General features: G+C 51.0%; 3 protein-coding genes across 3 annotated transcripts; all 3 read right to left on the bottom strand.

Annotated features, from left to right (window-relative positions):
• Window positions 1-486: 486 nt before the first annotated feature.
• HOXB7 (homeobox B7) lies at window positions 487-4,332 on the bottom strand. The gene is made up of 2 exons (XM_022557923.2): window positions 3,759-4,332; window positions 487-1,636 (listed from the first exon to the last, which is right to left on the bottom strand). The coding sequence occupies exons 1-2, from the start codon at window positions 4,156-4,158 to the stop codon at window positions 1,383-1,385; spliced, it is 654 nt and encodes a 217-aa protein (XP_022413631.1). The 5' UTR covers window positions 4,159-4,332; the 3' UTR covers window positions 487-1,382.
• A 1,752-nt stretch (window positions 4,333-6,084) lies between these two features.
• On the bottom strand, window positions 6,085-7,976 carry HOXB8 (homeobox B8). The gene is made up of 2 exons (XM_022557951.3): window positions 7,553-7,976; window positions 6,085-6,719 (listed from the first exon to the last, which is right to left on the bottom strand). The coding sequence occupies exons 1-2, from the start codon at window positions 7,974-7,976 to the stop codon at window positions 6,412-6,414; spliced, it is 732 nt and encodes a 243-aa protein (XP_022413659.1). The 3' UTR covers window positions 6,085-6,411.
• Window positions 7,977-14,715: 6,739 nt separating this feature from the next.
• Window positions 14,716-19,795, bottom strand: HOXB9 (homeobox B9). Its single transcript, XM_022557968.3, has 2 exons — window positions 19,111-19,795; window positions 14,716-16,457 (listed from the first exon to the last, which is right to left on the bottom strand). Exons 1-2 carry the CDS (start codon window positions 19,625-19,627, stop codon window positions 16,222-16,224), a joined length of 753 nt encoding a protein of 250 aa, XP_022413676.1. The 5' UTR covers window positions 19,628-19,795; the 3' UTR covers window positions 14,716-16,221.
• Between the last annotated feature and the right edge of the window lie 41,153 nt (window positions 19,796-60,948).

The raw sequence follows: 60,948 nt of genomic DNA, 5'->3' as shown, positions 1-60,948 counted from the left end.
TTGGAGGCCTGATTGGGCGGCCGGGAGGTTTTTGCTCGCCGGTCTGGCCTCTGCCCAACGCCGCCCGCCCGCCGGCGCGAGAAGGGGGAGTGGATTTGGGTGGTCACCTTCCCTTTCCTTCCGCTCCTTCTTCGCTTGAGGCCTAGCACTTCAGATTTCAGCTCTATATTTGTGCCTCGGCGGCGCCGAGCCACAGCCTGGTGTGAAGGCCTGAATGAGGAAGAGTTTGTGGAACTGTGGGGGGTTTGTTTTTTGTTTTGTTTCGTGAATGTGTGCGACTGGGCATGTGGACTCAAGGACGTGTTTACTTGGGGGCAAATGTGAATCTGTGTGTCTTATGGGCCCATGTGTGAGTGTACCCTGGTATGTATAAATATGTCTGTGAGTAAGAACGTGGGTTTACTTGTGTGAGTGAATGCGAATACTATGTGTTCTGGGCAGGGTTTGGGATGTGTGAATACCTGTATGTTTATTTGTGAACATATGAATATGGATGTTTGTGACTGTGTGTGACAATGTATGTATTTATTTATGTGCAGTGTCAGCCTGTAAATAGGTGTGGTTGGGTGCATCTGCGTGTCAATACGTGTAAAAAAATGTAAAGGGAATGTGTGTGTGTGGTATCCGAGGTTCACTAGTTGGCAGCCCCCAGAGCAAGGGGCACAAGAAAAAAGAGGAGGCCCCAGCACAGAAAGAAATGGGCCAGCAGCAGAAGTTGGAGCAAAGGGGTGCTGGGATGCATGACTATCCTTCACCCCCTCCCAGCCTTAGGGAGACACAGAAAACAGGGGATCTGTTTATTTTTAATTGCTTTTATTTCTCCATCCTTCAGATACACATAGAATGCAAAGAGGATCACAGGGGCTGGTGGGAGCAAGGAGCAGCGGGCAGGCCAGGTGCACAGAGGGGACACTTGAGCTAGTTGGTGGGTCCTTAGGGCTCCCTAAGGCCCCTTCAGTGCCACTACTGGGAAGGGGGGGTTGCTCAGGAAGCCGGGGAACCACACATGTTATTCCAGACCCACAGACCACACAGACAGCGTCAAAGATGGGGCTTACAAAACAGCAAGATTTTACCAAAGACCTTAACAATTAGCAACATAGAAAAGGGGAGGCAAATTCCAGAAAGCTACAGAACAGGTAGATGATGTCCTTCCCATACTGTACAAAACCTGATGGACTTTCCTATAGGTAGTATTTTTTTCCAGTGTTAAGAAACCAAAATTTCACCTTCTCTCCTTGAAAAAAATTAACTGCTTTCCATTTAAATAGTTTTTTTTTCCTCCCTATTTGACTTGAGTTTCCTGGTTCAGTTCCCAGAGCTGGGTTTCTCTCTCTCTCTTTCCCTTTTTCATCTCTCTTCCTCTGCCCTTTCTCTGTCCCTCACTCTTCCTCGTCCTCCTCCGCCTCGGCCTTGTCCTGCCTGGTGGCCCCGGGGCCCGCTGTCTTGTTCTCTTTTTTCCACTTCATGCGGCGGTTCTGGAACCAGATCTTGATCTGTCTTTCGGTGAGGCAGAGCGCGTGCGCGATCTCGATGCGCCGCCGCCGCGTCAGGTAGCGATTGTAGTGAAACTCCTTCTCCAGCTCCAGGGTCTGATAGCGGGTATAGGTCTGGCGACCTCGCTTGCGGTCGGTCCCTGCGCAGGTTATTTGCAGGAGAAAAATCAGTGAGTGAGGAACGAGCCATGAGAGTGCTCCCCTCCCTCTTGGACCCTGTATGCGGTTTGGCATCGGTGGTTGGAAGAGCTTATTTCCCATTACATCAAATTGTCACTATCCATACCCCAGCCTATGCCTGCCATCTTTCCTCAACGTGCAGACCTTTCTACAGGCCTCCCAAGGCAAACACTCCCATCTTCCACCCAGGAAGTCTTCTAGCCTAGGGCTTCTGAACACAAGGTCTAACCTGCTGGCTCTTGAAGGCCCTGTGCCTAAAGGGGTGTGTATGTGGGATGAAAGGCAGTTAATCCTCTGGGACCAGGGACCCCAAGTCTCCCCTTTTGCATGCTGACTCTGATGGTCTGTGGGGGTACGGGACAACACAAACCATGCAAGTGACCCTGGAGTGGGACTCTAGGCCTGGCCTGAGGGCTTTTCCCAAAAAGAAAAGGAGACAAAGAGCCTCACAGGTCCAGTCTTCCCCCGCCCCCAGCCTGTTGTGGAATGAGGAGGAGGTGAGAATTTGCAGACTTCCTTGGAGCGTGGAGTCAGTTGGAGAGCAACTGCCTTCTGATGACTATTTTCCAGTGAGTGGCTGAGGTTCAGACAGGGCCAGGCTGTCCTGCCTGCCCACCTGCCCAGACAACCCAGCCCTCCAAAGCAATCTCTGGGCCTCCAGGAAGGCACAGAGGGAGAGGAGAGACAGCAGCCTGGGTTGGGGTAGAACATTCAGTATCTGGCTGGTGGGGGCTGAAGGGCAGGGAAGAGATTCCCAGGTTAGGCCCCAAACCCTGAGGAGGCTTGGGGGAGGTGCTGGTGCCAGCCCTCCTAGGAAGGAGACAGTGGGAGGAGGGGCTAGGGGCCCTAATTTCAAGTCAGATAAAAGCCAAGCTGAAATGTTTATGAGCAGAAAAATTGGGGCTTTAATAAATCAGCTGGAAAGCCAGTTGAATTATGAAGCAGGTAATGGGGACCATGACCACGAATACTGAAAGTGTAAGAGCTGGGCTCTCCTGGCCCTCAACCCTGGCTGGATTGGGAGCTTCCGACCACAGGTCTTGGGTCTTCTGGACCTTGAGATTGGCCTCTGAGTCCAGGACAACATTATGAAGGTTGTCTGGGACAGGCTTGTCAGGAGACCCCACGGAGCCCCTGGTCTCTTGGGGTTCCTGCAGCAGCTTCCTCGGTGGCCTGCACTCTCTCTTGATTTGGCTTTTTGGAGTCCTAGTGTCTCCCCCAAGAGGACATCCACCCTTCTGGAACACACTTGCAAACTAGTTGGCCAGTTCTCCAGGGGTGCTAGGAAGGGCACCTGAGGAAGCCAGCTGTACTCCCCTGAGGCCTCTGCTCCTTTCTCTAGTTTCTCTAGTTCTCCTGCCTCCCGTTTCCCAAGTTTACTGGGGGTCAGGAGCCTGCTCTCTCTTGGCCTCAGCCCCCCTCTCTCCACCTGCCTCTCTGGCTCTGTGTCCCTGGCTGAATCCTCATCACCTCTCACACCCCCTCCTCCCACCAGGCCTCTAGAGCCCACCTATAATTGTCCAGAAGGGAATAATGGGGGAGCGGGGTTGGCTGGGAAGAAAGAGGGAGGGGAGAACTGCTCAGCGCTGCAGCCCCCTCCCCTAGACCTTATCCAAGCTGGGGCTGGGGGACACACCCAGAGTTGAGATCCCCGGCTGGGGAAGGGAGAAGGGAGGGGGGAGATCCTAATGGCTATTCTCTGCAAACCCCAGTCTTCCTCCGCAAGACAAACGGCCTCCTCTCCAGCCCGTGCCGGCGCGGCTGATAAATATTTAAAGCTAAAAGGCCGGGAGGAAGGGTGGGGGGAGTGGGCTGGGGGCTCAGAGCGCCGCGGCGTCGGCGGAGAGGGATCCGCTAGGGAAGCAGCGAGCGAGCCTGAGAGCACCAAGCAAAAACGGGAATGGGGGCGGCGCGCCGGGTCGCAGCTCGGGGTGGGGGGCCGCGTCCCCAGGGCCGACCTCCTACCAGGAGCACTCTGGACAAGGAGAGGGGCACTTGGCCGGGAAGGGGGCGCCTTCCGGGGAATGTGCCCGGGCCACTGCGGCTCGGGACCGCTCGGGACTGCTCGGTGCGCGGCGTTACCTGAGCTTCGCATCCAAGGGTAGATCCGGAAGTTACTCTCGGCCGCCAAGTCCGAGTCCCTCTGCTCCTTGGCGCCCGCCGCCTTGGCAGAGTCGCCGGGACACACCCCGGAGAGGTTCTGCTCAAAGGGTGCGCAGTGCATGTTGAAGGAACTCGGCTCGAGCCCGTAGCCGGCCGCGTAGACGCCGGCTGCACTCTGGCCCGCCATGCCCCCCCCGCCGGGGTACAAGCCCTGCATCGAGGCGGCGAAGGAAGCGCCCGAACCCGCTCCATAGCCCGGGCGCTGGGGGTTGGAAGCAAACGCACAAGAAGTTTGTTCGGGGAAGGCTCCGGTAGCGAAAACCGAACTTGCGGCTGGATATTTAGAAAATAAAGCATTCGCATAATACAATGAACTCATAATTTGGCCGGATGATTTGTAGGCAGGGACGTTTTAGTGTCGGTTTTACGAGATTCCTTGATATATTACAGAATTAGAGTCCAGATTTACACCAAAAAGGACCCCCTTTTTCCTCTCTGCACCACGTGACGCCGCCCACGTGACGTCCCCTCTGCCAATAGCCGGGCAGCCTCCCCACGGCTCCCGGTAATGTGGAAAAAATTGTGTGGCGTTGGATTTATAAAATACGATCAATAATGAATGAGAAAACCAGGCCCTGTGGATTAGGGCTGGGGGCTCAAGGGCCGCTGTCGACCCCCGTGGGCTGGAGGAAGCTTGCAGGCGAGATTTGGGGAAGAAGGGATTGAGTGGAAGGGAAAATAAATAACCTCCGAGAGCGATCCTTGTTGTCACCCCCTCCTCCCCAGCCCGTTACCCAGCCAGAAACAAACGCAGGGATTGCATACAACCGGGTGAGTGGGTGGGTGGGGGCAGGCCAGGTCTTTATTAATCCGTACCACTTCAGCCTGGCTGGGCCTTTGGGGGAACTTAGTCCGGAATTGGTCCGTTTCTCCCGAGGTGAGCCTGGCCTCAAGGCTCGCTCGCTCTCTCTGCCCCAGACGGGCAGGGACGGAGTGAGGTTTCCTGGGTGCTCCCAGAGGCGCGGAATCCAGCCTACGGGCGTTGGATGCTGCGGTTTCTGGTGGCTAAAAAATTTTTTTAAAAGGTTTGAAAATTTAAAAAGGAAGGGGGTGGGGTGGGTGGGAAGAGAAAGGAAGGGAGGAGGGTGGCCTGGTATGCTGCTCTCCTGGTTCCCGGAGGCGGATGCCTCAGTCGAGCGTGGCTGCTGGAGAAGCAGAGGGAGCGAAGGAAGGAAGGCGGCGAGCCACCACCTCGGAGCTGGGCGAAGGTGGCCAAGTCCCAGAAAGGGAGAGGCAGGGAAGAGCATCTCCCTTCTTCTGCTCCCCCCCACGAGAGTACGAAAAAATTTAAAAATTTTTTTTTATTTTTCAGCTTGTTCATCAGCTCCGCACTCCACCTCTACCCCCCCCACACACACAGGAGAGGGCACACAAAAACAAAGGGGGAGGTTGGGGGGTTGGGGGGATAAAGCCACCAGCCCAGGCGCATCTCTCCAGCATGGCCTGGGCGCGGGGGTCTCCGGGGCCGGCAGCCTCGGAACGCGAAGGGAGGGGGAGGGGGTTTCTCTCGGCTCCCCTCCCTCGTTTGTCTCTCCTCCAATCACGCGCAGCCGCCTCCCTCATCCCCTGCGCCCCTGGGCCAAGGGACTCGCACCACCTGCCTCCAGCCCCCGCCCCCTCCGCAGCGCGGCCAGGCGGACGCAGGAGCCCGGTGACTGGCTCCCCGCCTCCGCAGCTCTGCAAGGCGCCGGGAGCAAATGAGGAGCGCGGGCCGGGCAAGTCTCAGGTTCTCGCTTGTAAACTTTATTGTAACTCTTCCGCCCTTTTCAGGCGCAGACAACAGAACAAAGTATAGAGGAACAACAAAATATATAATTAGCCCTCCCGCCCCCCAATAAAGCAATTCACGGATACAGGATACATTCTCTTCACAGCAAACCTAAGAACACTTTAAACAATTGCCCACAGCGCGCATGCTAACTAAAGTAACCTCTTTTGAGAAACACTTAAGACGAAATTGTCAAACCAAAGCGGGGGGCGCGGGGGGGAGGAAAAGAGAGAAGCCAGAGAGAAAGCCAGCGAGCTAGAGAGGGCAGCGGGGAGGGGGGTGGGAGGGGAAATAAGGACGAGGCGAGAGAGAGAGAGAGAGAGAGAGAGAGAGGAGAAGAAGGGAGACAGAAAGAATTACGGCGTGAATAGGCAGTTTCATGTTGTTGGGAGAACTTAGCAGAAATCGGTACCTCGGTCATTACAAAGAAGCACGTTCAAAGGAAAAAAGACCATTGCACAAGGAGGCTTTTTACACGGGGCAGGGGCGTGGGGGTGGGGCTCAGCCAGGCCGCAGCCGCTCACCCTAGCAGGGAGAGGGAGTCCTTGCTTAAAACCCTTTTCTTTCCCACCCCTCCGGCCCCCAAGAGATGGGAAGGAGATCCACGGTAGCTCACACACAGAAGCTATTACGAGAAACTACCACTAGCGGGGACTGGCGCGGCAGGGAAGCTGCAGTGGGAGGCCAGGCTCCGGGCCCCGCTCACGGGGCTAGAGCTGTCTCGGGCGGGGGCGGGCGACGGCAGCGCGGTCGGGTGACCCGCGGAGGCAGGGCGGCCGCGGCCCTGGCAGTCCCAGCTGGAGCCTACTTCTTGTCGCCCTTCTGCGCGTCGCCCTCGTCCGCCGCCTCCGGGGCCCGCTCCAGCTTCTGTTTCTCCAGCTCCTCCTGCTCGCATTTGCTGCTAGGAAACTTGTCTTTGTTGTTCTCTTTTTTCCACTTCATCCTCCGGTTCTGGAACCAGATTTTGACCTGTCTCTCTGTCAGTCCCAGCGCATGCGATACCTCGATCCTCCGCTTGCGAGTCAGATAGGGATTAAATAGGAACTCCTTCTCCAGCTCCAGGGTCTGGTAGCGGCTGTAGGTCTGTCGGCCTCGCCTGCGTCCGGCGGCTGCTGGGAATGGGGGAAAGGGCGAGACAGAGGGGAGGGGAGGGTGGGGGAGGGGGCAGAGACAGAGAAGGTTGGAAGATTCGTGAACCAGCCTAGGAGACCAGTATAATAAGGGCAGGGGACCTTCTACCCCGTGCAGGGGCGGGAGCGCTGGGAGGCCGCGGTCAGCCGGAGGGGGGCGGGTGAGGGGGATCAGACACCACTGAATCTAAGGGAGCCAGAAAGGGGAGCCCCTCCCCTGGTAACCAGCACCAGAGAGCTGGGCGGGGGTGGTTGAATCTATTAAAAGTGCCATAAACTTTAGAAGGAAGGATGTGAAGGAGGGGGAAAAGTAAGAATAAAAAAGCCAGGATGGGGACGAATGGACCCACCTTGAAAAGCCCCCAGAGCCTCTGCCCCAGAAGAAAAGTTTCTTCAGGGTAATTAAACTATAAAGCAATTGAGAAGTGCAAAAGTTGAGCGCCCCATTCCCACCACCCTTTCTCCACTACCCCCCATAAAACAGTAAAAGGGGAAAAAAGGAGGGGAAGAAGAAAAAAAGTCAGGCAGGGTGAGGGGTTTATGGATTCAGGAAATGTCGCTTAGCGACCTCCTTCAAGGGAAACAAAAAAAGAAGGGAAAGGAAGGAAGGAAGGAAGGAAGGAAGGGAGGGAGGGAGGGAGGGAGGGAGGGAGGAAGGAAGGAAGGAAGGAAGGAAGGAAAGAAGGGGGAGCCTATCTGAACAGAACAAGCAAGTCTTCCAGGGGCTGGCGGAACCGCGCCTGGCCTGCCCGACCCCCCGTGCCGGCCTGGGCCCCGGTTCTCCCTTCCCCCCGCCGGCCCCGACGCGAGCTCACCTTGCGGGCGCATCCAGGGGAAAAGCTGTGTGGGCGACGGGCTCTGCTCGGACCCCTCGGCCTCCTCCCCCAGGCCGCTGGCGGCGGCGAGCTTGCAGTCTGCGTACTGCACCAGGTCTGGATCCTGCGCACCGAACAGGCTCTGCCGCTGCAGCGGGTCGTAGCCGTAGAAGTTGCCCGGGTCCCCGTGGCACGCCACGGCGCACGGGTTCTGCTGATAGGGAGCCGTGGACAGCGACGACGGCCCGTGGTAGAACTCCTGGATTTGCGACGGGTGCTGGAAGCTGCCGCCGCTGCTGGGACCGTACACCACGGTGGGTCGGCCGCCCAGGTCCTGGGCGAAGCCGCAGTCATAATAATTGGGGCGCAGGGACTCCCCGGTTTTGTATTTGGAGAACAGTGAGTTGACGAAATAAGAGCTCATTTTATTGAATTTTGAGGCGGCGGCGGCGGCGGCGGCTGTAGTTGGGGGCTGTTGGGGAGGGGGTGGGGAGGGGGAAAGGGAGGGAGAGAGAGAGAAAAAAACGCGGATTCGCCGGCTCCTAGTTACCCTCGCCAGGAAAGGAGAGGAAAAGGAGGAGGGGGGAAAAAGAAAAGAAAGAAAAGGCGAAGAATATCTCGAAGCCACCACACTTTTTGTGATTTCCAGGAATAGAAAAGGACAGCGAAGCCTCCAAAAGTCTAAGCTTGCATGGCAGCCGCGGCTCGCTCGCCCTCCCCCACCCCCCACCCCCCCCAAAATATACCGCCACTTAAAGAGGTCCTCGCTTTACATTTCGAAGAAGGGATGCCAGTTCATAAACAGTTTTCGGTGATTTACTTCCCTGCAAATGAGTTGTTTCATATTTTGCACTGTCTTTTCATGATCATTTGCATCCATTAGAGACCCCGCATCCTATTGGCTTCTCCGTACTCCTCCCGGACAGAACGCAGAGCTAGGGTGAGAGCGAGAGAGAGCGAGCAAGAGAGAGAGCTAGAGCGAGAGAGCGCCAGGGAGTGAGGAGAGAGCGGAAAAAAAAAAAAAAAAAAGGAGGGGAAGAAAAAAAAAAACCCAGGGAGAGAGAGGGGGAGAGAGCGGGGAGGAGAGGGGGGAGAGAGCATGAATACGGATTAAATCTGTTTAACTACCTACATTAATGAGATATCTCTCGCCTCACAACAAATCAAATACCCTCGCAGACCACCCCCAAAGACTGATGTGGGGCGCACGGAAAAAACCACGCACACACATACACAACGCGCCAGGCGTAGGCACGCTGTTAATTTCGCGATTTTAACGAGGCAGTTGGAGTCTTTTTAAATGTCAGGGTCGCTTCGGAAAAATGTAAAAGAACACGGTTTAATTGCACCGAGTTTTAAAAGGTCCTATAAATGTAATTGGTATTTTAATACAAGTTATCAAATCATACAGCTTCCTCTCCTAAACATATTTTCAAACAAACGAGGTAGTCATATTTAAAGCTTTAATGATCAATTTCCTTATTATTGATAAAGGTTTAACTATCGTGTGGAGGGAATTGGCTGGGTAACCGGCCCCCAAAAACGGCTGTAAACTCTTTAACAAACTATAAAACGCAATAAAGCCGAGTCTGTTGTTGTTTATGCCGCAGCGCATAAAAGCTGTTAGCATTTTACGAGTTCTTTCCTCTACAGCTATAAAACTGCAGCTTCGATCGCCCCCGCCGCCCGACTGCAGCACGGTGGGGGTGACAAAGCCGAAATGAGAATGATTATGGGTTTTTTTTCGGTGCAAACGGTGACTTTTCAGAGATTTTCTGCCTCCTTCAGCTTTGAAGCACCTGCCCCCACTCCCTCTCCGGAGCCCCCAAACCACACTCTCTGCCCCACCCAGGCCACTCACCAACTTTCCAACAAACAAACAAGGCTTTTCTTTGGAGAAGGGATCCAGGAGAGCTTGAGGAGGCACCAGGAGGAAGAGCCGAAACTTTCTGGTTAATGGGCAGTGGTGGAGTCCTGACCAAAGCTCACCCTGTGACTGCGATTCTGCAGTTTTACACAACCCTCGGGTGGCCTGGGAGGGGGTTGCTGGAATGGGGAGGGGGTCTCTAGAAGGTCCTGGAGCCCAGTCAGCAAGCCTTTGGCAGACCAAGTCTGTGTGATGGGAGAGAGGCCTGATGCCACCAGCAGGATAACATTCAGTTGGGCTGCCCCAGTCCTGCATCCAGGCCTCGGGACCCAGTAACCAAGCCCAACTGGCTCCCAACCTTCCCAGGCCAGTCCTCCACACCTTCCGCACCACCCTCGGTTGAGAGGGCAGTTCCAGGCTCATCAGTACATCAGAGGGAGGGGACAGCAATGGAGGCTGCTGCCCTGATGCCTGGCCTTGGTGCCCGCTGTCCTGTGCCCACCTCTGCCCTGGACAGTGACTGCAGAGTGTATGAATGGGAGGGGCACCATTTAGCCTTCACTGTCCTTTGAGCCACTGTCACTACCTAGACTGACTCTGGGGTAGAAGGGATTTGGATGCAGCAAGGTCACTGAGTCCCCCATTTTCTCTCCTCTCCCCTTGGGAGCCTCTAGTTAAACCCTGCTCTCCCTCCAGACCTGAGGACCTAGGTCCTGAAACAGACTGCTGGACCCAGCTGACTGAATGCCACACTTTCTTGCCAGTTGCCTTTCCCAGCCTACTGGGCCTAGTGACAATGGTGGCCAGGCTTTAGAAGGCCCCAGTCTGAGGGTCCAAACCAATGGCTTCCTGAAGTGGCTCACTCAGCAAGGAAAGAAAAGGAAAGGAAAGGAAAAGAAAGGAGAGGAAAGGATAGGAAAGAAGGAAGGAAGGGAGAGAGAGAGAAAGAAACCTAGTAACAAAGGTGGAGCCTTTACAAATACATTCGATCCACTGTTGATCCATTGTTTATTCACGAGAGAGTGGCTTCGTTTTGGAGGGGTGCTTTTTGGGGATCCCACTCACCCCAACCTTTGTAAAAATTAAACTATCACCTTTTCCAAAGGGAAGGTACCAGTGGGGCCACTTGGTCCTTCAAAAGTGAATCTGGAGAATGGGAGAGGGGCTGAAAGGGAGAGAGAGAAAGGAGAAAAGGAGGGGAGAGGACCAGGGTCTTGAATTTTCAGCGCCAGGCTGAGGGGGCGGTGAGGCAGCGGAAGGCAGAGTTAAGTTGTTGCCAAAGCGAACATTTTAATCAAGTGCCGGGGATTTTATGGTCATGATTTGAGGACTCACCGGTGAGGTAGAAATTCAATGGCTTGTTCTAAATCATCCCTACACCGTGCCAGAAATTCCTGATGGAAGGAAAATGTTTCTATTATAAGAAAAAACAAGAAAGAGCGAGGAGGTAATTTATAAACACCCAACGGAGAGCAGATTTATTAGAGAAACTCAAGTTGAGAAACTCAGCTAGCCTCCCGGTCCTGGGGGAGGAGAGGAGAGGCTGCGGCGGGGCTAATCTTAAGAGGAGGGCATCTATTTCTCGCACGCGTTTGTCTGGATGGAGGGCAAGGATCGACCGGGCCGGGTCGAAATGGGAGATGTGGAATCTAAGGGGCTATGGGCAGGCTGACAGCGCTCAGGTCTCAGAGGGAGAAATGCCTGAAGTCCAGGCCTCCAGCTGCTAAGCTGAGAAGGGACCGGTGTTCCCTAGGTCGGTCTGGGGCCGGGGCCGCGGGGCACGGAGCCCGAGCTCTCACCTGGAAGCCACGGGACGTGGGGAGAACCAAGCCCCTACTTCCTGCACTGCGCCTGTTCCCACGTCCATCCGGAAAACGCACTCTTTATTGGCGGCCCAAATTGGAGCGCCCAGATCAACCGAGGAAATAGCCGAGCCTTTCGCACCTCGCCGTTCTGGGAGCCCCTGCCCCGAGCCTGGGTCGCCCGGCGCCGCCCTGCCCAGCCCTGGCCACATACAAAGGCTCTAGAGCCTCGGTCCGTGCGGAGCCGCCCCGCCGGCTCTGGGCACCTCCGAATCCCCGCCAAAGCCACGGATCCGTTTTCCCCAAAGTGCTCCCACCCCTACCCCGGGCTGGCTCACCCGGTTCCCTCTCCCGCCGATTCCGCAGCAGGTTGGGGCGGCTTCCTCTATATCCGACCTTCTGCCGGCTCGCCCTTCTCACCTGACCTGCTCACCCGTATCCGCAGACATTCGTCTCGCACCCTCCCCGGATAATCTCATTTTCCCGAACCAATCCTCCTCTTTTATTTGGATCCACTAGTCCTATTATTACTATTATTCCCCGTTTTCATGCATTTGTTGTCCCACCGAACGTAGAAACTGGGTGAGAAGCCCTGAGCCCTGCTCCTGGGGGAAATTCAGAAAATTGACCATTTGAGGAGAGGGGGTCAACACCACTATATCTGAAATCTACAAAATGGGGGAAATAGCCACAATGAACCCAATATTTTTATTCTGGGCAAATTATTCATGACTTTTGATAGCGCTCAATTCGTAGATTCAGGGCCGACCGAAGTGCGAGGTGCAGCCGCGGGCGCCGGCAGCCGCAGCACGGAGAATTTTCACGTGGAGCAAGGGTGCCATCTAGCGGTCACGCTGAGAAAAGGCGCCGCCGCCACCGTCTCCTCCAGCTTCTCAGAGAGCCAGCCAGTGCGGCGACAATGCGGAGAAACTTTCAGTATTAGCAGAAAAGGGCGAGGGAAACGAGAGCGGGCGAGAGAAAAGGCGTCGGAAATCAGGCAGTGGTTCATAAAATTGTGCAGATAAGCTAAAAAAAATTTTTTTAAACAAAACAAACAAAAACAAACAAACACGGAGAGGGGATAAGGAACGAAAAAGAAACCAGAATCTTTTCTCTCTCGCCCCACCCCCCACCTCAAGCCCCTAATTTCGGGCGGAGACCGCCGAGCAGTGCGCCGTTCATGGCCCGTAAAAGGGGGAGCCGGGCACATTTCAAACCCAACACGATTGTTTCAAATTCTGAGGGGAAACAATTGGGCTTTTTGTGGGGGGAGAGGAGGCCTGAGAGAGTGGGACGAGACTGTAAAAGGATCAAGAGGCTGCCAGCGCCCAGACGTCTGGCCCCGCCGGACCTGCGTGTGTGTGTGTGTGTGTGTGTGCGCGCGCGCGCGCGCGTGTGCAGGGGCTTTTCTTTATGACACCCGATTCTGGAAGGGGGTGCGGTTGCGAAGAACAAAGACGAGTCCCAGTTGCGTTCCGTGAAGCATTTGTGACAACAGAAGTGTTCTTCCCTCCCCCTCCCTCCTCGCCCCTCTTTTCCCCCTGGGGCCCCCGGAAACCCCGCGCCCTGCACTTCGGGAGGGTGAGGGTGGGGGCGGCCCAGTCAGGCCCACCCATTCGCCCGCCAGACCCGGAGCCCAGGCCCAGCTGTGGCTCTCTCAGCTCCGGAAAGTTTCCCCTCTCTGTTTGCTTTGCTGCTGTTTAGTTTCTTAACCTTCAGAAATTTATACGCTATAAACTTTTATAGCGGTCATATTCTTTTATTGCTGCGCGCACGGCATTGAATTCCTCTCCCGGCTTCCTTCTGTCTCGCACTCTCCCGGTCCCCCTCTCTGAATCTCTCTCTTTTATGACAGCAGATTTCCCCATCTCCAGCTTCCGAGCCTCCGCATCTTCGCCTTTGTTTGTTTTTAAAGAAGCCACCCCGGGCTGGGGATCCAGACGCGGCCGGAGGCTTCCCGGGGCGCCCTCGCCCCCTACCCCGCAGCACTCCGTTCAGCTCCTGCCTCACTTTCTTGCGTTTCCTCTGGGCCGAATCCGGCCTTTTCGGCTCACTCTTCAGCACGGGCTGGCTGCTGGGAGCCCAGGATGGGAGGGAGCCCATTCTACACAAGCTCTAAAGGCAGATTCACTTTATATAACGACTGGAACCCTCCTCGGAGGATGCAGGTTGGGGCCCAGCTGTATCAGGAGCTTCGCGTTCTCCTGCCTCCTGCTGTCTCTCCGATTAGCTCATCCTTCCGTTCGCCGGAGAGGGGTAGGCAGGGCCTTTTCGCTTCCAGACTGCTTTCTCGAGGGCCAGGCTTTGTCCCTACCTCTACCCCAACCTCAGGGTCTCCGCGGACTGCAGCGCTGCTGGGTGGGCCCGGTGGGAGGCTCTGGCAGGAGGCCGGCTCCCAAGCGCCAGCCCGGCAGAAGCAGAATCCCAGCGGTTGGATGGGAACGGCCGGGCTGCCGAGAACAGCGCTCCCCATTTGAGGCTTTGGTGGGACGCCACAGTCTGAGGGGGACAGAAAGGTGCCTTGAAACCGAATTTAACTCTGGGGTCCGACTGGGAAGGGTTTTTTGTTGTTTTTTTCCCCTCCTGAACCATTTCTGTTTCACACTCAACCATCCTCTCGCAGCCTGTAGGAGCTGCCTCCACTCCTACCAAACTCCACCCGCCTTACACCAAGGCTGCTACCCTGTGGCTCAAATTGGAGCCTCAAACTCCAGGTGGGGATTGAAAACCCTAAGGGGCTTACTCTTTTTGAGTGGAAGAAAGGACAGCCTGGCCTTCCGGAGGCCTCTATCTGCATCCCATCCCTCCGCTGCAGGGAATAGCAGAACGGAGTTACTGCCTTCTTCACTTGCATGATACTTTAAAGTGGCCAAAGCAAGGTGGCTTTCTCAGCCAGCTGAGAGAGGACCTGCTTCCAGGGATGGCAGGGCAGGCCTCGCCATCCTCTGGCTCTGGAGGTGGTGGGGAAGTCTCTAGTGCAACTTAAGAGGAAGATTCCCATTGTTCCCTGCAGACCCAGACCCCTCTCCAAACCACTAATCTTTCCTTTTCTCCCCCTCCAGTCTCCCAGCTCTCCTGTTGGAAGGCTCTTGCTCAGTTTAAGCAGTGGTCTTGGGAACCTTGGTCTGGACCAGCTCTCAGCTCCACTAGGAAGCCCACCCTGCAACCTCTTGGGCACAGGACTCTCTCTTTATTCCAAGCCACCCTCTTGGAACTAGCATCTCTACCTCTGGTCAGGTGAGGTGAGCCAACACAGAATGACACACAGGAAAGATTTATTTTCTAGAGTGATATATATTTTTTTCTTTGTTTTTTTCCTTCCAAAACAATCAGCTCTAAGCCCCTCGCCCTCCCCACTCCCACCCACAACCCTCCCATGTAAGCAACAACTGAAAACAGGCGAGACAATCACCCCCAAAGAAATCACAAAACACAGCACAATTTCACGACTGCCACCGACAGAGTAAAAGAAGTTCTACTGGAATGTCCCCTTGCAGGGTCGGGAGAAGCAGGAGAGAGAGTCCATGAATTGAAGGGGATTGGAGAGGTGGGGTAGCAGGGGGAGGAAAGGAAGCCGAGAGTAAGCTCCGGCCTAATGCTTAGGTGCGATTTCGCCTCTTTCCTTAGCAAGCGGGACTGCTCCCCAGAAGCGTGCGCGCGCAGATCGCCATCCAGGCCCGAGTCTCAGGAGGCAAAGCCAGGCACTGGGGCTGGTCTCTGCGCTTCTGCGCTGGGGGAGCAGCTGACAAGCCCGGGGCTCCTCCGCAGGGCTCAGACTGGGCAGGACAGGAGAAAGAAGTCAAGCTCCGCGCGCCCGGGGAGCCTTCGCTCCCCCCTTTCCTCCATAGCTTGCTCTGGAGAGGAGCCCGGGAATCGATTCACAATAAATTCTCCATCGGGTTCTCCTGACTTGGCTTTTCCGCCTAAGCAGGGGTAGAGCTAGCAGAGGATGGAGGGTGGAGGGGGGTTTCTACAGGGGCGACTTGGCTCGCTGGTGCAAGGTGGATTGGCCGAACAGAGTTGATTTCAGAGCTGGGGAAGATGCGAATTCAGGGCCGGTGTTGAGCAAGAGAAGCTACAGTCTCTGTCAAGCGGGGCACAGATGAACGTGAGGACGACACTGCCAAGGCTTACGACCCACGATCTGACCTCCTTTTGTTGGAAGGAGAGGAAAACATGCAGAATTAAACATTTCCTGTAGCACAATGTGTTTATGTGGACGACCTTCATAAAACCCAAGAGACTCTCCTAAGACCACCGCTGCCTTTCCTTGTCCTTTCTAACCCACTAGCTTGGGAGCTGAATTTACCCCACTTGCCCTGGAGTCCATGCCCGGGTATAGTTAAGGATTCTGTGGGGATGGTGTTGTGATGCTGGGCCCTTTGAGCTGCAGCGCCTCATTCAGGAGTGTGTCTCTAGACTTCTTCTTGGTGTGTAATTGCATCGGGGGCAGACCCTGGACTTGCCTGATGGTCTGTGGGCTATTCTGCCAGATTTGGGGTGTGATGGTCTGCATTTAGGGTGTCGCTTCATTTGAGTGTTGACTGTGAGCGCTTCCCATTGTTACTGTGGGCTCCAGGCTTTATGCAGGTGGGCATCTGTTGGGCTGTGTGCAGTTGGAGTGTCCCTGGGTGACTTTGGGATAGGTGCAGGGGGGAAACAAGCAGGCTGGAAGTGAGGGGCTGGGGCTTCCCAGGAAAATTAAGAGGGTTGCTAGGGGCTCTACTAGGGGCACTCTTTCCTTGGGGCCCATCACCTTCTTAGGAACCAACTATATCTACCTTCTAAATCAATAAAACTCCCTCCTGAGGCCCAGGGAGAAGAGAAGGGCAAGTGAGGGCAAAGGAAAGGAGCGAGGCTCTAGATGCAGAAAAGGACTTTGAAGAAAAAGACCCCCTTCCCCATTCACTTGAATACATCCCAGACAGCACAGGCTCCACAGCCATCCCTTATAAATAAGCATGAGATGGGGAAGGGGTGGGGAGGGCTGGGGGGAATCTTTACTCTTTGCCCTGTTCCTTATTCATTTTCTTCATTTTCATCCGCCGGTTCTGAAACCAGATTTTGACTTGTCTCTCACTCAGATTGAGGAGTCTGGCCACTTCGTGCCTACGGTCTCTGGTGAGGTACATATTGAACAGAAACTCCTTCTCTAGCTCCAGCGTCTGGTATTTGGTGTAGGGACAGCGCTTTTTCCGGGAAGAGCGAGCGTGCAGCCAGTTGGCGGAGAGGTTGGCTGAAAGAGAAGCAGCGATAGAATCAAAGAAAGGAAAGGGGGTGAAGGGCCCCCGTGTTCTCCTTCCACGAGGGTGCACCCCTGGTCTCCACTCCCCATCTTACATTGGAGAAAGGGGCACCTGGGCCTTCAGGTTCCCAGAAAGGATTCCAGAGATGGGCCAAGAGTTGCTATAGGCACCTCCAGGTGAGTTATTTGGTCAGGATAGAGCCAAACGTGTGCCAGGCTTCTCACCACTTCCAAAGCTTTGCCTGCCCCAGGTCCTTACTCAGTCTCTTTCTCCACTTGGGTCGGAACTGGTTAGGACTCAGGTCAGAGCCCAGCCTGGCTAAAGCCCTCTCCCCCACCAGCTCTACCAGACTAACTAGTGGTGGCTGACTGAAGGGTCCTGGCTCTAGGTCTGAGAGGTGAGAGAAGGATTGGGCTGGGGGAGAGGAGAGTGGCTTCTGCTCAGCCACAGCCAAGAGACCTCCCGGCCCTCCAGTCCAGTTTGAGTGCACCCTCCTGCCTTGATCCCAAGCTTGCATCTCTTGGCCACATGGCAGCAGCCATGTGTGTCTGTGCAGATATCTCACTGCCCCCCCACACACCACAAATAGGGATTCACATTTAGAGATGCTGCAAACATCCAGCACACTCCAATTCACACGCAACCCAATTGCAACCATTTATCAACTCCAGCCTGTGGACAAGGGAGTGCTGGGGGCTCACAGGTAACTTATGGTTGCAATAGTCTCCTTTTCCACTCCTGCTCAGCTCGCAGTTTGGTTAAAGTAAGTTCAGGGAAATTGGGATGCAAGATTGGTCCAGTCCTAAGGGGGGGGGAGCCATGGATCATGTGGGGGTAACAGAAGTCCTTCAGAGCATAGCTAGCTCCAACTGGCTCCATGTGGTGAGAGGGAACAGAGAAAGGGAAGGGGTGACGGAGTGGAAGTGGGGGAAAACAGAGGAAACATACATACAGGCTTCTCTTCTCCTTACCCCTGAACTCAGAAAAGTTGCCAAATAAAGGAGAGCCAATTAAAAATAACAGCCACCCTCTACTAGATTCCTTCACCCCAAATGAAAAGCACTGAATATTAAAAAAAAAAATCTGGTTCATCCTACACTAAGTGCCGCGTCTTACCAATTTGCAGCTACTTCCTTAATGTGAGTGCCCGGGATGGGACCCACAGCCGCATTAAATAGGAAAGAGGAAAATAACTGTTAATTATTGATTCTAGCCAAACTGCTGCTCTGCAGTAATGGACTTTCCAGGTAGGGTTTGTGGGCCTGGGGCCGGGGGGGGGGTCTGTTTGGGTGTGAGCAGGGAGGGTTTGGGAAGAGCCAGTGTGTTACCCAAATGCCAACTCTTGTGATTCAACCTGGCAGGTCGGAGGTGGTGGGAGCTCACAGAGACCTCAGGGAAGTTGGGCAGTTCTCTTCCCTCCAGCAGGCAAGGGCACCCCCAAAGGGCCTCTGGGCCGCTCTGCTGATGGGAAATCCGGCAGGGCAAAAGCAAAGACTAAAAAATCTGACCCTCATTCTCCAAAAAGAGTAAGGGGTGAGGACTTGTGCCCACCATCCTGAAGGTTATTGTTTGGGGGCTAAGAGCCCCGACCAATTTGCCCTTCTCAACCTTAAAAGACGAAAAATCCGCGACTCCCCTCCTGCCGCGCTTAGCGAGCAGCACATCCTGGAAATTAGTCAGACTTCGGTTCCTGGCGGGGGTGCTTTTGGAGGGGTGGGAGATGGTGAGAAACTACCTTCCGAGGATGAAGTTAGCCTCTCCGCAAGCTTCTCTCCCCCCCCCTTCTACTCCCCAGGGTCCTTTCGGGGGATCTCTCCTTCTCCACGCAGCCGGTCGGCCGCGAAGTTCGGAAGCGATTCCCCAACTCCCTGCGAGGTGGACAGCTCTGGCTGGGGCTAGGGAGCCCCGCGGAGAGCAGCTGGAGCCGCAGAAAAGGAAGCTGGAACCCGGGCGAGGATGCCACGGAGGGGAGGAGGCGACCGGAGGCAAGGCCCCCGGGGAGGGGCCGGCGCATCCGGGGAGGGGGCTCAGTCTCCGGGTCCCGGGCTTCCAGCGCCCCTCCCGGCGCCGGCTGCGGACCCTGAGCGGCTACTGAGCGAGATCTGCTAAAAACAATCCTCCGTCAAGCTGTTGCATCGCAAATAAAATCCTAATGAGCCCCCTCCCACTACCCCTTGGCCGGCTTTTACGGTGTGCGCGTGGCGCGGGGAGCTCTGCCAGCCGTGCGGTGCCCGGGAGCCCGGTGCGCTCCCGCCCTGGCCCGCGCGAGCTCTCGGCCTCGCTGGCTGCCTCCCCGGCCCCGCCAGCTCCTCTCCCAGCCGGCGGTGGTCGGCTTCTTCCCGGGCTTTCAGCCCAAGCCTCGGGGGCGTGGGGGAAGGGAGGCCGAGAGTGCGGCGAGCTGGTCCCTGCGCCCCGGGTCCCCCGTGGACTTGGAGGAGTGGGGGCGGCGCTCCTCCAGCGGCCTCAGTCTCCCTTTCTGGGGCACTCATCTGCCTCCCTCCATCTTCCCTCCGCCCCCGCTCGCTCTCCGGCAGTCGCCGCGGTTTCCCTTCACATTGTCCGCAGTTTATTGCTTCTCCCCTCCCCTCCCCTCCCCCTCGCCTGGCCTTCGGCCTGGGTATTTCCTCACTTTTTATAACTTACTTTGATCCGGCCTCTCTTTGTCCTCGCTTCCTTCGCAAATTTTATTGTCCCCGTAGCCGGGTCTTTGATTAGACAGGACGGCCTCCCTGCCCGCCGAAGTTTCCAAACTGTACTCGGGCGTGCCCTGCTTGAGCAGCTCCCCAGGCGCGCCCAGCAGCGGCTCCGCCTTCACCGCCGCCTGGCCCTGCACGGGAGCAGCTTCGCCGCGCGGTGCCGGCTCCAGCCAGGTGCGGAGGTACCTGCTCTCGGCCGGCGGGACGCCCTGGGGCTGGATGTAGGGGTGGTAGACGGACGGCAGGCTTCCGGACGCGTGCGGGCTCAGCGGCGCCCAGGAGGCGCCGAACACCGGCGCTTTGGGCTGGAAGCTGCACGAGGGGAACTCCAGGTGCTCCGCGTGGCCTGGCTGCCGGGGGCTCGCGTACTGGCCGGAAGGAAACTTGGCTGGAGGCGCGTCCTCACTCTCGTGACTTATGATCGAGTCGACATAATAGCTGCTAAGCGTCCCAGAAATGGACATTCTCAGACATTATCCGGGCGCTCGCAGGGGGAAGCGAAGCGCTCGCGCGCAGCGCCCAAGCAGGGAGAGGTGGCACCCGGACCGGTGTGAGGGCTTTCGGACGCGACACCCCCAGCCCCCCACCCTCCCACCCCCACCCCTGCTCAACTTCTCAGCCAACAAAGTACAGTGGAGCAGCCTGGCTCAGCGCTCCTTGCAAAATGATTGGTCAAAGTTTTTCCGACTGCCTGATAAAGCGTCAGCTCCGACATAAATCAATCCGGCGAGGGGGCTGCGCTCTCGCTGTCATCCGTCCGCACCGCATTCCATATCGAGGATGGATTGTTTTATGCTGATGCAATGTGCTATCACGTCAGGGCTCCGGCGGCCACGTAACCCTCAGCCCGAGCTGCCGGCCGCCCCCCCCTTTTGCAGGAAGGGGGGCCGTTCTCGCCATGGGGCGGCGGGGGCGGAGGAGAGGCGGAGGGAAAGCAGCGGGCTGCCTCGGGAGGGACGCTGGCTGTGGAGCCCTCCCCAGACGGGTCCGGGAGGGAGAGAGGGAGCGCAGCACAGAGGGAGGGAGCGAGCCCCAGCCTGGGGCGCAGCCAGAGAGGCCCAGGGCATAATTAAAGCAAGAGGAGGTGGTACCGTCCCCCCACAAACACACCTCCACTCCACCCCGCCGGCTCTCCTTTTCTCTGTCCCCTGACACCAGATATTTATTAAACAACAGCGCAGCAGCAAGCCACTGGAGATGAAGTAAAAGAGATGGGGGAGAAGTTGGGATTTTATAGGATGTTGTCTGCTTTGGAGGGGACTCTGTAACTAGTTTGGGAGGTTTGTAGGCCTGGGAGTTTCTCCTGACCCTTCAGTGGCTGAGGGAGGAGAGAAGGGAATAAAAGGGCCTGCGTGTCCAAAGATCCTGTCCTAAAATTTAGCTGTCCTGAAATTAGAACCCGCATGAGGTTAAAGGGATACAACAGCCCCTGGAAAGTTGAGCCTCTGAACGAGTTTAATACAGATAGTCAAAGCTCCTTTAAATTTCTTGGGCCTCTCTCTGGCCCTGGTCAGAGGAAAGGGGGGTGCATAGCCATTTCTCCTTTCCTCCACTGAATAACAGACCTTTAAAATTGCCCAGATGGGGGAGCCGAACAGGAGAAAGGGTTAAGGGAACTTCCCTAAGGTGTCAGCAGAGCAGAGGTGTGGGAAGGGGTCCAGAGTTATCTCCCCCTCCACCCAGTGGGGAAGGAGGTGAGTCGGGAGTTTTCGCCTCTCCTGTTCGGAAGGATTTCCAAACACGCTGTATTGGACACCAGCATAGACAGGGAGCCTGCAGGGTCAGTCTCCCACCCTCCCGCCACTTTCCCTCCTGCAGACTCTCTCGCAGGAGCTTCCAAATAGCCCGCTTTATTGATATCTCCTCTGCGGCCCTGCGCTGGGGCTCCCTTGGGGCCACCGGCTGGCTTCCTGGCCCATCTCCAGCAGTCTTTCCTCCGGCTTCTGCCCTGGGTGCCGTGGCTTCTCGTGGTGTGGGCTCTCGGGGAGATGCGGCCCCTGGACAGACCCGATCCTCTCCGGTCAGGTTTGGGGCAGGCTGGGGCCGATTTTCTCAGCGTTCTCCGACCCTGGGCCCTTATAAGATTGGCTGTCCCAGTCCTGTCGTTTTAACAAAAGCGGGACCATTCGAATTTGAGGTTTTATCTTTTTGGCCATGTACCCCTCTGCCGTGCAGAAAGCTGTGGATCACCTCCGCACACGCACACACTCCCGCCCGCTTTTCTTTCCAAATGAAGCTATCTCGTGTCATTACGTGTGAAATACGAGGGCAAAGCGCCATATTTCTTCACATTATGGCGATTTCAAAATGATTTTTTTAAGATCAATGCCGGCGCCCAGCCGGCCCCCTCCTTTTCCACTCCAGCTCTCCGAGGGCGACAGCCCAGCAGATCCGGAATCAAACAGCGTGAAGATCTGCTCTTTCCATAGGACCCAAGTGGGAAATCCGATGCAAATTCTTCTAAGTAGCGGTTGGACGCTTGGGAAAGTCGAGGGAGCTCCCCGGACTCGCCAGCGGAAAGAGCTGGGCGCCTAGAAAATGAATCACAGTTAAGGCAAAGCACCTGTTCTCGATTTGCCAGACCTATGGAGTCTGCTGTTGGCTTTACCTCTAATAAATGTATTCCTCTTCAGAAAAAAAAAAAACTCTTCTCCTGCTGTAAATAATGGTGTTATGAAGCATGGCGGGCTTGAGTATATGACTTTCTGTAGTATATAAATTAGGGCCCAAAAGGACATGTGGGCTGTGGGCAGAGTTTTTTTAATTTATGGCAAAGTCACAGCACTGGGCTGTTCTTAAGACCCAGGCTGTGCAGACGCTGGGCTCTGGCCACAGCCCTTCTGGTTCCCACTCTGGCCCTGGCTTTGCCGCTGTCTCTCTTTGCAACAGGAGAGAAGTTGAGGAGCCACTTAGTTTAGGGAAGAAGTTAGAGGAAGGAGAACATTCAGGCTCATGACTTGTGCTCTGCAAGGGTGGAGTGTCCCAGACAGACAGGGTTCAGCTTTGTGGGTTGCTGGTTGTCTGGTGAGTTGTCCCTAACCCCTGGTGGCTCCTGGGTGCACTGGGTAAGGAGGGGACCCAGGCCTCTCTTCTGAGACCAGAACGTAGTCTTTGCTCACAAACGAGCTGGAGGGTGGAAATAATTCCAAAGTGACAGGTTTTGGAGGGCTCATGTCTTCTCAGGAGAGGTGGCTCTGGAGGGAAGGGAATGAAATAGCACCCAAGCCCTGGAGTCTGTGCCCCAGCTCTCATCTCCTCCAGGTGGGGATCCAGATACAGCAAGCAAGGAGTCCCACTTCAGCCAGGCTTTCTAGAAAGCACTGCTGCCTCAAATTGAAGCTCAATTCCAGCTCAGGCAAATGACTAAAGGGTCAGCTGAGAGGAAGCCCCTTGTTTGGGTGCTCTGAGGACCACCCCCCAAAACATACTTTTCTCTCCCAGACAATGGTACCCCACCATGACAGAGAGAAGCAAACAGAGAGAAGCGGCCCCTGGAGCCCAGCTTCTAGAGCTGCGTAATAGAGGGGTTGCTTGAGTGGGGGTCACTTTGCCCTGAGAGACCAAACTGTTCCCCACCTCCCCCCAGTCCTAAAGAGAAAGAAGGAAAACCCTCTCGAAGGCTTTTGCCATTCCCTGCACCAGCACTGCGCCTGAGCACAGCTGGGGCCGGTAGCTGATAATTCCAGGAAGGGCAGGCAGGGAAAAGCTACAGCTCCTGGCCACAGTAGGGCCCAGAGGCCAAGAACCAAGAAGGAGGCTGAGATGGGGAAAGCAGAGGCCAGCCCTGGCCAGGACCAGCCGGTGAGTGTCTGTGGTTTAAGGTCTGCTTTTGGAAGGGCCCTTCACTATAAGAAGAGAGAGAAAATCTCAACAGAGGGAAGGAAATAAAAGCAAGGAGAAAAAAAGAAAAAGAATAAGTGGAGAAGGGGGAACGTTTTTTAATCGATAAGCTAAGCTGAGATTTATGCATGCGTACTTGAATAGATGTGTGTTTCCTGTACCTATATCTCAAATCAATAATTCTTTATGGGGAACCCAGTGTGCACATGTGCTGTGCTCTATGTTGTGTATAGAATATGTAATAAATAAATCTGTCCAACTATAATACTAAATGTGCTTGGGCATTTGTATATAAGATCTAATGGTGCATACGTGATGCGTGTATAACCCCTCTGAATGATACGGGTTTACAATTCTGCTCATATAAGATCTATGACCCAGAAGCCTGTGCGTACATTTTTATAGCCATCACACGCTTATAGAAAGGGCGAAAAACTTGAGTATTTGCGGATTTGAATTGTGGCTATAAAACACCAGCTGATTCAGAAGCTTCACTTGAAAATTGGCCTGTTGACTTGATATTCAAGGAAAATATATACCGTATCCGCAAACACATGTGACTTAAATCTGGATTCTTTTACAACTTCCTTCTAAAATATTTCTCTGGAAGGTGAAAGAAATTCCTGGCCCGGGGCAGGTCATGAAATTTTGTGACTTTTTTGTCTGACCACGATATCCTTTACTGTGTCTCTTACCCGAAACCGCAGGGACAGAGTACATCGTGGGATGCTTATTTCATGGTAGCAATGGACACGGGGATGAAGGTGCCGTTACTTGGGCACAAGCGTGTCCCACACAAGTGTGAAGCTGACCAGTGGACAGAAATGAGTTGAATGGGAAAGCTCCCAGGAAACTGTGGAGGTCATACAAAAGCACTGCTGTGTACAACGAAATTAGAGAAATCCCCACGTCTATGTCCCCAAGCACCTGGAGTTATTTCTTCTGACCCAGGATCAGAGTCCAGACCCACTGTGGGAAAGAAAGAGGTGTGGGGACACTTGCTCCAGCGGGGAAGAAATCAAGGCCCCCAGAACCGTCACCCATTACACACAACAGACTCCAAAAGGAATCACATCGAATCTGCACACATGGGTTCAATCCTTAGTGCTTCCACACACTCCAAGTGGGGATTTTAACTGTAAAGTAACGAAATCTTCTCCCAAACCTCCCTCCCAGGATGTCAGAGGTGAAAGGAAGGACGGACAGTTCAGCGGCCCAAGCAGATCTCGGGAATCTTCTTACCAGCTATCAGCCACCAGGAATATGGAATGTTGGGGGGGGGTGGCTGACTCTTTGGGAGGGGGCATCCAGGAGGCCAAACGGGGTGGGCGGCAGGCAGGGCGGAAAGGAGCTGAGCAGGTAGAAGGTTATTACGGAATTGCTTCCATAAAACCTGAGGCTGTTGTAAAACTCTGCTTTCCAAAGACTTTATTTCCTCCTTTCTCTCTAACATCCCCCTTTTTTCTTTTTACAGCACTATTCCTGGGAGGGGGTGGCAAAGGGACGCCAGTGATGGAAGACAGTCAGGCTCTGAGTGGCTGGGCAGCTTTGTGAGAGGCCAGAGGAGAAGGATGGTAGGCAGCAGGACACTCCAGACCATCTTCACCCAGACCAGAGGATAAGAAAATGTCAAGGGACAGCATTGTTGGCCTTTGCTCACCAGGACAGTGGGTTGAGGGCTGCATTTCCTCCCAGGCTGAAGGTGGGTCTCCCAAGGGCCTCGTCCACCCTAGCAGGGTCCACTTATTCAGAGACACCCTTCGCCCTCCAAGTCAGCCCAGAGCCAGAGCCCCATCCGGTCGAGCCTCTTCCCCAGGCCCCTTTCCGCCTTTCCTCTGCCTCAAGCAGGGGAAAAAGTTTGGGAACAAAAGTTAGCTTATGCTTTGGACTGTACCCCTCCTTCTGCCAGCAATTCTAGTTACTCCTTTCCTGGGCAGAGAGCTAGCAGCCTGGAGAGGGCTCGGGTCACAGAGGGTATCACAGCTTTGCCCCGTCCCGCCTGCCCCTTCTCTATCTCCTGCCACTCCATCAGCCTGGGCTGAACTGTCCAACAGTCTGGGGTCCCCACTAGCCTGCAAGACGGGCCCCTCTGGGTGTCGGAGGTGGCCCTCCAGACGTGCGTATACCCATAGCCCAGCCCAAGGGTCTACAGGGGAGGCTTAGCCACTCAGTGGGGAAGGGGCCAGCTGAGGGATGGGAAAAGGGAGGACTTTTTTGGACCCACCTCTGTCCCACTAGGGGGCCCTAGAAAGGACCCTGGGGGCCTGTAGGCTGAGACTGCAAGGGATTCTGATGTTTCCCTGTCAGAATGGGACAGACTGAGCTTTCTTCAAGGACCTGAAGCTTCCTGCTGAGGTGGAGCCCTGTCTACCCTGCAAAAAGTTACAAAGACCTCAAGGACCCCCTGTGTCTCTGTTGAAATCAAGCATTTGCCAAGCTGGGGAGACTTTCTTTGGAAAGTCTGGATGTACACAGGAGCCCAAGCCGGAAGCTTGAAGCCCCAACTCAGATCCTTCTGACTCTGTAGAATAGCTCAGAAATGTGCCTTTGGAGAGTGCAATGCTCCCCATTCCCCCTTTCCCTCCCAACACACATGTAAACAAATACAGAAGTGGAAGACACCCTAGAACATCCCAGATCTCTTCTCCAGGGAACATTCTTGCTGCTCTTGGGTTAGGGACATCAAACCTCTTCACCATGTTGCAAGGGTGATACAGTAGTCCTGACTCTGCTTCACTACCCACCCACCCACCCCCACTCCTCCAACTAAGCAAGGAATAGTAACTGCCGTGAGTCGGGTGGTTTAATGTCGTTGTGTTCAGAAATCCAGGCCCGACAGCATGAAACTACCTAATTCACTCAGCAGTTCCAGTTCGCGCTCTGGGTCAAGGGCTCACTGGGGGCCGGCCCCTGCCGCCATTTTTGTGGGCCCAAAGGGGTGGCCAGCTAACTCCATTTTCCTCCATCTCTTCCCAAACAGAACACAGTTGCTAGTAAACATGTCCAAAGAACTGGAGGCAGGACTCCAGGCAAAAACATGCTGGAGCTGGTCGTGGCAGCTCAGATTCCAGGAACTTTCGCTCTCCCAGGAGCCCTGGTCAGAGGGGACCCTAGGCCCAGGCTCAGGCCTGGGCAGGGCCCTGGGGATATACCTGCTTGGTCACTGCCTCTCAGCCTCTGTCTCTGCAGCTGAAGGTCTCCACAGCCAAAAAGATTTCTCTCTCAACTTCAAACTGTTATCAAGGTATGTCTACGGTCACCATCTGGCTACTGTCTCTATTCCAGAGTCACCCAGGGTAGCTCTGAGAGGCCAAATCTTCAAGCCCTATATCAGACCCCAACTTTGAACCAGGGATAGACAAGAGAGTGGAGAAAAACTGACAGTCGGAGAGGTAGCCAAAAAGCAGAGCGGGAGAAAGTATCAGGAACACTAGGGAGCAAACAGAAACCTAGGACTGGAAGGGAAACCGGGTTGACCTGAGCAGTCGCCAGGAAGTCACCCCACCCCGGCTCCACAGAGGCTGAGCTGTCCCAGGTAAGACAATCTACTCTGAATTCACAGATGAAACCGGGAAATTTGCTCCTTCCTTCCGGACCTTCGGCCTGGGCCCTTCGCTCCCCGCCCCCCACCGATGTCCCCTATTGCCACCTACGCCCCTCCAGACCCCGCACCCTCACAGGTGCCCCGGCGAACACTCCGCACCTGGCGGCGGCCGCGCGGGCCGAGCGGCGGACTTACCTGGGCAGCGGCGGCGGCGCTGGGCGGGAGCGACCGTCGGAAGGGGCTGGAGGCGTGGAGTGAGCGGTCCCATCCCGCCCGGCCCGGCTCCCTCTCGGCCTCGCCCCGGATGCAAGGGTCCCAGCGGCCACGTGTCCGACGGGGAAGTCCGAGGGAGCGCAGGAGTCTGCGGGGCCGCCCTCTCCCCCTCCCGGGTATAAATCTTGGGGACAGGAAATACAATAAAACTTCACCGTGTTGATGAACTTCAAACGGTTTACATCCCCTCCTGTCCTGAAAAGAAAGACGGCCGGGGGCGGGTTAAAGGAAAGGGAAACCAGTTTACGAGCCGTGGAAGCCCCGCTCGGCCCCTTTCTTTCGCCGGACGGACCGTGTCTGCGTGGAGAGAAGCGGCCTGGCCTCGGACTTGGCCCGCGGTCCCCGCCGCCCGGTCGGCCTGCTCGGCGCTCGCGAGGGCTGGAGGCCACCGCCCGCACCGAAAACGCACCGAGCCCGCGCACGTCCTCGGCTCTGCTCTCCGCTCTTCTCGAGGCAGAGCTAGGCGCCCCGGTCCTTGCTTGCTAAAGCTCGGGCCCTGCCAGCCACGCCCTGACCTCCGTTCTTTGCATCTTTCCGCCGAAAGCGGGTTTTTTTCTTTTTTCGTCTCTAGCCACCAGATCTTTGCCCTGCCCCGCCCCATTTATTGCCAGGTACTTGCTAGAAGGGAGGAGAGGGGAGTCCGAAGGTCTGAGGGGGCTGAGCCGGGCAAGGGTGCCCGGAGGAGAAACAGAGGGGCCGGTCTTCGCCGAAGTGGAAGTGACGGCCAGGGCCTAGTAATGTCCAAGCTGGCCTCTGCCGAGCTCTGCCACCGTCTGCTCTCCTCTCCGGCTCCTTAAAAACCTCAAAATCAAACAAAAATGACCGCTACCCGGACCTGCACGAATCCTCTCCATAGTTCTTTTCTGCTCTGAGCCGTTCATTTTTCACAAAACTTTGTGGAATCTGCATTTGGAATCACAATTCGACCACGTGAACCAAAACTAAGAAAAATCCCTTTTCGCCTTGGGCTCCAGATAACTTGGAGTAAAGCTGTTGATTTCTTGCTCACTTTCTCTGCTGGAGGGGCCTGGTTAGGTGCGCTTCGGGGTGGGAGAGCAAAGGAATTCCACCATGCCTCCCAGTTCTTCACAAAACAACCAAGTATTCGGGTCTAAGAGGCTCAGGCAAGTCTTGGGTACAGGACTGAGGCCTAGCTGCAGACCCAGGTGGGAATTTGGTGCACTGACCCTCACCTTCCTCACACAGACACACAGGTGTGGCCCTGCGTGACCAGCCAAGTCCACCACCTCCCCCTCCAAGAAAAGGCCCTAAAGCACTACTGGGAATTTTTGCAAAATGGATAAAAAGTGGAATGCACCGGGAAAATACTAGGCTGTGGTTTACAGGTCCCACATTTTCTGAAAGGTTAACTATGCTTCAGGCAGTCCCACTCTGCCTCAGCTGGCAAGGGGTGGGCGATGCCCTCTGGCTCCTTCCCTTCACCAAGAAGGAGGAATCAGGGAGCTCATTAACAGCCGGAAGACAGGAAGGGGCTTGTTGCCATCCCAACATTCATATTCCAGGATATGCATGGGGACGCCCCTCCAGCTCCCCTCCTCACTATGTGTCCCAGTTCCCTTATTTCACCCTTCACCTTGCTCTATATATTTTTAACTAAAGAGTCACTCCTTTCCTCAGAGAGGATTTGCCTCTGGGAGTTGTTAGTGACAGGAGGAGGGCAGACCTGAGGAGCAGCAGTTTCCATACCATTCAAGAGTGTTATTACCCACCCCTGCCCTCCTAGGTTGGGGGGGGCAGACACAGGTCAGTGTGCTGGCTCCCTGCCCATTGCTGACCTGGGTCTCTGTGGAATCTGAAAAAAAGGAAGAGACCACAGCCTTAGAATGACACACCTGAGCACACACACATTTCACACACTTTTCAGGAGTTTTGTGGCTTCCCCTTACCCCATCCTGAGAACCCAGGCCATGGATTCCAGTTTAACAAATAAAATTCTCTGCATGGGGCCTCCAGCACCCGGAACCATGGATGCCGGGCAGCCTTTTCATCCTAGGTCACCTGGCCCCACAGTCAACTTTCAAATGCTCAGCACAGACACCCACCAACAGGGGCGCTGGTGCCAACAAGCACACTCCTGAATGTCACTCATACACGAGTTAATGGTCACTTAGTGAGTGAAGGCCATTTAGGCAATGTTTCTTTTCACCCTCAAAAGTTTTCCGAATACTTTTCCAAAAGCGCGTCCATTTCCAAATTATTCTGAAAACTGAAAATGTAGATGACCAAGCTGTTAGATTTAGGGGCAACTCTTCCCTACTCCCTTCCCTCCTTGAAAGACAAAGCAGAGTTCTAGCACAATTGGAGGAGGCCGGACAATTTGGATGGTGAGAGGAGGCAGTGCAGACACAGATGCACAACACGGGATCCTCAAAGAAACCAAAACTGAGACAGCCACCCCCTCCCATTTAGTGAGAGTCACAAGAATAAATATTTCTGGGCCTTCCAGGTCAGCGTCCCTTCCTAGGGTTCCTTAAGGGCGGGGAGTATCTCAGACAAGTCAAAGGTGCCAGAAGCCGTGTTCCTGAAACCCGAGCTGGATTTATCCCCCCCAGTTTCTGGCCGTGGCTGCGGAAGCAGCTGTGGTCGCTGGCGGATGAGGCTGGGGCAGCTGCCGACCTCTAGGCGGCGCCCTGGCGTTGAGTTCGCGCTGAAGAAGATCCTCCTCCCGCAGCTCTGTGTCCAGCGCCGGGTTGACGGGGCCCGCTCCTGCAGGCGCACTGGGCTTGGCCTGCAGCTGGCCGCCCGCGCGTCGCCTTTGGCGCCCTCTGCCAAGCAAGAGAGACACGATTAAACGAGTGAGGGCTGGGAAAGGAATCCACAGCTAATCATGGCTCCATGCGCTCCCCACCCCCTACCCCATCCCCGACTCTAGGGAGCCTTCCACAGCCCAAATCGCCTTTGATCTCTCCAGAAGCCAGCTCAGGGGCAGCACCAGGATCTTTAACCCCCTCCCATAACATGCAAAAGAAGTCACTGAGAGGCTTCCCTGGTGGCGCAGGGGTTGAGAATCTGCCTGCCAACGCAGGGGACACGGGTTCGAGCCCTGGTCTGGGAAGATCCTACATGCCGCGGAGCAACTAGGCCCCTGAGCCACAACTACTGAGCCTGCGCTCTAGAGCCCGAGAGCCACAACTACTGAGCCTGCGCGTCTGGAGCTTGTGCTCTGCAACAAGAGAGGCCGTGACAGTGAGAGGCCCGTGCACCGCAATGAAGAGTGGCCCCTGCTCGCCACAGCTAGAGAAAGCCCATGCACAGAAACGAAGACCTAACACAGCCAAAAATAAATAAATTAAATTAAATTAAGAAAAAAACAACGAAGTCACTGAGGCCCGAAGAAATTAAGTGGTTAGCCCAAGATCAGAGCAGTTATTAAAAGTGGTGACGCAGGGCTGGAGGACGTGTCCTCTACTCCGAATGGAATGTTCTTATTCCAAATTCTGACAACCCCAGCAAAAACTGTCTTTCTTATAAGCAAAATTCATTTCCAGAACGACAGCCTTTGGAGGTTGTCTATGGTGGAAGTTTGGTGTTTTCTGGATTTAAGACTTGGGGGGCACATAATGGAATTGGAGCCAGATATAGGAAAGGCTGGCCAAAGTTGGGAGCCAAGACAGGTCCGGCCCTTTCCCTTCCAGGACTGGCCGGCTCAAGCTGCTTATAACCTCCCTAGCTGTGTGCGATCACGGGCAAGTGCTTTAGTCCTTCAAAGCCCCGGATGAAAACGACCTACTGGACGGACGGGGATATTGTAAGGTTTGAATCCTTTGTAAAAGAGACCCCATGGCTAAGAGAAGGTGCCTGATATACGACTGTCCCATAAACCCCAAAGAAAGGGGCCTTAGGGCAGGCTGTTGGGTCACTCTCCTTGGCTTGAATGGGGCCAGTCAAGTAATAGGGGGGGTAAGGGAAAAGAAGCCTTACTCAGGACCCAGTCCCTCTGAGTCTGAGCTCAGAGACATCCAGGACCTGAGGAGAGGTTGGGAGAAACTGGGGTCACTCTTCCCCTTCCCCCACGGCAGAGACATCATTTTATACTGCAGAGCCCTCTAAGAGAAGTTTGTCCAAAGTTATTCTTAGGACAGGGGTCCCGGAGAATCCTCTGCAGGAAAGGAGGGGAAGAAGAGAGGCGAGGGGGCCACTGGGGCCGTGGCAGCAAAGGGCACGTGCCTACCGTGGGGCTACCGCGGACGCAGCGCCTGCCCAGGTCTGGGCCCCGGGAAACGCTCCTCTCCCAGCCAGGCAGGGGCTTTCGCCAACGCCTAAATACCAAGCGCACATCTGGAGCAGCTGCACCCTACCCGGCCTCGGGCACATCATTCCACTCCAAACTCTGTTTTCATTCCCAGGGCTGAGTCATAAAAGACTCTGGAGGCAGGATAAAGTTGGGTCTGTGTGTGTCAGCATTCCTGTGTGTGTGAGTCTGTGCGTGTCGGGGGCCATCTGTGCATCTCACTGTGATTTGCCCAATCAATTCACAAAAGTTAGGGGGGGAAATGGAGCAACATCAGGCGAATTCAACTGCAAACATACTGTCGGCCTCATTATCAGCCCATTTCAAGGGAAAGCATTTGGGCCTCGGAATTAGCCAGTTAATTGCAGCATTTCTTTGTTCATTTTAGGGCAGGAGGAACTGCGTTCTCTTAAAATATTCCATATTTCAAAAACTTCTAAGATCTTCTCGTTGTCGGTTTTCCTTATTTCCAGCCTCATTATGCCACTTGAGCATTCAGGTCTGCCAGTATCACATCGACATTATTTTACACACACACACACACACACACACACACACACATGCAGGCTTCATGCCTGGAAAAGTAACTCCGTTCCTGCATCAGTAAAATCTGGATGTCTTAACTCTTAGTGTGTTGTAAGGATTAACTAACATACAACGTATCTAGGACTTACCACAGTGACTGATGTGGTAACTATTAATAACAAGGAGGAAGAGGAGAAAAGAGGTGGAGGAGGGAGGCAAGGGGAAGGAGGAGGAAGCCTGCTTTGTTCTCAGAGAATCAGTCTATGTTGGAGGGTGTGTGTCTCAGCCTGTACATGTATAATGTATTCTTTTGACTTAGAGCCATGTCCATAAAAGTGAGGCCCCTTGAACCTCTTGGCCTGTAACTACCTCTTCAATAAGGAACAGAGAATTGGGGCAATTATCTGGCTCATTTCAGGTTCAAACTCCCTTTAGCCTGAAGTATCTAGATCTGGTTGGGGGAAAGGTCTGGGGAGTGGTGGTATATTCTTATCCAGCTTCTCAATGAGCCTTTTTCCTTTGCCAAGTGAGCAAGAGCCTGCCTTAGAGAATGGGTAGCAAAGAAATAGGGACCCCAGAAAGCTGGAATTAAAACAGAACATCTGAGAAATGCCTGAGAAAAACCAGGTCTTGCTCATTTCCTGGGCAGCCAGGAGGCCTTGGAGCTCTCCATGCACCAGCCTCAGAGGGTCCCCAGGCAAGTCACAGACCTTTGTTTGGTGGGAACTTTCATTCCACATTCAACAAACATTTCCTGAGTGCCTACTGTGTGCCCAGCACTGGGCTGAGCTCTGGGGCTCCACCCGTTAGCCTTGCTGACTTGCAGCCAGTGAGAAGTCTCTGCTCCCAGAAACTAGTCCAGAGGCCCGGGAAGGGGGACAACCCTGCTGGGCAAGAACTTCTGGCCAATGGCAGCATCACCTTTTCAGGGCCAAAGTCCCAGAGCAGGGGAGGGGCAAGATGGTCAGAGGGCATCCCCCTCCCATCCTCTGTCAGAAGGAGGCCAACTCCACGGTGGGGATAGTCTTGTGTGGGGGAGGGGTGGGTCAGAGGGGCGTGAGGAAGGGAGGAGAGATGACTACAGGCCCCTGACCCTCATCGGAAATTCCTATGAACACCAACTAGCTTTTTAAATTAGTAAAGTAGGGAACAAATGGGCATATATTTCTTCTGCTCTGATTAAAAGCATTTAGGTCACGTGTTCACAGCCAGAATTATTCAGTTTAAGTTGTCCCAAGCAGAAAATAGTTTCTTTTTTCTTTTTATTTTCAGGGAGTGGTCTGAATACTACTAGCCAACCATTGGCTTCTTGTTACAGCCCAGAACTGCTGGCACTGGTAGGTGTCGGTTGTGCCAGGTTCAGAGAGGGGCAATCAGGAATGGGTTGGGGTCTTTCCTGCCCCCAGTCACATTTGCCTGAAATGTGTAGGCAATTAAGGGGGTTTGGAGTGTGTGTGTAGGGGGAAGGTGCAATAAAGCCAGATAAGTTCCAGTTGCCCTAATTTGTCTGAACATAGTCCAAGAAGAAGAAAGTTTCTTCACTTCTCAGACCCCAAAGAAACCTGACTTTTCTTCTGGGAAGTCTAACTTGGTCAACTTAAAGGAGTGGAGAGAAGACCAGGAGGCTTTTACTAGGCTGTGGAGAAAGAATGAAGTCTAAACAAGCCACAGCATTGAGTCTGGGTGAAACTAGGAGGTCCCCCAGGCATGTCAGGGGCCACCTGCTGTTTGGATCCTACTAACAAGATTACAGAAATGTTTGGGAGCAAACATCTTCCCCTTTTAGCCCAGAGTTCAGTATCCCCGCAGCTTCTAGCCTTGGCTAAGTCTCCAGCCCCACAAAGAGTTGGGGTATCTGAGGAAACCGCACAGGTAGATCAATAAGGGACACAAAAGAACATTCTGTTGCTTGATGCCCATTGGCTTGGCTCACAGACAGCATTATCTAGGGGGTTGTTGCCAAATAACCTTCCCTTCCCAGGAGTTCCGGTATGTTGTTTATTCCCTGGGAGGCTGCCCAAGCCCGATTTCCCTCTAGCAGTTGGTGCCACTCTTGGCTGGTCCAAGATTAGCGCCCCTCCCCTACAAAGCTCTTCCCATTTTCTCAAGCCTCCTAGTCCTGGGGAGGGAGGAAAGACCAACTCTCACTGGGAACCCAGACCCCACCAGTAGTGGCGGGGAGAGGAACACTGCTGCATGGGCATTCGTAAAGGTGAAAGTTGGCCTGGCAAACACCAAGATACCAGCCACAGGGAAAAAAGTGAAGACCTAAGTTAACTGACCATATTGGTCTCAGCATTTTCCAGACACCAACTTCTTTAATTGATCCAAATACGAGTCATAACCTGGGGTCCGAAGGGTCTGAAACCCTCTGAAATTATGGGATTTGGTGAGTACTACCTAAGTGCATTTTTCCCCATGGGGAGGAGGAATTCAATAGCTTTCATCAGATTTTAAAGTATGAGTCAGTGATCCCCAAAATGCTAAGAACTTTTTATTCACTCTTCACATACAAACACCACAAATGTGATGCTGAGGGAGGCAGTGAAACAGACTTGGGCACCTGACAAGATAAATTAAAGGAGCCGGCCAACAATTGTGTGTATCACAAGGTCGCATGGATACTGTCACCTAGCCTTCCCCGGAACAAGAGGCACCTGCTCACAGGTTTTGAGGACCCCAGGACTGAGACAAGCAGCCCACAACGCCCCATCTCCACCTCATGCACCCTTGCCCACGTAGAGGGATGTACAAGGTCTCTGTGTCTCTAAGGAAAATGAAATGGAGCTTTTCTCCACTGGTGCCTGGGCCTTCAGCCATTTGCTGCCTTGTCCTGAGTTGGTCCGAGCCGAAAGTTTCAGGATCTGTTTTCCCTTCACGAATGCCCTACTCTTGGGGGGATGGGGTGGGGGGAGGACCTGTTTTCCCCGGATCTCCTGCTCTCTCAGCTCCAGCCAGGCCTACAGTGCAGTGTCTGAAACCCGGGAGCCGAGACCGCCAGCCGGGGCCACTCGCCATGACCTTAAAGTTCTCTTGACCCAGGTTGGGCGCGGAAAAGGGCGCGAGAAACAGCTGGACAGGTAGACAGAAGCAAACACAAAGAAAGGGGCCCTCGAAGGCGGCCAGAGAGAAGATAGAGAATGACAAAGATAGAAGTGAAACAGCCGGACAGGAAGGCGGGAGCTGGAGTGGGGCGGGCAGGTGGAGCGGCCGAAACCCGCGTGCTGAGAAGGACCCAGAGGGGCCGCGGAGGCTGCCAGGCGCACCTCCCTCCCATCTTTACCGGGAGGTTCCTGCCCCAGTCAGCGGCCCCTCTTCCAAACTGCCTTTTACAACTCCTAGGTCTCCTTAAGGCTCTGATTAATTAATTAGCCGGTTCGGGAAGAGAGAAGTGCCCCTCCGCCGGGAACTGGCGGGTTTCTCCAGTTGGTTAATTGTGGGGAGGAAGAGCGCGGGGAGAAAAAATCCAGGGAGGGGGAAATGGGGGCAAGTGGCGTGGGCGGCCTGGAGGGAGCAAATGGACTGTTCCTGAGGGGCTGCCGAGCGCCCACGCCCCCTCGGAGCAGGAGAGCAAGAAAACTCTCCCTCGGAAAGGGCGCCCCGCACTGGCCTCCGGTGGTCCCCGCTCACCGTCATACCGCTTGGGGCGGGATGCTCCCTGCGCTGGAGGCTGGACAGAGCCCCCATCCCACCCCATCTCCTCCCCTTAGACCGCAGAGGTTGTGAGTCTACAGGCCCTTGGCGTTGCGGCGTCCGGGGGAAGGGGGGTCACCTTGTAATTGCGACGTCCGGGGGGAGGGGGGTCACCTTGTAATTGCGACCTCCCTTCGCTCCGTAAATGCCGCTTCCCGACACCTCGGCCGGGTTTGAAAGCCTCATTTCTAATCCCTCAGCCGGGCTCCAGCCTCCGGAGGGCCGGGGCTCGGTGCTAGACCCTCCCAGGCTTCCAGATCCCACCCCTGCGGCGCCAACCTTCAGCTGGAGGCGCTCGGAGTCCTGAGGTGCCCCTGAGCCTCCTCCGGACGCCGACTCTGCGGCTCCAGCGCGGCCGCCTCCCTGCCTGGCGGCCTTCCAGTCCTCCTGCCCACCGCCAGGCCAGAGCCCTGCACCGAGATCTTCACGCGCAGCCCGGAGGCGAAGGTGCTGACCCCGGCTGAGCAGCGCGGGGTGCGCGCCGTCGGGGGCTGCCGCGCTGGCCCAGCGCCAGAGAGCCCTAGGCAGGACCTGCGGTGTTCCGCGCAGTCCCAAGCACGTCCGGAGTCGGGGACCGAGGGGCGTAACGGCTCCAAATTCCTCTCCAAGACTTCTCCAACCATCCCAATCCCCAGGAGTCCTGGTCCCACTGCAGTGCGCAAGGCAGGCAGGGACATCTCAGCATCCGGAGGAGCCTTGTTCCCTCCGGTTCACATCAGAGCCCAGGATCCCGGCTAACCGGGGGCAAGGAGCTAACGGACTGAGGAAGAGGTAAGAGGTTTAACGAGTAGAAATTTGGACGCTCTCCCTTTTTTATTGTTTTAAAGGACAAGATCTCTGGATATTGACTCCTCTCTCCGTAAGAGTTTTGGGCATTCTGACCAGTCCTTTCTAGTCCGACTGGGGCGGGGGCTTCGACCATAGTTTAAGGAGGAACTTTTCTGGATGGTGGAGGTTCAGGAGGTCATGGTTATGTTTCTCATTATTGTTACTTAATATCCAGTTAATTTCGGACTAAGCCCTCACCTCCACTCCAGCTGAGATTCACCCTTGAACAGTAGCCCGAGTACTTCAATAGCGGAGCAATGAGAAGGAGGAGACTCAGAGCCGCCCCAAAATGGGATGGGCTGGGGGTGCTCTGGCCTTAAGTACCTCTGCAAGGTAAAGGCTGTTATTCCTATAACTGGAGCTGAGGAAGGGACAGAAGAAGGTAGGGGAAGGATGGGAAGTGGGCTGAGGACAGCCACTCGGCATCTTCCTAAGAAGGCATCGGGATTTGTCCCATATTTCAGGCCCCACTGGCTTTCGCCCCTCTCTTTACAGACAGTGGTGAGAGAGGAACACAGCCGCCTGGGTGCTTTCACAGGAGGTGGACCTGGTAAGCACCAAGGTATCAGCTGAGTGGGAAAAAGTGAAGACCTATGTTAACAGACCATATTTGGTCTCAGCATTTTCCATACGCAAACTCCTCTGATCAATCCAAATAGGAGTTCTTAACCCAACATTCAAGGACTCTGAAATCCTCTGAAATTGTGGGATTTCATGGCTCTACAAGAAAGCCCTAGTCACCTTCTGAGAAGCTCTGGGAGGAGAAGGAAGCAAGGCAGGTATGAGGAAAGGAGGTGAGAGGCCCCAACCCACAGTCTAGCTCCCTAGACAGTGAGCTCTGGACCCCAAGATCTGAAACCTCAAGCTGACCCATCCACAAGGAGTGAGCAGAGTTGAAAGTCAGCCAAGGAGGCAGATTTCTCCACTGTTTTCGGGATGGGTCTGGTGCCCAAGTAGATTACAAATCTGGAGGTTTTCCTTTCAGTTAATCCTGATTTGGGGACTCTGGAGCCCATAGGGCAGCCAGGCAGGAGAGGAACCTGGACCCTCAGCCCCCTGATCTCACTTCCACCTGCTGAACAGGCCAGGGTCCCTTGCTGGCTGGGTCAGGGGCCAAGCCTGCCCTCGCCAAGTCAATCGTGGCAGGCTTGGCCCTGCAACCCTGTCAGCTCTGAGGACTCATTTCTCTGTGAGCCCAGGCCTGCTTCCTCCACATCTGGCCACCCAAATATAACTACATTTTTTTCTTCTTCCTATTTTTTTGAAAACTGCAGAAGGCCCAAATCCTTAGTTCCTCTTAAAGAAGATGGTGCCATTGGATCTTGGGTGAGGGGGGATTGTGGAATCAAATAACCTCTAAGCACTGGAGGGCAGGGTCTCCTATGATGGCTTGGTGCTCCGGATCACAGCTCTGGGTGCTGCCTGGATGGGTCAAATAGTCCCTCCTTTCTCTTTGTCCCTTCCCTCCAAATCCAGAAGAGCCATGGATTTTCTGTCTTTCTATGTTTGGGGAGAAAGAGAAGACAAAACCCAAGAGTAAAGAGTGATGAGAGAGGAGAAAGCCAGTGAGAGGATTCCAATAGATTAAAACAGGCTCTCTTTCTAATCCAACCGCATTTGAAGCCTGACGCTTGTTTTAATCAGGCCAGAAAGAGAAGCTGGAGGCAGTGTGGGTGAGAGACTAAGTTCTCAGCTGCCTGAGTCATGGGGTCAGTGCTTCTGAGGCAGTGAGAAGGCAGAGCTGCCATCCGTACTCTGGGGGTGAGGGTGGGGGTCTGGGTCTCCCAAATTGCAGTGTGGAAGAGTGAGGGGCTCTTCTTAAGGGCCTCTGGGGTCTCCCACAGTGCCTAACCTGGGACTAGTAAAGCCTTTCCTTGCATTTCCTCTGGGGCAGAGTGCAAGTGTGTGGTGTCTGTGTGTCGGGGTGGTGGTTCTAAACCCTGGCAGATGGCTGCGGGCGACTGCCTCCTGGGGAGCCCAGGGCGATGTGATTGGGCGTAGAAGGAAGCTTCATCCTTCCTGGGCTGGGGGAGTGAGGAGGCCTCTCTGGACTTGGAGCCAAGTGCTCCATCCAGAGTCTAGAGAAAGGGAGGAGCTGCAGCTCCAAAGGGGGAGTTAGAGGGAAGATTATATCAGGAAAAGCCCCCAGCTGTCCGTCTTCCACCAAACTCTCTTCCTCCAAGGATCAGGACTTTCTCCGAGGGAACACCTCCTCCCCATTATGGGTCTTTGTGCTTCTACTGATACTGGAAAGTACAATTCTGTGCTGTATGTTTCCACATTTACCATACATGGAGTAAGTGAAATGTACTGTGTGCTGCTGTTCTACTTTGGAAGGGGAGAGTAATAGGTGAAAATATTAATTTCCTGTCCGCTACATTTATTACTGAGCACAATTGGGAGAACATAATTTCCTGTCTCTTTTGCATGTTTTCACGAATTCTTAATCCTCAACCTTTACACGATTGCTTAATACTCCGAGAGGCACAGCTGCCCTGATACAGGATTGGTCTCTGACTCCTGAGAATTACTAATTCCTAGGAGACCTTGAAATACCCACCATGCAGTCCCTTTATGCCTGCTTCTCTCTACATGCCTTTTCAAAGGCGAGTAATTTTGTATTGGCCCAGTCCATACAGACTGAGATCCTTTCCCGGCCTTCTGCCCCCTCCCATAAACAACAAGCCCCTCTACAAAAATGCACACGCATCATTTTGTGAGTATGAGTTTCAAGTAAGATGGCGGCACCTGGCATCCCTTCATATTCAGATACAGGCTCTCCCAGGCAGAAGGCCACGCAAGCCTCAGCGCAGCCCGGAGGGCAATGAAATCTAGGTCCCCTTTACTGCGTGGAAAGGCCGTCCGAGGCAAGAGACTCTCCCCAAACATTCTCCCACCATTCCTTCCAGGAGGCCGCTAGAGAGAGAGCTGATTCTGCACCTTGGGGGCCTGGGGGTTCCCGTCTGTAAGCAGAGTTCCAGGCCAATTTCTAATTTCTGTGGAGAAAGAATAACCACTGTCCCTTTCCAAGCGACGCCCACCCACAAGGCCCCTCAGGGCCGCCGGCCCCTGACTCTCTGGCTATATCGGCTTGGAATCCCGGGCTGTGAGCAGGGAGACCCGGCGGAGAGGACCCAAGGCTGCCCTCAGCACCCAGCTCCCGGGAGCCAGAGCTGCGCGGGAAGGATGGGAGGCGACCCTCTGCCCCCTTATACACACCTTCGCTTGGAGAGCAAGAGTCCGGTGGGAGCCGGCGGGGGTTGGGGGTCAGGCGTTGCGGGTACGCCCCAAGACCCACCCAGGAGGCTGGATAGGCCAGGAGCTCAAGGTTAGCTGGTGGACCCGGGTGGCCCACGCCCGCCGTGGCCGCTCGGCGCTCAAAGTGCGGCTGTGGGAGTGCCCAGCTCCAGAGGGGTCTTCCGCGCCGCCGCTCTGAGCTGCATGGTCGCTGCCCCCAGCGGCTGGTGGGAGGCAGGGAGCGTCTACCTACCTCTCCGGACAGTGCCTTCCTCCGCTCGTCTTCCTAGGCTGCAGGAACCCGGGGCTTTGGGCGCGACAGAGCCTAGGGACGGAGGTGACGGCGCTGGGGCCAGGGGTTAGGCTGCTGCCGGTCGCCGCCCCCAACCCCGCCCTGGGAGGCCTGGGCAAGGCGTCTAGGTCTGGGGCAGCGGCGCCGACGGCGCGGGGGCGTGAAGGGACTCGGGCGTCCTCGTCCCCCTGGCGCCAGCGAGCTGGGGAGCGAGGACAGGGCCCGGGCGGCGGATCGGCGCGGACGCCACCTTCCTTCGCGTCCGCCCGGGCGGGGATTCCGCCAGTCTTACCTGCCCCTCCCTGGGGCGCTGTCGGATCGCCGCGCGGCGGTTCCCAGAGTGGGCCTTCCGCGCTTCTTGAAGGCCAGGGCCGCGGAGGAAAGGCGCCGAGATGGCCGGCAGAGAAAAGAGAGGGTATGTGTGTGTGTGTGTGTGTGTGTGTGTGTGAGAGAGAGAGAGAGAGAGAGAGCGGGGGAGGGGGGGAGGCAAAGGCAAAGGCGCGGGGTTGGAGGGGGGCGGTTAACAGACAAGAGGGAAGAGGATCCGAGGAACGCTTCCCAGAGAAGCCGTCAAATGGAGAAATAGACAAAAGAAGTGGGAGAAAGCAGAGTCTGGGGGACAGAAAGAAGCCCCGGGCTTCTGAAGAAAGCGACAAGTTGTCTTTGGGAGTTGGGAATGTGAGAGAGAAGGGCGAGGTCTGAGGAGTCTGAGAAGAGGAGGGGGTGCCCTGACTCTGGCCTGGAGGCCACAGATCTAGGCAGAGGACTTCTCCTCCGACCCCTCACCCCCACCCAGTCCCTTGCCAGGTTGCAGCCCTTCCCCCGCTGGATGCAGCACCCGGGGGCGACTTCCCGCGCACCCCTCCTGCAGCTCGGCCTGCCTGGGGCTCGGGCCGCCCCGGGGGTTCGGCACCAGGCTGAGAGCTGCACTTCTACCTGCCACCTTTCTTCTATTCCCTGGGCCGCAAATGGGATCTTCCCCCATTGAATGAACAGGACAGGTGAGGCCCGAGGGAACGACCTTGGCCAAGGTCAAAGGAAGAGCGTGGAAGTTTCACTTTCCATCCCAGCCCTTCGGGCTTCTTTGTGTTTTGTTCCTTCAGGTTACTAGAGGACCATCCTGAAACCACAGGCTCTTCTCGTTATTTTTCTCTCAGACCCAAACAGAGGTTTCAGCTTAACCTGTTATCAGTGAAACTGCCCAGTCTGAGTTCTAGCCTTCCTGACTCCTAGCTGGCTGGTCCCCAGGAACTGCCCTGCTTGCCTGGCCTCATACTGGAAGCCTTCCTCCACAGCCAGAATGTGGTTGGGGACCCAGTCATAATCCAGCCCCTTCCTGCAAATGCATGGGGAGGGGGAAGGCGTGTAAGGTGTGTCTCAGATCTGAGTTGTAGGCCTGGCTCTGCCACTAACTTCAGCCCTCCCCACCCACCCACCCCTGGACTCAGTTTGTTTCCCCTGTAAAATGGGGGAGCAGGCAGGATGATTTACGTTTTGCCTCTGCATCCTCCACTGGTTCGCAGGTTCTGGTGAGCTTACACTGCTGAGAGAAAAAGGCATCCAAATGGTGATTTTATTCTATAGCCACTTAAATATGAATGTAGAAATATGAATATAGAAATATGACAAAATTTCAATTTGTTCCCATGAATGAGTCTATTTTTCTACATTTTTAATTTTTTTATTATTTTTAAAAAATTATTTATTTATGGCTGCCTTGGGTTCCCGTTTCCCACGCGCGAGGGCCCTCTCCAGTTGCAGCAAGCGGGGGCCACTCTTCATCGCGGTGCGTGGGCCTCTCACTATCGCGGCCTCTCTTGTTGCGGAGCACAGGCTCCAGACGCACAGGCTCAGTAGTCATGGCTCACGGGCCCAGCCGCTCCGCGGCATATGGGATCCTCCCAGACCAGGGTTTGAACCCGTGTCCCCTGCACTGGCAGGCAGACCCTCAACCACTGCACCACCAGGGAAGCCCTACATTTTTTATTGATAATGCAGCAAAGGGTGCCAGTGTTAAGTGTGTGGCTCCATGTATTTTTGCATATGTACATGTGTACCTAAATCAAGATATTGCGAGCCTTCCCTTATAACCTTCTAGTCAATAGCCCCCAGAAGTAACCATAATTCTGTCTTCTGTCACCATAGATAAGTTTGTCTGTCCTTGAACTTCATATATATGAAGTCATGATATGTATTCTTTTGTGTTTGGCTTCATTTGCTCAATATTATGTGTGTGGGACTTATCCGTGTTGCCGTGTGTTATACTAGTTCATTCTTTTTTATTGCCTTATTCCATTTAATGTCATATTCCATTGGTTGAATATATACCAATATATTTATCCATTCTTCTCTTGGTGGACATTTGGGTTGTTTCCAGTATTATAAAAAAAAAAAGCTGCTGTGAACATTGGTGCCCATGTTTTTTGATGGACACCTGCACTTAGAGACTCATGAGTAGAAATGCTGGGTCATAGGGTACGGGTATGTTTATCTTTGCTAGATACTGGCACTTTTCCAAAGTGGTTGACCAGTTTACACTCCCACCAGGAATGTACGAGAGATCCAGTTGCTCCATATCCCTTCCAATTCCTGGCATTATCTCTCTTGTTCATTTTAGTTTTTCGGGTGGGTTTATAATGATGTTGCAATGTGTCTATGTGTGTGCGTGCATTTTAAAAAGTAGTAAGAACAAATAACAAAAAAATTACAACATAAAATTTATAACACAAAATATACACTGGTCAACAGCTCCCCCTTCCCCCCCCTTCCACCATCCTTTCTTTTTTTTTTGAGTTTAACCACTGTAAATATCTCATGTACATGGACTCATACAGTATTTGTCTCTTTGTGACTGCCTTATTTTACTTAGCATAATATCCTCACAGTTCATCGTGTTGCAGCATGTGACAGGATTTCCCTATTTTTTTAAGTTGAATAATATCCCATTGTATGAATATACCACCTTTTCTTTATTCACTCATCTGTTGATGGACATTTGGGTTTCTTTCACCTCTTGGCTCTTGTGATTAATGCTGCAATGAAAATGGGTGTGCAAACATCTCTTTAAAATCCTGCTTTTCAATTCTTTTGTGTACATACCCAGAAATGGGATTGCTGGATAGTTCTATTTTGAATTTTTTGAGGAACCTCTATACTGTTTCCCATAGTGGCTGCACCATTTTACATTCCCACCAACAGTGCATGGGATTTTAATTTTTCCACATCCTCACCAACACTTGTTATTTCCTAGTTTGCTTTGTTTTGTTTTAAATAGCTTTCATCCTGATGGGTAAGAGGTGATATTTCATTGTGATTTTAATGTGCATTTCTTTGAAGATTAGTGAGGTTGAGCACTTTTTCATATGTTTATTGGCAGTTTGGATATCCTCCTCTGTGAGTCTTTTTCATTAAATAATTCATTCCGAAATCATTAACTGCTAAGCATTGGGAGGGATCGTGGTGACTAAGACTTAGGCAGGTCCTGCGGTCAGAGAGCACACATTCTAGAGGGGAAGACAGAGAGGAGGCCAGAAGCCATCTTGCAAATTGTCAGGAAACAGGCCCAGGGACCCTGCAGAGGCCCCTGACCTGAGTGGGGGGCAGGAGAGGGGAGTCTTCTGTTCAGTTAAAATATATTTACTCTTAGATACACACTACTAAATAAAAAATAGATAAACAACAAGGGCCTACTGCATAGCACATGGAACTATATTAAATATCTTGTAATAACCTATAATGGAAAAGAATCTGGAAAAGAATGAATTGAATCACTTTGCTGTATACCTGAAACTGACACAACATTGTAAATCAACTATACTTCAATTAAAAAATTATATATATATTTACTCTTCAACACAATTTTATGACTCAAGCATTGTGCCTTTTTTTTTTTTTTTTGTGGTACGCGGGCCTCGCACTGTTGTGGCCTCTCCCGTGGCGGAGCACAGGCTCCGGACGCACAGGCTCAGCGGCCATGGATCACGGGTCCAGCCGCTCCGCGGCATGTGGGATCTTCTCGGACCGGGGCACGAACCCGTGTCCCCTGCATCGGCAGGTGGACTCTCAACCACTGCGCCACCAGGGGAACCCGCATTGTGCCTTTTTTAAGTTTGTGTGTTTTAAATATCCATCACTTTTTCCCCCAAATTATATAAATTTGGGGATTTATAATAATACAAATTATTGTTGTGTTTTTCCATACCTTTCTCTCTTGCTTTTACAAACATAAACACACAATACACACAGAATTTTTCTTTTTTTGCTTATTTGTCTCTTTTTAATGAGATAGAAATATATATAAATATGCACATAACTTTACAGCCAGCTTGCTTTTAGGAGCTGGTCAAAGGGTATGGGTATTTCAATAGCTGTTACCAGACAACCTTCTTTAAAAGCTACAATAACTCTCATTTCCACCAGTAGTGTTTTTATCCTTTATCGTATGTGCCAGGGTGATAGAGAAAAGTTATCCCTTTTTATTTCATTTGCCTTAACTGGATATTGGAGAGGCTGTCCATCTTTTCTTATATCTATTGACGATTTAGATGTGCTCTTTGAATATTTTCTTTCTGAAAACTTTCCCCCTTTTTGTACTATTTTAGAAATTTACAAAATATCCTGTGTGTTATAGTTACTAACCTTTTGTCAGTCATCTGCATTGCAAATACTTCCCCAACTTATTTTCAATTTTGTCTATGGTATGTTTTCCATGTGTTTTAAAAATAAGATCAAAGATGCTTATCTTTTTAAAATAGAAATTGGGGTGTCTGGCTTTAGTTAGAAAGTTCTCCACGCTCCACGAAGTGTTCATATAGACACCTGTATTAGTTTTCTATTGCTACCATACAAAACTATCACAAAGTTGTCATCTTATAATTTGTAGGTCAGAAGTCATACAGACAGGTTTCACTGGGCTGAACGCAAGGCATTGTGAGGGCTGCATTCCTTTCTGGAGGCTCTAGGGGAGAATCTGTTTCCTTGCTCATTTGAGTTGTTAGCAGAATTTAGTCTTTTGCACTGCAGGACCCTATTTCCTTGCTGGCTGTCAACAGAGGGTTGTTCCCAGCTTCTAGAGGTCACCCATATTCCTTGCCTCTCTCCTTTCTCTATCTTCAAAGCCATCAGTGGCCTGTCAAGTCCTTCTAATGTTCAAATTTCTTTTCCTTCTTCTCTGGTTTGTTTCTCTGATTCAGCCAGGAAAGATTCTCCCGTTTTAAAGATCTGTGATTGGATTGGTCCTCCCTGGATAATACAGGATAATCTCCCCATCTCGAGGTCCTTAACATATCTATGAAGTCCTTTTGCTGTGTGAGATAACATATTTACAGGTTCCAGGAATTAGGGTGTGGACATCTTTGTGTTCGGGGTGGGAGGGGTGTCACTATTCTTTCTACCACAACACCTAAATGTTATTTTTCTTTATTTTGTTAAATATACCTGAGATTTGGGACTTCCCTGGTGGTCCAGTTGTTAAGACTCTGTGCTCTCAATGCAGGGGGCCAGGGTTTGATCCTTGGTCAGGGAACTAGATCCCACATGCCACAACTAAAGATCCCACGTGCCGCAACTAAAGATCCCACATGCAGCAACAAAGATCCCACATGCCTCAACTAAGACCTGGCACAGCCAAATAAATAAATTTTTTTAAAAAAATATATATATACCTAAGATTTATTTGTATAGATGGTGTGAGAGTACAAGTTTGTTAACAGGTTTGTTGATCATCTTTTCATATGATTATTGGCTGTTCTGTAAATTGCCTATTTCAAACCTAAGCTCATTTTAAGCATTGGTCTTTTCATTGTCACTTAGAGAGAGCTCTTAGTTTTGGGTAAATATTAATCTTCAACCTTTTATCTGTCAACCATGATGACAATGGCCTTTTGGGTTTTTAAAAACATTTTGTTTGTTTATTTATTTATTTATTTTTGGCTTCATTGGGTCTTGGTTGCTGCACGCAGGCTTTATCTAGTTGCAGCTAGCGGGGGCTACTCTTTGTTGCAGTGTGCAGGCTTCTCATTGCAGAGGCTTCTCTTGTTGCGGAGCGTGGGCTCTAGGCTCGCGGTCTTCAGTAGTTGTGGCATGCTGGCTCAGTAGCTGTGGCTCGCAGGCTCTAGAGCCCAGGCTCGGCAGCTGTGGCGCACGGGCTCAGTTGCTCCGCGGCATGTGGGATCTCCCGGACCAGGGCTCGAACCCATGTCCCCTGCGTTCGCAGGCAGATCCTTAAACCACTGCACCACCAGGGAAGCCCTGGCTTTTTGTTTCGTTGAACAAAAATAGACACAGTTCCTAACCTCATGAAACTTACATTCTGGGGGACCATAGATGTTAAATAAATTTATTAACACAGAAGCCAACATTTAATTACAGAGTCACATAAAATGCTTGAAGAAAGAAGGAACCAGGTGCTATGATAGAGAATAACGGTGGAACATAATTTGGAAGGGTGGTTCAGGGAAGTTGTCTATAAGGACATGATATTGAAACTAAGACCTGAAGGGCAGGTGAAGAGTTATTTAGGAGAACCGTGGAAGGCAAGAGTGTTCCTGGCAGAGGACAGCTAGTGCAAAGATCCTGAGGTAGTGTATTGGGCTAATTAAAGACTAATTTTGTATAATTTTGAAACTATTTTTATAACAAGTCATTTAGTCTGGATATAGGAGACTCAGATTCACAGAATGTGGTTTTTCTGCCCTTCAGTATTTTTTTTGTCAGCTTTATGGAAGTATAATTTATATGTAATAAAACTCACCATTTTAAAGTGTATAGGGACTTCCCTGGTGGCGCAGTGGTTAAGAATCCGCCTGCAAGCAGTCGCATAGCACAGAGAGATCAGCTCCTTGCTTTGAGACCACCTAGAGGGGAGGGGTAGTGAGGGTGGGAGGGAGATGCAAGAAGGAGGAGATATGGGGATATATGTATATGTATAGCTGATTCACTTTGTTATAAAGCAGAAACTAACACACCATTGTAAAGCAATTATACTCCAATAAAGATGTTAAAAAAAATAACCACACACACACAAAAAAAGAATCTGCCTGCCAATGCAGGGGGCACGGGTTCGAGCCCTGCTTGGGGAAGATCCCACATGCTGCGGAGCAACTAAGCCCGTGTGCCACAACTACTGAGCCTGTGTTCTAGAGCCCAGGAGCCACAACTGCTGAACCCTCGTGCCACAACTACTGAAGCCTGCAAGCCTAGAGCCTATGCTCTGCAACAAGAGAAGCCAATGCAATGAGAAGCCCGCGCACGCAACAAAGAGTAGCCCCTGCTCACTGCAACTGGAGGAAGCCCACGCGCAGCAATGAAGACCCAACACAGCCAAAAATAAATATATAAAATAAATAAAATTTATTTAAAAAATAAAGTGTATAATCCAATGATTTTTAACAAATGTGTATAGCCACATAACTACTATCCCTAATCATGATACAGAATGTTTCTGTCACCACAGAAAGTTTCCTGGTGTCCTTTTGCAGTCAATCTGCTCCTCACTCATCCCCGATCAATCACTGATCTGTGATCTTGTTGTCACTATTAACTTGATTTTTCTAGAATTTCATGGAAATGTAATTATTCAGAATGTAGTATTTTTGTCTGGCTTCTCTCATTTAGCATGCTAATTTTGAGATTTATTCCTATTTTATGTTTCAGTAATTGGTTTCCTTTTGTCACTGAGTGTATTTATTCCTTTTTATGTATATACCACAATTTATCTATCAATTTACTAAATGTTAGACATTGGGGCTGTTTCCAGTTTGGGGCTATTATGAATAAAGTTGCCATAAACATTAACTACAAACCTTCATGTGGACAGATGTTTTCATTTCTCTTGGTAAAATACCTAGGAGTGGGATTGGTGGGTCATATAGTTGGTGTATATTTTGCTTGTATCCTGTGACCTTGTTAATATCTCTTTTTAGCTCTAGTAGTTGTTTTTTTAGTAGATTCCTTAGGATTTTCATCATAGATGATCATTTCATCTGTGAACAAAGACAGCTTTATTTATTTCCAATCTATATGCCTCATTTATTTCTCTTGCCTATTTCACTGCATGGGACCTCTAGTACTATGCTAATGATAAGAGCACATAGCTTTGTGTTGTCCTGATCTTATGAGGAAAGCATTCATTCTTTCACTATTATGTATAATGCCAGACGTATGTTTTTTCTTAGTTGCTCCTTATCAAGTCGAGGAATTTCCCTTCTGTTCCTAGTTTGTTGAGAGTTTTTGTCATGAATGGATGGTAAATTTGATCAAGTGGTTTTTATGTCTCTATCTTTTTTAGTTTTTTGATATAGTGAATTGAATTACATTGATTTTTCAAATGTTAAACCAACCCTGCATTCTCAGGATGAACCCCACTTGATCTTGATGTATTAGCCTTTTTATTTACTACTGCATTTGATTTGCTTAAATGTTAACATTTTTTGTATCTAAGTTCAGGAGGATTATTGATTTGTAGTTGTTTGGTTTGGTTTTCTATATATTTTTTTCTCATTTTGATATCACGGCAATGCTGGCCTCACAAAATAAGTTGGGAAGGATTGCCTCGTATTTTCTGGAAAAGTTTGTGTAGAATTGATATTCTTTCCAAAATGTTTGGTAGAATTCACCACTGAGGCCATTTAGGCCTGTAGTTTTCTTCGTGGGAAGATTTTTTTTTTTTTTGCGGTACGCGGGCCTCTCACTGCTGTGGCCTCTCCCGTTGCGGAGCACAGGCTCCGGACGCGCAGGCTCAGCGGCCATGGCTCACGGGCCCAGCCGCTCCGCGGCATGTGAGATCTTCCCGGACCAGGGCACGAACCCGTATCCCCTGAATCGGAAGGCGGACTCTCAACCACTGCGCCACCAGGGAAGCCCGAAGATTTTTTTTTTTACCTCAAGTTCTAATTCTTTATGAACATGGGACTATTCAGGTTGTATATTTCTTCTTGAGTAAGCTTTGAAAGTTTGTGTCTTTCAAGGAATTTATTCATGTATTCTATGTTGTTGAACGTACTGGCATAAAGTTGTTCCTAATATTCCCTAATATTCTTGTAATGTCTATAAGATCTGTAGGGATGTGCCCTCATTCATTCCTGATCATGGTAATTTGTGTCATCTCAGTTGTTTTTTTTTCCTGATCGGTCTGCCTAGACGTTGATCAGTTTCATTGATCTTTTAAGAAAGTGTTTGGTTTCACTGATTTTTCTCTATTGCTTATACATTTTCTATTTCACTGATTTCCACTCTTATCTTTATTATTTCCTTCCTTCTGCTTACTATGTGTTTGATTTGATCCTTTATTTTTTCTAATTTCTAAAGTACAAGCTTAGAGCATTACTGATAGACCTTTCTTCTTTTCTAATAAAAGTATTTAATGCTATAATTTCCCTTTAAGCACTGCCTTAGCTGTATCCACCCATTGTGATAAATTGTATTATTCAATTTCATTCAGCTCAAAATATTTTCTAATTTCCTTTATGATTTCTCATAGGATCTGTGGGTTATTTAGAAGTGTGTTGCTTAGGGAATTCTCTGGTGGTCCACTGGTTAGGACTACACTCTTTCACTGCCAAGGGTGCAGGTTTGATCCCTGGTCGGGCAACTAAGGTCCCACAAGCTGCACAGTATGGCCAAAATAATAAAAAGCTTTTTTAAAAATTATTATTTAAAAAAAGGGCTTCCCTGGTGGAGCTGTGGTTGAGAGTCTGCCTGCTGATACAGGGGACATGGGTTTGTGCCCTGGTCCAGGAAGATCCCACATGCCGCAGAGTGGCTAGGCCTGTGAGCCATGGCCGCTGAGCCTGCGCGTCCGGAGCCTGTGCTCCGCAACGGGAGAGGCCACAATGGTGAGAGGCCCGCGTACCGCAAAAAAAAAAAAGAAGTGTGTTGCTTAATTTTCAGAAATTTTGATGATTTATCGGCTCTGTTGTTATTGATTTTTGGTTTAATTCTGTTTTGGAGAGAACATGCTCTGTAAATTTTAATCCTTTTAAATTTATTGAGAATTATTTTATTGGTCAGATTATGAGCCAATAATCATATGAAAAGATGATCAAGCCCTTATCACACCTGGATTATAATTCACCCTTAATGTTTCATAACTAAAATGTGTCCTTTCATTTAATTAAATTTGAATTTGCTTAAGTAGGCCATTATGGTGCTCTAGGAGTGTACAGCCTGAAGCCAGTCATGGAGGTGAAAGTTCTACGGAATGCCTTGTTCAAGAGTGCAGTATTATGTATCTTTAGAAGTGAAATGAATGCCTTGGTCATTCTCAATGTCAGGAACTCTGAAAGGGATGAAGAGTGTCTTGGTGAGGCCTTGTATTGTGGCTCTAGTATGTGCAGAGGCATGTCTGACCTTGATTTAAGTTTTTGGGCAGTTGTGAAGCAAGAACATTCCCAGAGTTCTTTATCCGGAAGGGGGTGACCTTGGAATAAGGAGCTCTTGTTGCTGTCATTGGTTGGACCAAATGGCTAGACCATTGACTATGGCCTAAAAGTCTGAAAAAATGTGCAGAAGGAGCCAACTGTTGGTCGAGACATCCTTTATTGCTAAGATGACTGCTGACATTTGGCAAATTGTGTAGACCCTCAGGTCCTGTCCTTTATCAGAGATGTCTGTTAAGGAATGGAAGGCACAGAGAGAAAGCAAGCCTCATCAGACGTGACGGTGGTGCTATCCTTAAAGCTTATAAACTCCCTTTACTGTTCACTCAACTGATCCTGAGGGGCATCCCCAAGTGGGTGGGATGACCTCCCCCAGCACTGTGGCATTTGGCCAGGGACTGAGAACGGGGAGGCCACCCCCTCCTTCAGGAGTGATGTGCTATGGGAACAGGTTTGGCTGTCCTCTAGATACCATTTTCATTAGCAAGGAGACATCAACAACCATGCCAAGCTTGTGGGTGATTTGTTATGTAGCAATAGGTAGTTAGAACCAATAAGGGCCAACGCTTATTAAGTACTAACAACCACACCATCCTGACTATTTTATGGCTATAATTTTTTTTTCTGTTTTTAGATTCACTTTGCTTCTGTGACCCAGGAAATGGTCAGACGTTCTCTGGTTAGAGCTTTCGTTGTTTTTTTGTTTTTTGTTTTTTTGGCCGAGCTCCACGGCTTGTGGGATGTGGGATCTTAGTTCCCCAGCCACAGATTGAACCCGGGCCCTCGGCAATGAGATCGCCGAGCCCTAACCACTGGATCACCAGGGAAGTCCCCCCTGGTTAGATCTTAGAGTGGTGAAGAGCAGGGTCTTTGGAGACAGGCAGACAGAAGCTTGACTCATGGCTCTGCCTGCACTAACTGTGTAACCTTAGGCACATTAATCTTTCCTTAACTTGAAAACTCAGCTAATAAGTCTTTGAAACAATCACATGAGATAATATATGCAAGCAGTTTAACACAGTGCCTGTCATGCAGCGAGACTTCAGTTAACTGTTAATGATAATTTTTACTACCTGATTTGCATCTCAGCTATTTACTCTCTGTGGACTAACCTGAACCTCAATTTCTTCAACTGCTATGTGGGGATAATAACAATAAGCATCTCACAGTTGTTCTGAGACCTAGCCCAGTGTCTCACACTGAAACACATTTATCCTCAGTATAACAGATCAGGCACAAACACCAAGGACCCACCTCCAAACTCATTGTGTCATGGGACCTCCGACACTCTGGAGCTCAAACATCTCTGTAATATAGCAGCTCCTAGAATACAGCTCAACGCACATTCTTGTCTATCCAATTCATCAGCCTCCCAGACACCATGTCTGTGATCTCAGCCCTGGCTGCTGAGGGGGTATTTCTTTTGCATAACATAGTGGTTGAAAGCCTGCTGTCCTGGAGTCAGACTGTCCTGTGTTAAAATCCTAGGTCTTTCTCTTATTAGCTGTGTGAACTGAGACAAGTTACTTAACTTCTCCAAAACTCAAATACAAATTGGGGCTAGTTAATGTCTATCATCTTTCAATGTAACTCCAACCTCTGAAGTTTAGAGAAAAAAAACATGATTGGATAAGCACATTAGATTTTTTTTTTTTTTTTTCCGGTACGCGGGCCTCTCACTGTTGTGGCCTCTCCCGTTGTGGAGCACAGGCTCCGGACGTGCAGGCTCAGCGGCCATGGCTCACGGGCGCAGCCACTCCGCGGCATGTGGGATCTTCCCGGACCGGGGCACCAACCCGCGTCCCCTGCATCGGCAGGCGGACTCTCAACTACTGCGCCACCAGGGAAGCCCGCACACTAGATTTTTAAAATAAACTTACTGTTTTTACTCACAGGTTCTGTCACAAAAAGAAGAAGTCTGAATTCTTTAGCTCCAAAAAAAGGAAGAGGGGTGGCTATAGCATGAGGAATTTCATTTAGACCCGAGATGACCTTCTGGGCAGCGTGGGTTGCTCCAAGAAAACTAATGGCTAAGAAGAGGGAAGAGAAATGGAAGTCACATTATTGGGGTCTCAAAAGAGAAGGCAGCTTCACCTGGATGAAATGGTTTGACTATAGTCCTGGGCAGAGAGGAAGATAGATAGATCTGCAGTTTTCAAATGTTTTTGATCAGTCCTCTATGTATATTCTCATATACATATAAATATATATTATGTGTTGATATATTATATGTGTATATCGAGAGAGAGAGAATATGTGCTGGGTTGCTGTGCAGTCTAGTGTTTTCCTGATCTATTATCGTATTTCAATTTTTAACGTGCTACTCACAACCCACTAAATTTTTTACACAACGCATCAGTGAGTCATGACCCGCAGTTTGAAAACCCTAGTCTTGATTATTCCTTTCTATCCCTTTTAATATGAGCCCAAGAGAGGCTCATTCTCATTCCATACTTGACATTTCAACATAAATCTTCTGGATTTACATAAATTACAATTCTCCCAAGTAAACAGGAGAAATTTGACTAGATTTATCTTTGGATTGCCTGGGGTTATTGCTTCTCTTTGACAGTAAATCAAAAAATTAAGCATGGTTATGAAGTCTGACAGCTTGGATTGAATTCTGGCTCTGCCTCTACCTGGCTGTCTCACCTGCCTCGGTTTATTATTATTTCTGTATAACAGAAATAATAATAGCAGTAGTAGAAGTAGTACTAGTACTAGTGCTACTAGTAGTAGCAGTAGTATCTACCTCTTGGGTAACCAGGTAAGACCATTAACACAGGCTTGGGACATAGTAAGTGCCCCCAAATATTGGCAACTATGTTATTTATTATTTTTAAACTGTCAGTGTTGTTGTCTTGCGGCGGAGACCTAAAGGCAGCTTAACCATAAGGAGCACTAAACTAAGGAAAGAAACTATTGGTGGTAAATTGGGATCTTTGGAAAGTTTCCCATTGGACCTGACTTACCCTGGACAGACACTAGAGGGTGCTCCACGCTCAGCAAGCCACGTATTTCGAGGCCCAGAGACCTCTGCCAGTGACGGCTTGCCCTGAAACTTTCCCTTCGAATCCGGTGATTTTCGGTGGAGAAGTAGTTGCTGCATTGGTTCCAAAACAAAGGACTTTGGAGGAATTAGGAGGGACAGCAATCAGTTGTATCAAGGAGAAGTTTAGCTCCCTCTAACTTTTACCAATTGGCTTTTAGCTGGGCTGTGACCTTCTGGAGGACTGGGGCAGCATCTTACTCATCCATGAGCCCCAGGGTCTAACACACATAGTGTCTGGAATATTGTAATCACTTTGTAAATATTTGTGAAAAGGGACCACCCAGTGGGAGCATCTGACACCTAAATAATAATTACAAATTGGCAAGTGCTGGCATATATAACCATTGAGCATTATGAAAGCTCCCAGAAGGCTGGGGCTGGGAAAAGTGAGCCAGAATGACTTCCTTAAATTCAGGGGTCCTGGTCCTCTCTAGAATACAAAGAAAAGATATTTTCTTCCACATTTGGCTTTGGATATTCAAAAACAACTTTGTCCTCCATTTCCTTAACGTCCTTCATGTGGAGTGATTTCCAGGTGTTTTACCAAGTTGATCACTCTGCAGAGCTGTAGGAAGGCAAGTAATAGTTTAGGGTCTACTGGGTTCAATAACCTCCTGCTATTCTATTACATCATTTAATTATATCTGTATGTCATTTAATTTCCACAACAACCCTATGAGACTAAAGTTATTATCCACTTTCTACAGATTAGGTTATGGCAAGATTTCATAACTAGCCCAAGGTCGCACCATTAGGGAGTGGCAGGTCCATTATTTGAACCCTGATAATCTAGCTTCAAAAGATGCTTCTTTAGGGAATTCCCTGGTGGTCCAGTGGTTAAGACTCGGTGCTTTGGGCCTGGGTTCAATCCCTGGTCGGGGAACTAAGATCCCGCAAACCGCGCGGTGTGGCAAAAAAAGAAAAACAAAAAAAGATGCTTCTTTACATTGTAAAGCAACTATATTTCACTAAAAAAGTTTTTTAAGATGCCTCTTCAAAATTTCACTTAGAAGAATAAAAACAACAGCTAACAGTATAGAGGGTGCCACATACTCTTCCAAGTGGTTTACATTTATTAACTCAAGTGATTTATTCATCACACATATTCAGCTGTCACCCATTTTATTAATACAAAAATCTTAATACAGAAAAGTAAAGAGAATAATATAATAAACAGCTGTGCACTTAGCACCTGGAATGGAAAAAAGTTAATATTAAAGCTAATATTGTCTAGCCAAAACAATCTTGAAAAATAATGAAGTTGGAGGACTCACACTTCCCAATTTCAAAAGCTACAGTAATCAAGGCCCTGTGGCACTGGGCCATAAGTAGAGATGTATAGATCAATGGAATAGAATTGATAGTCCAGAAATAAATCCATATATCTATGGTCAAGGTGTCAAGACCATCCAATGGGGAAAGATTCTTTTTTCCAGCAACAGTGCTGGAACAAGTGGATATCCACATGCAAAAGAATGAATTTGGATCCCCAAATTCCCCATTCATTCTACAAAAATTAACTCAAAATGGGTCAAAGACCTAAATATAAGAGCTACACTATAAAACTCTTAGAAGGAGCCACAGGTGTAACATTTTTTTTATTAGGCAATGGTTTCTTAGATATGACACCAAAAGCACAAGAAGAAAAAAATAAATAAATTGGGCTTAATCAAAATTAAAACCTTTTGTGGGTCAAAGCACTGTTAAGAAAGTTAAAAGACTAACCACAGAATGGAAGAAAATATTTGCAAATCATAGCTCTGATAAGGGTCTTGTATCCAAAATATATGAAGAGCTCTTACAATTCAACAATAAAAAGACAAATAACCTAATTTAAAATTGGGCAAATGATTGGAATAGACATTTCTCCATAGAAGATATACAAATGGCCAATAAATGTATGAAAAGACACTATCATTAGTCATTAGGGAAATACAAATCAAACCCACAATGAGATATCACTTCAAACTCAGAAGCATGGCTATAATCAAAAAGGCAATAACAGGTGTTAGCAAGAATGTAGAGAAATTGGAACCCTCACATATTGCTGGTGGGAGCATAAAATGGCAGAACTACTCTAGAAAGCAGTTTGGCATGTTCTCAAATTGGTACTATAAGACCCAGGAATTCCACTCCTAGGTATATGCCCCAGAGAATTGAAAACATAAGAGTTATATAAAAACTTGTACCTGAATGTTCATAGCAGCATTATTCATAATAGCCAGAAAGTGGGAACAACTCAAATGTCTATCAACTGACGGAATGGATAAACAAAATGTGGAATATCATGATATAATTCTACCATAAAAGGGAGTAAAGTGCATATACATGCTACCACATGGATGACCCTTGAAAGAAGCGAAAGAATGCTAAGTCAGAGAAGCCAGGCACCACATATTGTGTGATTTTATTTATATTAAATGACCAGGTAGACAAATCCATTGAGATTTGTGGTTTCTAGGGGCTAAGGAGAAGTGGTAAGGAGGAGTGACCGCTAATGGGCACAGGATTTCTTTGGGGGGATGATGGAAATGTTTTGGAATTAGATAGTGGTGATGATTGAACAACCTTGTGAATATAGTAAAAACCACTGAATTTTACACTTTAAAATGGTGAATTTTATGTTATGTGAATTATATCTGAATAAGAAAAAGAGAGAGAAGTTTATATTCTCATCTCTAGCTCGGTGGTTCTCAAACATTCTGGTCTCAAGACCCCCTCTATATTCTTAACAATTATTGAGGCTCCCAAAGAGCTTTTGTTTACGGGTTTTGTTTTCAGTTTTGTTTATGTGTTTATGTTAAATACGCATTGTCATTCACCATGTTATAAATTAAAACAGAAAAATTTTTAATATTTAATTCATTTAAAGTAGCATTAATACACCATATGCATGTAACAAGAGTAACAGCTTATGAAAAATAACTATATTTCCCAAATAAAAAAATAGCAAGAAGAGTGGCATCGTTTTTGCATTTTGGCAAATCTCTTTAATGTCTAGAATAACAGAAACCAGGCAGCTTCTCCTATCTGCTTCTACATTTAATCTGTTTTGATATGTTGTTTGGGTTGAAAGATATGAAAAAAATCTGATTTCACACAGATATGTAGTTGGGAAAGGGAGGAGTATTTTGTAGCCTTTTCAAATAATTGTAGATATTTTTCTTAGATACCACACCCCAACTGGTCAGGTGGGTTTCTTGGAGGTTAGTTGCAACGTGGAATCTGAAATCATATCAATGAACTTTTCATTCTGTTACATTAAAATCCATTGGTCTATAAGGGACTTTAAATTGATCTTTTACCCATGCATGATTTTGGAACATTGTGCATTGGTCATTTGGAAAATATTTGTTTCACTGAGTTATGAAGCTCTTCCAAATGTTGACACATTTCATGATTCAATACCAAAATCTCACATTCATTGATATCAACACCAAGCTCATCAGAAAAGTCTTTAGGTTTGGGGAAGCTGCAAGCCCTCAGTGGTAGATTTAAGTTTTCCAAAATTCCAATGTTTGTTTTAAAACTTGAATCTCATAATTAGCAATGAAAGCTCTCAGTTGTTTTCCCTGAAAGGGAAAGCTCACTTTGTTTTCAGAAAATGTCTACCAATACCCAGGTCTGAATTAGCATAGATTTCTTTTCTGTCAGTCACTCTTTCAAGGAGAAATGATGTTCCATAAAAAAAAAAAAGCAGCTAGTGGGGTTCCCTGGTGGCACAGTGGTTAAGAATCCGCCTGCCAATGCAGGGGACACATGTTCGAGCCCTGGTCCGGGAAGATCCCACATGCAGCGGAGCAACTAAGCCAGTGCGCCACAACTACTGGAGCCCATGCGCCACAACTACTGAAGCCTGCGCACCTAGAGCCCGTGCTCTGCCACAAGAGAAGCCACGGCAATGAGAAGCCCGCACACCGCAATGAAGAGTAGCCCTCGTTCGCAGCAACTAGAGAAAGCCCACGCGCAGCAACAAAGACCCAATGCAGCCAAAAATAAATAAATTGAATAAATAATTTTTTTAGAAAAAAGCAGCTAGTTTAGCTCACAACTCAAACAAGTGCCTTTCCTCAACACAACCACTGTCCTTCTATGTGCAGAAGTTATGACTTCTTCTTATTTAATGTACTCAGGGATTGAGTTTTAATAAAACTAATCATTTTTATTCTTTTTTTTTTTTTTGGCTGTGCCGTGCAGCATGCAGGATCTTACTTCCCCAACCAGGGATTGAACCCACGCCCCCTGTATTGGAAGCGTGGAGTCTTAACCACTGGACCACCAAGAAAGTCCCATCAAGCACCTTCTTAAGTGAAACTGGGTTTTGTTTCATCTTGTTCGTTCATGCATGGCGGTGAAGAACGCAATGACTTCCAGTATAATACGGTGCTGTGGTGGCTTTGCCATCATTGTAAATGTTGTCAATGTCGTTATGGGGAAAAGACAAATTATGACTCAGTGTTTGACTTTGTGGGCCCTCTGGAAAAGTCTAGAGTCTCCTAGGAGTCTGTGGACCAGACTTTGAGAACCACTGCTCTTGTTCATTCATTCGTTCGTTTTAATGGAACACTTGGTATGTGCTAGGTCCTAGGGCCACAGCGGGCCACAAGACAAGGCCTTGCATTCTCAGGGGGAGACACATAAATAAACAAGAAATTTTCTGATGGTGGTGTCACAAACTTGAAAGAATATCACTGAGGAAGAAGGGGACAATACTAGGGTGAAGGAACACCTCTTTGAGGTGACATTTCAATGGTGACCTAATTGGTAATGAGAAGGAGAGTCTAATGGTATCCTTGTCAAAAGGCAGTACTCAAGGTGCAAAAGATGTAGACCTCTCTTTGCTCTATACCATAGAGCAAAGCCATCGCCTCTCTGGGTCTGACGTCACACTTTTTAAAGAAAGCATCCCACCCAAGACACTGGGTTGGAAAGGATCAGAAACCTGTGCTCTGATCCCATCTTTTTATCAAGCTATTCTCTTCACCTCTCTGGGCTTTAAATTCCAAGCCCTTATCTGAAAGTAGTATGGTTAGTAACTCCCCAGCCCACCTTATAGTCAGAGTGGAGTTCAGATGACCTAAAGATGCACTGGAAAGTTTTTTATCCATTGTAAATGTGAGTGTTGCCTAATTCAGGCTCAACTACCTTCATCTGCGGGCCACGGGGCTGCAGGCTCTCACCCTGAGCACAGGTCAGCTCAGGCAGCTCTTCCCCCGATACCCGCTCCCTTTTCACAGGAATCTTAGTTGAGTCATATCTCTTCTATTCCAAATGGGGATTCTTGATTCAGGGAGGATACGATAAAGGACCTGACACCAATCCTAATTTTTGAAAATATCTAGTTCCTTTCTACGGGTAATCTTAGCTTGTTGAAATTTTTAAAGATCTTGCCTACTAAATCAATAGATTTGAAGTGCTAACAAGCCTGTCTTCTTTGTTTTTATTCAAGTCATAGAATAAAATGCCAATTCCCTGCACAGGACATTTGAGACCCTCCTCCCCCCACCCCCCAAACACACACCTCGCCCTCCGGATTGCTACTGAGCTCGTTCTCTGTTGTTTTACCAACTCCACATAAATATGTGGCCATATGTCATATCTCCAGCTGGTTCCCTGGCTGTGTCCGATCTTTGGCTGCCTTGCAAACCAGGTCTCCTGAAGATTTCTCCCCCAAGTGCTTCTCTTATATTAAGAAATGCACGTGATTATATTGAGACGTTGTTTACCTCGGTTCTTGGAGTGTTTAACTCACTTCATTTTGCAGAGAGCAAATGGAGGCGTGGAGCCACGTTGGGACTAAAAGCTGAGAATACTGAAGCTTTTAACACATTGTTTAGTAGTTCTGGCCTGGGAAACTGGAGAGATGGGAGGCGGGGGATGGGATGAAATGGGGAGGAGCCCAAGCCCCACACCTGGCGAGCTGCAGGCCTGAAGAGCCCTTAGTGGCAGGATTAACCCCTCCCAACCCGCTTCCGGGGGATGCCAGGAGGGGGACAAGAGGCGGCTGCCATTACAGTGTCTCCTCAGCCGGAGAGCAAGTGGCTTTTGGTCTACAGTTGGTTAAGATGCCCCCACACGAGGCTCGGGCTCATCCCTAGGGATGTCCCCCGCCCAGGTGGCCGGCATCCTAAGAGGGGCGCGGCGGGCGGCCCTCCAAACCCCCTAAACAGAATGGGGGGCTGCGCAGCAAAGATAGACCCCGGAGATGCCCGGGGTCGGGACCCAAGGCAGGAAAAATCCTGAGCTCTGACCCCTTCTGGTCAAAAGCTGAGGGAGCGAGGGGGGCATGCGACGTCACCCTAGGAAGCCCAGGCCGGCACAGAAGCCCCGAGGTGCCGCCGCTTCTCCGGCTCTCAGTCTCGTTCCGAGAAAGGGGGCATGGTCCCCAGGGCTCCTGCCTGTGCGGTGAGCGCCCTCGGCATGGTTCCAACCGTGGGCAGCCCGCAGGCTCCGGGAGCTGAGCCGCCGGCCTCAGCCCCTCGGGCGGCCGGCAGGGGGCAGTGTTTGGCCGCAGGTGAGCCGACCCAGCCAGACCCAGCCAGACTCTGAACGTGGTTCCTCCGGTTGGGTCTTGCCACTACCAGTGTGTCTGGACTTGTTCACTAACCATTATCTGGGTTCTTGCCTGCCCAGACCCCACATCTCTCCTGGTTCTCCCTGGCTGCCCTTCCCAAGTAACTGATGGCTGCACCCGTCCATAAACGTACGTCACTCCCCCCATGGATACTTCTTCTTGGCCTCATGCCAGGCCGTGGTGCCAACTTAGAAAGAGGAGGTGCAGGGACCTTCAAGATGGCGGAAGAGTAAGACGTGGAGATCCTCCCCACAAATATATCAAAAATACATCTACATGTGGAACAACTCCCACAGAACACCCACTGAACGCTGGCAGAAGACCTCAGACCTCCCAAAAGGCAAGAAACTCCCCACATACCTGAGTAGGGCGAAAGAAAAAAGGAACAACAGAGACAAAAGAATAGGGACGGGACCTGCACCTCGAGGAGAGAGCTGTGAAGGAGGAAAGATTTCCACCCACTAGAAGCCTCTTCACTGACGGAGACAGGGGTGGCGGAGGGGGAGCTTCAGAGCCGCGGAGGAGAGCACAGCAACAGGGGTGCGGAGGGCAAAGCGGAGAGATTCCCGCGCAGAGGATCGGTGCCAACCAGCACTCACCAGCCCGAGAGGCTTGTCTGCTCACCCGCTGGCCGGGATGGGTGGGGTCTGGGAGCTGAGGCTTGGACTTCAGAGGTCAGATAGATCCCAGGGAGAGGACTGGGGTTGGCTGCGTGAACACAGCCTGAAGGGGGCTAGTGCGCCACAGCTAGCCGGGAGGGAGTCCGGGAAAAAGTCTGGACCCGCCTAAGAGGCAAGAGACCATCGTTTCAGGGTGTGCGAGGAGAGGGGATTCCTTCCCCTTCTGCCCACAGAAGGCAGAACATTGCCTAAACAAGCTCCAGAGACGGGCGCGAACCGTGGCTATCAGCTTGGACACCAGAGACGGGCATGAAACGCTAAGGCTGCTACTGCAGCCACCAAGAATCCTGTGTGCGAGCACAGGTCACTCTCCACACCCTCCCGGGAGCCTGTGCAACCCGCCACTGCCAGGGTCCCGGGATCCAGGGACAACTTCCTCGGGAGAACAAACGGCGCGCCTCAGGCTATTGCAATGTCACGCTGGCCTCTGCCACTGCAGGTTTGCCCCGCATTCCAATCATAACTACCATACCCCTCCCCCCCCCCCCCCCGCATGAAGGAGCCAGAGCCCCCTAATCAGCCACTGCTTTAACCCCGTCCTGTCTGGGCGGGAACAGATGCCTGAGGGCGACCTACACGCAGAGGTGGGGCCAAATCCAAAGCTGAACCCCAGGAGCTG

This window comes from Delphinapterus leucas, chromosome 19 (assembly GCF_059928025.1).
Source record: "Delphinapterus leucas isolate spDelLeu-1000000601 "Yukka" chromosome 19, BTC_Dleu_Yukka2, whole genome shotgun sequence".
NCBI classification, from domain to species: Eukaryota; Metazoa; Chordata; class Mammalia; order Artiodactyla; family Monodontidae; genus Delphinapterus; species Delphinapterus leucas.
This window is presented reverse-complemented; position numbering and strand designations above follow the sequence as displayed.

Excerpts from the sequence above, each read along its gene's own strand:
- HOXB7 (XM_022557923.2), bottom strand. The coding sequence starts at position 4,158 with ATGAGTTCATTGTATTATGCGAATGCTTTATTTTCTAAATATCCAGCC. Across the intron at positions 1,637-3,758 it reads CCCTTGGATGCGAAGCTCAG|GGACCGACCGCAAGCGAGGT; the intron begins GTAACGCCGCGC and ends TAACCTGCGCAG.
- HOXB8 (XM_022557951.3), bottom strand. The coding sequence starts at position 7,976 with ATGAGCTCTTATTTCGTCAACTCACTGTTCTCCAAATACAAAACCGGG. Across the intron at positions 6,720-7,552 it reads CCCCTGGATGCGCCCGCAAG|CAGCCGCCGGACGCAGGCGA; the intron begins GTGAGCTCGCGT and ends CCCCATTCCCAG.
- HOXB9 (XM_022557968.3), bottom strand. The coding sequence starts at position 19,627 with ATGTCCATTTCTGGGACGCTTAGCAGCTATTATGTCGACTCGATCATA. Across the intron at positions 16,458-19,110 it reads CAAAGAGAGGCCGGATCAAA|CCAACCTCTCCGCCAACTGG; the intron begins GTAAGTTATAAA and ends CTTCTCTTTCAG.